At 35.1% G+C, this 70,661-nt stretch overlaps 8 protein-coding genes, 1 long non-coding RNA gene and 1 pseudogene across 11 annotated transcripts; 4 read left to right on the top strand and 6 right to left on the bottom strand.

The window, feature by feature from the left end:
- The first annotated feature begins 3,485 nt into the window (after window positions 1-3,485).
- LOC110641401 (protein NUCLEAR FUSION DEFECTIVE 4) lies at window positions 3,486-7,889 on the top strand. Its single transcript, XM_058140889.1, has 3 exons — window positions 3,486-4,239; window positions 6,059-6,990; window positions 7,087-7,889. The coding sequence occupies exons 1-3, from the start codon at window positions 3,901-3,903 to the stop codon at window positions 7,589-7,591; spliced, it is 1,776 nt and encodes a 591-aa protein (XP_057996872.1). The 5' UTR covers window positions 3,486-3,900; the 3' UTR covers window positions 7,592-7,889.
- Window positions 7,890-11,410: 3,521 nt separating this feature from the next.
- On the bottom strand, window positions 11,411-13,705 carry LOC110662453 (peroxidase 55). Of its 2 annotated transcripts, none has more exons than XM_021821420.2 (4): window positions 13,404-13,705; window positions 12,959-13,236; window positions 12,205-12,396; window positions 11,411-12,118 (listed from the first exon to the last, which is right to left on the bottom strand). In XM_021821420.2, exons 2-4 carry the CDS (start codon window positions 13,166-13,168, stop codon window positions 11,543-11,545), a joined length of 978 nt encoding a protein of 325 aa, XP_021677112.2. In that variant the 5' UTR covers window positions 13,169-13,236; window positions 13,404-13,705; the 3' UTR covers window positions 11,411-11,542. The 2 variants fall into 2 exon arrangements, with proteins under 2 accessions (XP_021677112.2, XP_057997094.1); XM_058141111.1 differs by having other exon boundaries at window positions 12,959-13,228.
- A 1,165-nt stretch (window positions 13,706-14,870) lies between these two features.
- LOC110641402 (uncharacterized) lies at window positions 14,871-17,439 on the top strand. Its single transcript, XM_058140336.1, has 4 exons — window positions 14,871-15,047; window positions 15,447-15,511; window positions 16,043-16,241; window positions 16,830-17,439. The coding sequence occupies exons 1-4, from the start codon at window positions 14,913-14,915 to the stop codon at window positions 17,187-17,189; spliced, it is 759 nt and encodes a 252-aa protein (XP_057996319.1). The 5' UTR covers window positions 14,871-14,912; the 3' UTR covers window positions 17,190-17,439.
- A 337-nt stretch (window positions 17,440-17,776) lies between these two features.
- LOC110662452 (protein transport protein Sec61 subunit gamma-1) lies at window positions 17,777-18,891 on the bottom strand. Of its 2 annotated transcripts, none has more exons than XM_021821419.2 (3): window positions 18,647-18,891; window positions 18,425-18,540; window positions 17,777-17,951 (listed from the first exon to the last, which is right to left on the bottom strand). In XM_021821419.2, the coding sequence occupies exons 1-2, from the start codon at window positions 18,738-18,740 to the stop codon at window positions 18,425-18,427; spliced, it is 210 nt and encodes a 69-aa protein (XP_021677111.1). In that variant the 5' UTR covers window positions 18,741-18,891; the 3' UTR covers window positions 17,777-17,951. The 2 variants fall into 2 exon arrangements, with proteins under 2 accessions (XP_021677111.1, XP_021677110.1); XM_021821418.2 differs by having other exon boundaries at window positions 18,420-18,540; window positions 18,647-18,883.
- Window positions 18,892-22,859: 3,968 nt separating this feature from the next.
- On the bottom strand, window positions 22,860-25,048 carry LOC110641395 (50S ribosomal protein L27, chloroplastic). Its single transcript, XM_021793096.2, has 4 exons — window positions 24,939-25,048; window positions 24,529-24,849; window positions 23,519-23,620; window positions 22,860-23,416 (listed from the first exon to the last, which is right to left on the bottom strand). The coding sequence occupies exons 2-4, from the start codon at window positions 24,835-24,837 to the stop codon at window positions 23,237-23,239; spliced, it is 591 nt and encodes a 196-aa protein (XP_021648788.1). The 5' UTR covers window positions 24,838-24,849; window positions 24,939-25,048; the 3' UTR covers window positions 22,860-23,236.
- A 13,780-nt stretch (window positions 25,049-38,828) lies between these two features.
- LOC131176031 (uncharacterized) lies at window positions 38,829-39,870 on the bottom strand. The gene is made up of 3 exons (XR_009146179.1): window positions 39,602-39,870; window positions 39,342-39,499; window positions 38,829-38,892 (listed from the first exon to the last, which is right to left on the bottom strand). It is a non-coding gene; the product is annotated as an uncharacterized LOC131176031 (long non-coding RNA).
- Window positions 39,871-48,865: 8,995 nt separating this feature from the next.
- On the top strand, window positions 48,866-51,025 carry LOC110648857 (acetolactate synthase 2, chloroplastic-like; annotated as a pseudogene).
- A 2,849-nt stretch (window positions 51,026-53,874) lies between these two features.
- Window positions 53,875-55,037, top strand: LOC110648859 (probable methyltransferase At1g27930). Its single transcript, XM_021803220.2, has one exon. The coding sequence runs from the start codon at window positions 54,048-54,050 to the stop codon at window positions 54,942-54,944; it is 897 nt and encodes a 298-aa protein (XP_021658912.2). The 5' UTR covers window positions 53,875-54,047; the 3' UTR covers window positions 54,945-55,037.
- A 9,397-nt stretch (window positions 55,038-64,434) lies between these two features.
- Window positions 64,435-68,451, bottom strand: LOC131175874 (uncharacterized). Its single transcript, XM_058140554.1, has 5 exons — window positions 68,358-68,451; window positions 68,239-68,273; window positions 67,928-68,004; window positions 64,687-64,756; window positions 64,435-64,500 (listed from the first exon to the last, which is right to left on the bottom strand). Exons 1-5 carry the CDS (start codon window positions 68,449-68,451, stop codon window positions 64,435-64,437), a joined length of 342 nt encoding a protein of 113 aa, XP_057996537.1.
- Window positions 68,452-68,708: 257 nt separating this feature from the next.
- On the bottom strand, window positions 68,709-69,977 carry LOC110648856 (ribonucleoside-diphosphate reductase small chain). Its single transcript, XM_021803217.2, has one exon. It carries the CDS (start codon window positions 69,844-69,846, stop codon window positions 68,857-68,859), a length of 990 nt encoding a protein of 329 aa, XP_021658909.2. The 5' UTR covers window positions 69,847-69,977; the 3' UTR covers window positions 68,709-68,856.
- Between the last annotated feature and the right edge of the window lie 684 nt (window positions 69,978-70,661).

Genomic DNA, 70,661 nt, shown 5'->3' with positions numbered 1-70,661 from the left:
CTAATACTTCTAGTAAAAGATTCAGAGTGTTTATAAATATTATATAGACTCAGCAGAGGAAGAGGAGATTCTTTAACCTGTACTCCATCAGGTATATGTGAAATTTCAATAAGGTTATCTATTTTGAAAGCTAAGGTTCGTCTACACGAATGTGATAAAAAAAGAGAAGAGGTCAAATTAACTAGGCTAGAAGAAGAAGATGAAGAGGATGAAGGTGGCTCAACAATTATGTTTGAAGATGGTATTGGTGTTGTGCAGCTCATAGTTAACTAGTTCTCTTTGATCAAGGTTGTAACATGTAGAAAAGGATTTGTGTCTCTTGAAAGTGCTTGGCAATTAATATATCTTATAAAGTTGATATAAATTAAAAATGACAGAATTGAAAGAAATTACTTTATTTACTTTTTAAGAAGTTAGCGAAAATAGCAATCAAATAAATTGAATTTGCTAACTTGGAAAGTTGAAGTCCCTAAGTGAATTTACTCTCAATCAAATAAGGTGAGATAATAACCGGCTAACAACTTTTTTTTTAATTAAAACAAAAATCTCAAATTCAAGGTAAGTGCTAATAATAAGCATTTATTAATTTTTATTTTTATATTTTTTATTAATCTTATTATTAATTTAAATTTTATTAATTTTAATTGAGTTCATCAATAAACAATTTCATTAATAAATAAGCATCCATTAATATGATCATAAGAAATTAAGAATATAATTGAGAGAAACAAAAGGAAAAGGACGTAAAATAGTATTTATTTTTAAAAAAAAAAATTGAAAAAAATGAGAGATTTTAGATTAAAACAAAACACATCTTTTGAAGCTAGCAGAACTTCGATTGGTTCGTTTAGTATATGCATATTTTTTTCTTTTATTAACCGAAATAAATTAAATTAATTTAAATTATAAAAAATTATAACTAAATTAAATCATATAGAATAAATAATTAAATTAAAATTTTGTAATAGACAACTGCTGATTCTAAGAAAAACTAGGAGTGTTCGATTCTAATTCAATTCAGAATTTGCCTAGAAATCAGAACCGAACCTGAATTTTAAAATTTCGGTATGGTTTTGGTTCGATTCTTCATTGTTTCGGTTTCAATTCGATACAGTTCTCGGATCTTCGGTTCCAGTTCGGTTCAATACGATTCTAGTTCGGTTCTTAGTTCTTAAAATAATTTTATGTAATTATTTCCTTAAAAATTCATATTTGAATTAGCATTTAGGTTTTGAATTGAGTTATTAATACATAATATATCATATAATATTTCTTTTAGCTATATTTAAATTATATAATCTTTAATTATAGGGTGCATATATAATTTAGGATTAAATAGATTATATAATATAATATACATTTTAACTATTTATTAATCATATAATATTTAACTATAAAATATAAATATAATTAAAATTATATATATATATTAATATAAGATAATAATATATTTATAATTAAAATTATTAAAAAAATATAGAAAAATGAAATGTAATATTAAGTTATATTTAGTTCATAATTATGTATACATACATAAATATATATAATTATATTAAAAATATATAATACATATAAAAAAATATAGAAAAGTATACATATAAATTCGATTCTCGATTTGATTTCTATTCGGTAAGGTTTCAATTTGATTTCAGTACCATTTTAGTTCGATTCTTAGTAAAAAATCAGAACTTAATCAAAGTTTCAAAATAAATTCTATTCGGTATTATTCTTGTTGATTCAGTACGATTCTTTGGTTTGGTTTAATTTGATTTTTAGTAAAAAATCAAAATTAAATTAAAATATCAAAATAAATTTAATTCGATACGATTCCTATTAATTCGATATGATTCTTCGATTCGATTTCAAAAAATCATGCATAGCCCTAAAAAGAACATTGCGTGTAGGGGTGCATGCAATTGAAAAGTAAACGCCGTACTCAAAATATGAGAAATGCAAGTCAGTTGCGACAAAATAATTGACCTTACACAAATAATTTAAACTTCTATTTCATAGCCTTCAATAATGCATGCCAGAAAAAAAAAAAAAAATCAAAGTTTCCCATGTTATTTGCAACAGAAAAAAAAAAAGAAATAATTTTAATAAATAATAGATAATAAAGAAGTTGGTTTTTTTTTCTTTTAGAAAAATATTTGATTTAAAAATTAAAGTGCAAAATTAACTCAATGAAATTTAAAACTAAAACAAAAAAAAAATCAAATTTAAAACAATTCATCAAACAATTAATTTTATTTATAATTCCTCAACTTATTTAATCGTATTAATAATATCATCAACTTCAATTTGTATCATAAAAATTATTAAATTTTAATTTGAGTATCATTAAAATTCTTGTGACTTGTTATTACAGGTTTCACTTATTGTCTCTCAACTTTAATAAATATATTATACACTTCTCTCAACTTTAATTTATCTCACAAAAGTTTTTAAACTTTAATTTAATATATAAATAATTTTAATACAAAATGCACTAAATACTAATTGAGATTGGATATATTATTTTACTAATTTAAAAAATAAAGACAAAAACTATATACAATATTAACCTATATATATAAAAAATAACTATTCATACTTAATTAGGGTTTAAATATTTTCAAAATAAACTAAATTGATTATATATGTTTTTAATTTTTTTCCCTTACTTCAAAATAAAACTAAAGAAATTAAGATAAAGTAGACATAAATATTTTAGATATTAACCTAAATTTGATTTTTTAAAAAATAATATAAGTAAAAATAATATTTTATATGATAAATTATATAATTAATTAATTTTAAATATTTATAAAAATATTTAATTATTTCTAAACTTTTGATTTTATTTTAAATAAATTTAAAATAAAAATTTTAAATTAACTATAAAGTTGAGAGACAATTATGATAAACATATTTAAGGTGAGACGATAAGCAAAACTTAATTATAAGTTAACTTGAAAATTTATAATAATAGGTCATAGAGATTATTGTGATACTCAAATTAAAATTTAAAAATCTTTATAATATAAATGAAAATTAAGATTTAAAATAAATTGAGAGAATGATGAGTATTTTTTTTTTTATAAATAAATTGAGAGAAGGATTTTTTTTTTTAATTTCAGTAATTAAAATTGTATATTTATCCATTTTATATTATATTTTCATTCCATATAACACAAACTTTACTAAAATTACTCAACTTATGGCCTAATGCATCACAATTGTGTACTAACTCGAACAAGGAGAATAATTCTTCTTTTACAGGCAGAATGACGGCAACATAAAACCAAATACTGTGGATTTGGCCCATTCTTCCTAAAGCTGAAGTTACCTAATTCCCCTGGCAAAAAAAAAAAAAGTTACTTAATTCCCATTTTTTTGTTAACTAATCTTCCTGATTAAATTCAGTTTTTCTATTTAATTTAATTTCATATCCTAATTCTATTTAAACTTGAATTTCCAACAAAAATAGTTTTCTGATAACCGCAAGATCATTTCACTAAAGCAGATCATAAACTATTGTAATGGCGTCTTGCTCTTATCTCTGCACTCTTTTCTGTCGGATATCATAATGAAGGAGTGGCATTTCTGCAAATACGTCTTATACTGATGTGGGTTTGTGTACACAAGGAATAAAAATATGTACCTGCCCACGATCGGCGCCTTAAAACAGCATATGTTTTATTATCATCATCATCATCATCATCCTCGGTGACCCTCTTTGTTCTTTTGCCTATTAAACTAAAAAGTTCCTTTCTTTCACGAAAAGCTTTTCCACCCTCCCCTCAACCTACCCATTTCTCTGTTTTTGTTCTACTTCATTTCATAGAACAAAATTAATCTCAAAAGATTAGAAAGTTTCGTTTATTTTTTGTTCTCATTTTTCTTTTCGCTGTTTTTGTGATGATGGGTAGGTTTCAGGGGAGATTGTCTGCCTTTTTCAATAACAGATGGCTGGTGTTTGTGGCTGCAATGTGGATACAATCGTGTGCTGGTGTTGGGTATTTGTTTGGGAGTATATCACCAGTTATAAAGAGCTCGTTGAACTATAATCAGAGGCAGCTTGCTAGTTTGGGTGTGGCTAAGGATCTTGGGGATAGTGTTGGGTTCTTGGCTGGGAGTTTTTCTGAAATCTTGCCTCTGTGGGGTGCTTTGTTGGTTGGTGCTTTGCAGAATTTTGTTGGATATGGATGGGTTTGGCTTGTTGTTACTGGTAGAGCTCCTGTTTTGCCTTTGTGGGCTGTAAGTACCTGCTAATCTTCTATTTTATTGTGGTTTATTTGTCCGATCTTACTTGAATCCATCAATTGCTTTGTCCTATTATTTAATTCAGTAACTTGACTTATGCTTTTCTTTGTTGATCATTTCTGTTTTTTCATGTTGATGACGTATAAAAATTTTAGTGTCTTCATTGGAAATTTTGTCCATTGAATCTACAATTTTGTTGGAGTTTTATGCTTCGTCCAGTTGATCTACAATTTTGCTGGAGTTTTGGAAAGTTTCTGCTTTAATTTGGAGATTTTATGATTATCGTGAATAATCATCAAGAATGTGATACAAGTCTTTTATTTCCTTATTGTTCTTTTGTTACATTGCTTTAAGATATTAAATTGACTAAACTGAAATCTTATGATAATGATATTTGCTAAGATCATCCAGGCCATCCTTTCAATCCTTTTCTTTTTTGTATTTGTTTCTGGTACATAAGAGTTGCTTCTATCTTTATTTTTATGGACTTTGAAAATTGCATTTTATTATTGCTCTTCTTCTTCTTCTTCTTCTTCTTCTTCCTTAAAGGGGAAAGGATTAGTTTGATGCAGTATTTTCTGATATTTTCATTTTGCTCTCATCACTTTGTAGTTTTATGAATATAGGTTTTATTGTCGAGGGTACAAAATAAACTACAGGATAGGTGCATTTGATGCAGTAGTTGAGGCTGTTTTTTAGAATTATTTTAATGTGATGTTTATTGATTTGGGATTGGGAGGAATAGTTGTATTGGAACATATTTTGTTTTGTTTATTCAACTATCATGTGGAAAATGATTTGCAGCATGAAACTATAAGCTTTACATATGACCTCTGGCTGGAGTAAAAAATAAAGGGGGAAGTGTTTGGCATCTTTGGTGAATCTGCTTCACATAAATTTTTTAAATTGTTGAATTAAAAAAATTCATTGCATTCTTCAACAATAGTTGTTATTACATGGCAGAGTGAGCATTTTTTCAGTTTAACAGTGCATACAGACTGTACTTTTTAAAACAAATTATTCCTTTAGTTCATGTTTTGTCACTATGCATCCTGCAAATGTATTCTAGTTCATAAATAACATATGATCTGGATACCCTTTTTTCTTTCTTTATTATTACCGTTTTCAGGCTCAGGGGTAACGCTTTCATAGAAATATTGGATTACTTTAAACATATTGTTAAGCCAGGTTCCACATTTTCTAAACTAGTTTCTTTGTTTATACCATAAAAAAATGAAGCTTTTCAATGCTTGTGCAGAGTACATATGAACCTTTTACCGACTATTTAATGTACTTTATATTTATTGGAGGATTCTCATTTCTTTTAGAGAAAGAACCTATTGAACTTCTGATATGGTGACAGTAATTGAATTTGCTTCTAAAACAAAAGAATCTACATGCCAAAGAAAGAAGCAAAGAGGAGAATGACACATTTTTTGATAAGAAAAAATTATTATCATATCAGCTATTCCTATTTGCTATCCTTGTTGTGATATGGGGGTTTTAAATATCATTGAACTTGGTCATATCATAGGCATTGAGAAGGTGAACTGTTCAATTTCCGTTAAGCATTTCAATGTTATAGATAGTTTGGAGATTGAAAAATAATATTTAACAATGCTGAAATTGTGTTGATTTGATCTTGCATTTCATAACCACTTCCTGCCATTCCTGTCTTGTATAGGAACTTATTTCTAATAAATTTTTCCCATCTTCTTCAAATTCTTGGTTGGTCCTAGAGACCTGGGAAGAATTTTCAATTTGATGTATTATCTTACCTTTGATAAGTTGCTAATTTAAATTCGGTATGCAGATGTGCATTCTTATATTTATTGGGAACAATGGCGAAACCTACTTCAATACAGTTGCTCTGGTTTCTTGTGTACAAAACTTTCCCAAAAGCAGGGGTCCTGTGGTCGGAATACTCAAAGGCTTTGCTGGTTTAAGTGGTGCTATTTTGACCCAAATATATACAATGATCCATTCTCCTGACCATGCATCTCTCGTATTCATGGTTGCAGTAGGGCCAGCAATGGTAGTCATTGCTCTAATGTTCATTGTAAGACCTGTGGGAGGTCACAGACAAATTAGACCATCTGATGGCACAAGCTCTACATTTGTATATAGTGTGTGCCTTCTATTGGCTGCTTATTTGATGGGGGTCATGCTTCTTGAAGATCTGGTTGATGTGAGCCACACTGTTATCATAATTTTTACAGTGGTTTTGTTTATTCTCATTTTGCTTCCCATTGTCATTCCTATTTCATTGAGTTTTTCCCGCGAACCTAAAGATCCAGCAGAAGAGACTCTTTTACCTGAGCCACAGAAACAAGAAGCTGGAAAATCTGAACCTGATGTGCCTGAGGTAATATTCAGTGAGTTGGAAGATGAGAAGCCTAAGGAAGTAGACTTGCTTCCAGCATCAGAGAGGCAAAAGCGAATTGCACAGTTGCAGGCAAAACTATTCCAAGCAGCTGCGGAAGGAGCAGTGAGGGTCAGAAGAAGAAGAGGCCCACATAGAGGTGAGGATTTCACCTTGATGCAGGCATTGATCAAGGCAGATTTTTGGCTTATTTTTGTGTCACTTTTATTGGGTTCTGGATCTGGGCTAACTGTGATTGATAATCTGGGTCAAATGAGTCAATCTCTGGGTTATGATAATACACATATATTTGTGTCCATGATAAGCATCTGGAACTTTCTCGGCCGTGTAGGCGGTGGTTTCTTTTCTGAGATTATTGTGAGGTAAGAACTGATTCATTTTCTCTTGCGTTATGAATATATTTCAATGTGAAGTTTGATATGGTTACTCTTCTAACTCATATATTTGACATTCTTAAGGGACTATGCTTATCCAAGGGCAGTGGCAATGGCTGTTTCACAACTTATTATGGCTGTTGGGCATGTGTTCTTTGCTTTTGGGTGGCCTGGGGCAATGTACATTGGTACTTTACTGATTGGCTTAGGCTATGGAGCTCATTGGGCAATTGTGCCAGCTGCTGCATCAGAGTTGTTTGGCTTGAAAAAATTTGGGGCCTTGTACAATTTCCTCACACTAGCAAATCCTGCAGGTTCTCTTGTCTTCTCTGGTCTAATTGCAAGCAGCATTTACGACAGAGAAGCTGAAAGGCAAGCTCAAGAGCACCATCACCACAAGTGGAATGCAGGATCAACCTTTTCTCGCTTTCATCTGGATGAACCACTGAAGTGTGAAGGTGCTGTATGCTACTTCCTTAGTTCCATGATTATGTCAGGCTTTTGCATTATTGCAGCTGTCTTGAGCATGATTCTTGTGCATCGGACTAAGATTGTCTATGCAAACCTCTATGGAAAATCCCATACATGATTTTGGGGAGAGAGCTAAACCAGGCTCTTATTACTTTCTGCATCCATTTTGCAGTGGTGTTTGTATACTCAATCAAGGTTTTGAGAGAAAATATTCATGTTTTTTTAGGGACAAATTGCTAAAAAGACAGCATACTCCAGAGAAACTCTCATATAAAGTTTCTGATTTTGTTTAATATTTATCTAAAATATTTGAGCCTGGGTGCAGCCATTTAGTCACAGGAGATTATGCTTTGCAATGTTTGAAATGATGTATATTTTTTCGTTCTATTTGAACAATCAATTGATGATTTTAAGTATGCTCATTCTAAGTTTCTCTTTCAAGTGTGGATAACAAGTCCATCTTGTAGAGAGATTTCAGTTGGATTTATAGAAGAAAAACTAATGTTCAAACACATTTGCCTAACAAAATGAAATTCTTCAATTGAAAAAAAGCTGCGCATTGTGCAATGGGTAGTACAGCTAGCTAGTTTAATAGAAGTGAAATTATTAATGCATAATTAGAAAATAATTAATTAACAAGGGTAACGACAGAGGCAATAATTATCTGGCTTTTCGATTGTATGGCAAAATCCATGAGCACCTTCTCCATACTTGTTCTTACACTCAATGTCCCAAGTGTTAACAACACAACCTCCTCCATGCAGCCCTTGAGTACAGGAGCCTATACCATCTGCCATTTTCAGCTCATTACCTGCAGGGTGTAAGGGGGACAGCCTATTGCCCTACGAAGATTGGCCAAACCTAGCCAAGCTGTAGGCTTATGAGATGGTTAAAGGGTACAATTGATGAGATGGATAGGTTTGGTAGACACTTTTATAAATATAGAAAAATATAAGGGGGTGTGACAACTGAGACATATTGATGTCTCCTCCTGTCAGGTGTCACTTCGTCCCAAATGCTCTTTAGGGGGGTGTAACTAGTTGGCCACTGGTGAGCACAATCTGGCCTAGCTGGTTGCTATGTTTGGTGTAAAGCTCTCTACCATCCCCGGGGTCACTGGAGCAAGGGCGTGACTCTAAGTGAGCTCCCTACGGAGCATCGTGCTCTAGTGAGAGAGGAGTTGGTGTCTCCACGAAGAAGGAGCTTCATGAACACTACAAGGCCGAGGGGCTTGTAGTGCGCGAATCTCCTAAGTCCGAGGTTTCTATCTAAGGCCGATGATGCTACTCGGTATAGGGGAACAAATATTATACATTGGCTTGGGTTCAGCCATATGGTTGGATGATGCTTATAGCCATGCTATCGGTAGATGCTTATGGATGTACACGATGAGGGGCGACATCGTACTACAAGGAATATTAATACTCCGTTACTAGGCAAAATACGTAGAAGGTCCTCGATAAGAATATTTGATATCCTCTATAAGAGAGAAAGGTCCTTGAATACAAGTTGGCTGGCCTAGATTGGGTGGAAGTCTAGGCGCCACATGGGACGACTGTCGAGGCAAGGAAGTGGCCTCGTGACACAGGGTACCCCAAAAAATGGAAAAAAAAGAAAAGAAAAGAAAAGAGCATAATTAAGCTCCATATGAAAAGAAATTGATGAAATTGATAATAGATTTTTACCAGAGGTGATGAAGAGAGCAAGCAGAAGGATACTGAAAATTGAAAGGAATTTCATTGCTTCTTGAATTGTGTTCTTGGTGCTGGCTAATAATGTCTTTAATTAGTATTTATAGGAAGAATTTGAGAGGATGAAGAAGAGAAAAAACAATTAATTCATGCATATAATTATTTTTCTTGATTGTCTCTTTTGAATGATATTGTTTCCCTTTACATTCCTTGATTGTATCTTTTGATTGATATTCTGATTATTTCTCATTAGAAGCTTGATGGAGAAATATAGAGATGTGAAGAAAGATCTACACATGGTTTTTATTGATTTGGAGAAGGCTTATGATAGTGTTCCAAGAAAGGTCTTATGGAATGTGTTAGAACAAAAGAGGGTATCTATTAGGTACATACAAGTATTGAAAGATATGTATGAAGGAGCAACTACTATTGTGCGCACAGTGGGAGGGGACACAAGAGATTTTCCGATCTCAATTGGATTACACCAAGAATCAGCCATAAGCCCTTACCTTTTTACATTAGTTTTAGATGAATTGACGAAACATATACAAGAGAGTATTCCTTGGTGCATGATGTTTGCGGATGATATTGTTCTGATAGATGAGACACGAGAAGGAGTCAATAGAAAGCTAGAACTTTGGAGAAGTACTCTAGAGTCAAAGGGTTTTAAGTTAAGTAGAACGAAGACAGAATACATGCATTGCAAGTTCAGTGAAGGCCAAACGGGTGATAGGGAAGGAGTTAGTTTGAATAGAGTGGTACTGTTACAAAGTAATCACTTTAAATATCTAGGCTCAGTCCTTCAAGTAGATGGGGGATGTGAGGAGGATGTTAGTCATAGTATTAAAGCCGGATGGTTGAAGTGGAGACGTGTCACGGGAGTTTTATGTGATCGTAAGATTCCCAATAAATTGAAAGGAAAATTTTACCGTACAGCCATACGATCGGCTATGTTATATGGTAGTGAGTGTTGGGCACTGAAAGAGTCGTATGCATCTAAGATAAGAGTTGCAGAGATAAGAATGTTAAGGTGGATGAGTGGCCATACTAGACTAGATAAAGTCCGTAATGAGAGTATCAGAGAAAAGGTAGAAGTGATGCCAATTGAAGATAAGTTGAGAGAAGGGAGATTGAGGTGGTTTGGTCATGTGAAGCGTAGACATACGGAAGCTCCAGTTAGACAAGTAGAGCACATTAGGTTAGAGGATAGAAAGAAAAAAAGGGGTAGACCTAAATTGACTTGGAGGAGAGTAGTACAACATGACTTAGAAGCATTACACATTTCTGAGGATTTAATCCAAAATTGTTCAGAGTGGAAAAAGTGAATCCATATAGCCGATCCCAAATTTTTGGGATAAAAGCTTAGTTGAATTGAGTTGAGTTGAAACAATATATTCATAAAATTTCCCTATTTCACAATATCATTGCACAATATTTAAGAAAATAATACATTTTTGAAAGGAAATGTTGACTAATAAATAATTCAAACTTTTTCAAAAAGTAAACTCGAAAGCTCACTCATGGGCTGTCGTTACTCTGTTTTGGATTATGAAGAAAGAGGGCTTAGATTAGTTTCTTTTTCTTTTTCTTTTTCTTCTTCATTTTCTTGGCAACTCTCTCTCAATTCTCTTCTTTTCTCTTTCTTTTTGCATATATTCATTTTCAGTAGCAACTATTTCTTTTTATAGCAAAAGATTACTTTCTTTTGTCAATTAATGCCATACTTGTGTCATGCCTAAGCAACTCCAACCACTCGTGAGCCATTCTTGGCCAGTGGCGACAACCCTTCCTCATGCATTTTCATTTTTTTTAAGCTTCTACAATTATAAGAAAGGGAGAAAAAAATGGAAAGAAAAGAGGAGAATATAGAAATGAAATCAGCGGACAGAAAAAAGCAGAGGAAAACACCAATGACAAAGGGCTGTTTGGGAGCAAGAGGAGAAGCAGAAGCTTAAGCGGAAAAAATGCGGTGAGCTGTGAAGTAGAGTGAGTAGGAGGAAGGCAGAGCTGAAACGAGGCCATTGGGCCGTAGGCCAGAGACGCCTGCTCCGACATCGTTTCTGGGTTTGTTCTTATTGTGCGTTTGAAACTGAAATGGAGCCAGAGTTATGGCTAGTTATATATATATCATATTAAATAAAATAAGACTCTAATAGGAGTTTTATTGATTAATTTATTTTTTTAAGTCGGGAAAAATACTTTTGATAAATTGCAGAAATAATGATTTCCCACATATAAACAAGGACTTTACTGTATAAACATTGATCTTGAATTTCTTGGTTAGCTACATAGCAATTGAAGATAAACTCTGTGAACGTCTCTTTATAATCCAATTTCTATTTATGTAAGTAAACGGAAACAACCCATTGAATTAAGTATCAAGAATTAAGGTTTGTGCAATCTGTCCTTATCCGTCCTTGGTTGCTAGTCTTAACTCCCACTCTACCAAGTTTTCTCATGGCTGTAACAAAGGCTCCATTAAAATCGCCAGGGCTATTTGCAAAATCGGTGACAGTAGGCTTAGATGCAGGGTCAGTGAAGAGCACCTCATCTGAAGTGAACAAGCCCTTCCCACCAACCAGATTTTGATAATAAACATTGTCAAAGATTTGAGGGGTTATTGGGTCCATGTTTACTGCTATGCTAGGGTCTACATTCTGAGGACAGGCATTCATCAATTGCTTGGCATAGTTAGGATCTAGAGAAGGGTCAACAGGAGAGGATGGAGAGAAGGAATAGAGACGATTTGCAAAGCGGTTGCAATGAGAGAATCCTACTGTATGTGCTCCTGAAAGTGCAATCATGTCAATTTGGCTAAGGTTATTCTTGGCAAAAATGGTGTTGAGTTGAGAAAGAGTGAAGTTAGGTTCAGGTAGATTTCCAGCCACAAGTGATGATTGAGAAATTAAGCCATCGCGACGCCCCAATTCTACGCTGAATGAAGGACCTCCAGCCTGAGTTTTGATCACATCAAACAACATGGTTAAATAAAAAAACAATTGAAATAGATTGTGTAATTTGCCATGTATAATTTGGTTACCAGGACTACCACATCCCTTGCAGCAATTGCCATGATATCTGCACAAGACACAACATTGGGACATTGAGCTTCCACTGCTTGCTTTGCTTTTACAATGGTGTCAAATCCATCTCCTGCAAGAGAAAGATTATCTGGTGCATCTTTCTCTGCATCTCCATTTGGTGATGAAACCATGATCGAGGCATCACAACCCTTCAATAAGAAACCAAACATAATTAATTAATATCCCTATTGGGTTCAATTTCCATAGCTATAAAGAAATGTTTTGATTAGTTCACATGCACCCCAAGTGCTCAATATTATAATATAATATTAATAATTATTACATATAGATCTCAATGAAAATTTCATTTGGATCACTTTTTTCTAAATTTGTTGGAGAGTGTGGTGCAAAATTACTACAAATTTGACTTGGAAACTAAAATTTTAATTTGATTAGGTAATCAGATAGTGGGATACGCAATGATAATTAAACTAAATGATTAAGCCAATGTCTACGCATGTATTTTTTCAGGGTTTCTTCCTGTGGACTAATAAAAAACAAAATTAGAAATTGGATCCTGCTACATACATCTAGTCAAAAGCTTTGTCGTGCCTGATAAGTAAGATTTAACAGCCCTCCAATCGTCACCATTTCCAAATTCCAACCCATAAACATATATTTTCGAAAAAGAAAAAGAAAAATGAATCAACTTTTGTTCAGTAATAGGTGAGATTGACAGAAACAAATGAAAAAAGAAAAATGAATCGTTACCGTAATGAAACAGTCATGGAAAAATAAACGCAGAGTTGCTGGGATTGTAGTGAAGGTCTGGCTGAACTTTGTACTCACTGCCTGTTTCACTATAGCTTCCACGTTTGGACAACTTGAGCTGTAGAAGTTCTCTATTAGTTGTGCATCTCCTCTCCTTGTGATCATGATGATAATCACCATCAACAACAGCAATCCTCTCGTTGCCTCCATTTTCTTATAAAACTTCACCCCTCTCTTTCTCTTTCTTCTGTCTCCGCTCCTTCTCTTGAACTGTGACCCTTATATAGAAAGAAGAAACAGAGATTCCATGTAATATTAATTACGCATATATATATTGAACTAGTCGGAGCTTTAAAAAAGAAATATTCTTCCGGGTACATTAATATATATATATATATATATTGAACTATTCGGAGCTTTAAAAAAGAAATATTCTTCCGAGTACATTAACTATTTTTTTGTTTGCAGTTGCACTAGTCTTTCCTTGCAGGATCGTCTATCCAATAAGATACAGCCACAGAATCATCTTCAACGTATCTCACTTTCCATATTGTAATTACTTACTTGGAAAATGACATACAGCTTGAACTTTTCTAATCTTGTTTAGTTTTGTAGATGAGGTTATATGACATAAATATGCCGCAAATTTTTTATTAACACAGACTTAAAACTCAATATTTAAGAGAGCTCTAAATAATGAATTTTTTTGAAAGTTGAACGAATTTGTTTGTTGGTTATCTATCTATATTATGTTAATCTTCAAGCCAATATGTTAGGAAAACAGATGTCGGATGTGATTATGTTGGTTGATATAATGTGACCCTACGATTGATTCTTGTTTTAAAGCTGCAAGTCAATTCCCATGACGACTGTTGCTTTTGCTTCTTGCTTTAAGGAAAGGGTCTTTATCGTTCATTGAATTTGAAGAACTTCTAGTTGTATTTCTGGCATTTTATAGATTGTGTTAGGCATTGATTGAAATTGCACCTCCCTTTTCTTGTGAATTTGAAACAATTATCACATAACATATCGCAAATCCCTTACTCCAATTTTATTAATATTTAATTTATTATATACTTCATCATATGAATGTGAGTGTCAACTCTAAAATGTTTAAAAATTAAATTATTGGATCTGGTAATCACCAGGTCATGCATATTCGCCTGTAACCAGTTTGTTACCCTTAAGCATGAAGCATGATGACATTAATTTCATTAATTAATTCACCAATTGCCCGTAAATTAAATGGAATCAAGTCCTTGGGCTAACCAGTCCTACCATATCAATATCATCATATGCATATGCCTTTAGGCCTATCTAAGACCGACCCATTCACAACCAATATCACCGTCTCTTTCTGGAACTCGCAAGAAAATAAATATATCTTTATGACTTGATTATATGATAATAAGTTAATAGCGTATTTATATGTTTTTTTAATAAGATAATAATTATTAATAACGAGTTTACTCGTACAAGATTGTAGAGTCGTGTAATCGAAACCAAGACTACGATTAGGTACTACTAATCTTTCATCAAACTAATCATACCCATATCAATAAATAAATAAATAAATAATGCATTGACCATATAATTGCAAAATCATAGTTGGAAATATTAGTAGGATATAGTAAATGAAATTTAATACTCTTTTTTCGTGAATTTTAAATGTAATTAAGATTTTTTTATAAGGATTAAGAAAATGATTAGATAATTTTATTTTTATAAAAAATACTAATAATTTATTAATGTTTTGTTAGATTTGAAGTTGGGCATAGCATATCCAAGCGGCCAGGCCCAAACATGTCCAAGTTTGCGCAGCTCATATTGTAGGAGCTGGAGTCCAGAGTGGGCTGAGTTTGGGCTTGTGGGCTAGAAACTGGCTCAGCCTCAATGTTCCATTTCAAATTGATTTTGAAATCAACACAAATGATAATTTCTCTGAGACAGTGGCATGGCGATGGTCGTTGATGTAGATGCCAAAGGGGAGTTAGGGTTTCCGTACTGGACTCCAGTTCGTCGACGTTTTAGCCCCGATTCTCCCTTCTTTTCTTGTGGTAACATTGAGAGGGAGCTTCTCGCTAAACAGGTTATTTTCTCTTGTTGATTTCCAGCTTTTTATTCATTAATTATTCTGGGATGTAAAAGGATTGTTTGGAAATTTTTGAACTCGGGAACTCTCTGCATCAGTTTGATTGAATTCGGGAATGCATCTTTAGTTGCTGAAGTGAAATTGAGTTGCTCTGCAATTTCCTTTTCTTTGGTTTTGGTTATTAATTTTTGGAACTACAGATGACCAATGAAAACCCCATTCATTAAAACTGGAAAATTTTCCTTTCTTAACATTCTATGGAGCATTTACCTTAGGTGAGGCAAGCCGTAATTGAGGAACAGATACCATGTAACTAGTTTAAGAAAAACTGTATGGGGCTTTAAGGAGTTGAGGTGAATTTTGCTCTTGAGCACTTATTTAGTATTTTAATTCCAGGTTGCATTGGATTTAACAGAAGATGACAAGCATCAGTTGCAGAATTTGGTGGATCAGGATGGCAGGTATCAATGGTTTGAATTAATTTTCTCATTTTCATTTTAGTCTCTAATGATTGTATTTATTGAGATATTATCTACATATTTTTTATGTACTTGTTGAATCATAAGAGCTACTATATGCTTATTCTAATGATTTGAAGAGGAATTGTTATAAACATTGAGGAGAGAGAAAAATTTTTTATTTTAATCCCTATTTTTGTAATGAAACCGTCAAAGGCTATTGCTTTAGGTTCCATGTACAGTAAATATGCCATTCATAAGATGTGTGTGACCAATTCTTATAGTTTTGCATGTTAGTGGAAAAGTTGTTCTGTCATTCTTAATTGTTTGGTAGAAGGTACATGGTTGTGAAAACTTTTAGAGTACTTGATTGTTTTGAGAAAAAGGGATAATTTCTCAAGTTTTAGATATCTAGCAAATGATGATGAGCATTTCAGGGTTTTACATTTCTGCTTCACGCAGAGACTTCTTTACATAGGTTTATTCCTAAGCTTCTACTAATTGTGCTTAACTTCAAAACCAATGTTTGAGCAGGGAGGTTTTTTGTCCCATTGTTGGGTGTGGTGCACACTTGACATGTTTGGAAAACTTTGAAGACCACTACAATACACGACACACTGCATCCTGTTCGGTGTGCTCTAGAGTTTACCCAACGGCTCGCCTGCTCAGCATACATGTATCTGAAGCACATGATTCATTTTTTGAGGCAAAAGTTGCACGTGGCTATGCCATGGTATTGCATTTCAGTTTTCTAAGTTAATTTGTGTTATGATTCTTGTCTATATGACTATGTTTCATTTGATTTTAGTCAAGTATCAATGCAGTTAAACATATTTGTTATCAAATGTTCTGATGCATGATTTGCATAAATCATAATTGTGATATGTATAGTGTGAGACCTGCATAATGGTATAATTTGTCTATGCTTCTGATTCATTTTTCCTTCTTGGTGGTTAGCCTCGTATGGACATGCAAGTCGCTTGTACTGACATAATAAACAATCTAATCTATCCCTCTCCCTCAAGGAGCTACAAAAATCACTTAAAAAGAGAGAGAATGGAAAATAAAGGTGGAAATAAAGCTGAGTACTATTATGCCCTGGAGATGTGTAGATTGATTATGTACGAAAGCACATGGTTTTTTTCCTAATAATGTAACTTGTATGTTGTCCATCTACATGGTGGTAAATAGAATCTAAGCTTGTGTTTTGGAATTGCAGTAATCACAAAACTTCTTAAATTTGTCAAATGTGCAGTTTTTTTATGCTTCTTCTCACAACTATTTTGTTCAATGCTGATGTTCTTGCATTCTCGACTGACAGTATGAATGCCTGGTGGAAGGCTGTGCTTTGAAATTCAAGAACTACAAAAGTAGGCAACAGCATTTGGTGGACAAGCATAAATTTCCCAGCGCATTTGAATTCTTCAAGAAGGCCCATCCATCAAAGAAGGCAAGACAGAAGCACCAGCGTAGACTAGCTATTCGAAAGAGGGAGGAAACTTCAACCAAAATGGAAGTAGAAGGTGAAACCATTGATGGCCTCATATCAGCAGTCTCTAGATTAAGCACTTCAGATTCACCTCCTTCTGTCAGCTTTGGTCGCCGCCACACTCGTGGTCTTATGTTTGTACCTCGTACTGTTCAGCGAGAAAATAGCTCACACAGTGGAACAAAGAGGTAGCCACCTAAGTTGTAAATAACATGCCTTCTTCCACCAATACTGCCAATGGCTTCGGCATGTAACAATGAAAAAGGCAATATGAGAGCTGTAGGAGACTTATAAAATGCTGTAGATGATCTGCATATTGCACAGAATCATCTAAAATGCTGTAGGAGACATGTTGTGCATATAATTTGCACCCAAGGCGTCACCATTCTGCTTGCAGACAAATTTTATTATTATTTTGAGGCTATTTATTTATTTTTGTAAATATATTTTTTTATATGTTTATTTAATAGAATAAGAAAGAGAGAGAATGGAGTGGGAATGATAAGTTACATAAATTAATCGTAAAAGATGGGATTTTGGCAGAGATGGGACTCCCAAAATAGAAATTTAAAGCCTGATCATCATGTACTATTACTTCAAGTTTGATGGATCGCGATATGGTATAATTATCTGTGTTGTCCTTTTAGTAATAAGACATATAGTGAAATTCAAATCATACTATCCATTGTTAAGCATAGAATTTGAATTAAAAAGGCATTCATTACAAATTTATGGGATAAATCCAATCAGGCAAGCAGAAAAAATAAGAGTGGGAAAAGTACGAGAAATTTCAAACGATATCCTTTATCTTAAAGTCTCATACAAATAATGAAAAAGCTACATCAAAAGTAACAATATTCCTTTCCACTACAATGTAATTGGTCTCTGGAGTCTGGACATTGTAATCAAAACTAATGAACCACCATTACTAACCATGCTAGCCATCAATGTGATCTGCAATATCAACAAAATATTAGATACCAAATCAATTGATAATGATCAAATACAAATGTATACATGCCCATTTTGTTGAGGTTCTGCTTCAAGTTAAATATGGTATAAGCACCTTTAAATCTGCTGTTCATGGAATAAAATTCAGATTTGAGCTAACAAAATTAGAATAATGCTCAAATCAGGCTTCTTTCTTAGGTAAATCAACTGATATAAATAAATCAGATTAGATTTCTACTCATCTGCAAAATCCCCAAATTAAAAATCTTCAAAACATGCTATGTAAGAGGACATTAACAAATTAGTGTCGAAGTGCCACAGGAAGGATTATTAATCTGATGATTTATACAAGTCAATCACCTAATTAGCAAATAATCATTTCAGCCACCACCAAAAAAACCCAATTATAGCAACCAACAAAATCAGAAAACTAAAAAGGTAACATCATAAAACCTTTGCCTTTGCGTTTACCTGACCTAACTAGATCCAACAATGATATTATTGATAGGAATAAAGATCAATTTCACGAAGAAACCAACGAATCCCATAACCACGAATCCTATCGCCGTACGGAAGGCAACCTTGGTGAACTCTAAAAAAGGAAAAAAAACGGATCTTTTACATCAAAATCCACAGCAATCGAGATCAGAAAAGTTTGTGTACTGGAAATCCGAAAGAGAGGAAGTTGAGATAATAACCTTTGCGATCGGGCTTGTGACAGCGCTTGACGAGGCGTACGCTGTCCTTGGCGAAATCTCTCAGTGGATCGAAGACGGTGTCGATGGCGTCCATTTTGATCGTTTTCGGTTTCGTCAAATTCAATTGGGATCTCAAGATACGGTGATGGGATTTAGGTATTTAACAGATTAATGGACGGCAAGGGGTTGACAATTTTTAACTCAAGGCGTTGTTTGACTCAAACTAGCTTACTTAATAAGTTTAATCTTCGGACAATACACTTTTTAAAAAAATAAATTTTCAGAAAATATAATTTAAAGATATTTAGTTTTTATATATTAAATTTTCAAAAAATAAAAATGTATTGATAAAAGTTATAATATTCAAAATATAAATATAATATTTAAAATGTTTAATTTAATAAAATATATTTCATACGACCTAACGTTTAACTCACATAATAATAAATAAAACATAATATAAATTTTTTAATCAAAAAATATAATAAAAGCTCTTCACATAAAGTCTCTTCATTTTTTCTTCTCAGTTTTTAAGAGCTCGACCTCCTTTCTCCTGTTGTTAATGTGCGGTTCCTCCCTGCCCCTTTTGGCAGGGGGAAATCTCTCCTTTCTATCTGGGTTGTGGGTTTAAACCTCCCCCTAAAGGATTGTACATAAAGTTTTGGTTTTTGTTTTGATTCACAAATTTGTGCTTAAAAAGGGGGAGGGTTTGAATAGGTGACCTTTGTGATATGCTCTTCTTGTGGTTTCTTATTGTTTCTTGCTCTGTTTGTGCTAGTTGGTTCTTTAAAAGTGGAAGTGAAATACTCCTATGAGGCTGGTATCATTGGGGACATATTGGCACCATAAATTTGGTCTTCTGATCCTCTACGGCGAGATGAAATGCACGCCGAAGCTCTGCCAAGTCTATTTCCTCTGCTTCCATGGCTTTCGGTTCTTGCTTGTGTATCTTTGAATCCTATACCAAGTTTTTTCATGTCATTGGGATGATTATTGGGGACACTTTATTCCAGCTATGCCTTACGTGGACCTTGTGCTTCCCACAATTGGTACATCCTCGATGTTAATTTATAGGCATTGAAGGTGATGCTGCTTGGTGTTCGGCTTTCTCTTGCCCAGCTAGGATTAACTTGTCTTTGAATTGGACTTTGGTGATCTAGGTGCTTTCCATTACTATAATAAAATCGTAAAGCAATATGCAGCTTGTAGGCGTTGAATTTAAATGATGAAGTAAAAAAATACTGTAGCAAAATATAGATTGGGTCAAAGTAGACAAAAAAGGATTAGAGTTTGCACATTATGAACACATCAAAAGCAATTTTTTTTTTCTTAAATGACAGTCAACTAAGCAATATTTGCATGGCTTGCCAATGTAAAAATAACCCCAAAAATAAGGTTGCTTTCAAATCAACATATAGGGTTGTTATTTGTAGCATCAACATTAGAGGCAAGTATGAGTTATGGCTCAGGAACTATTCCTTCCTTTATTGCCTTCTTACAGTCGTGCTGCAACCTAAAGTACTCTCTCTTCCTTGCTCGATAGCTATTGGGATTCTCAGGTTGAACTTCTCATGCATAAACACTCACCCACCAATCACAAAAATCAGTAACATGTGTTAATTGCAAACTAGTTGTCTGAATCATAGTGTGATTCACACAATGTAGAATAAAAATTTCAAAAGTCAACCTTCTTCTTGTCAGGTCCAAACTTCTCAAATTTTACAAGTTCATCAATCAAGGGAAAATAGTGTGATCTTTGCCAAGCCCCACATTCCTCCCTGGATGAAACTGAAATGTTGTGAAGACAAATTTTCAGACATCATCGAAGAATCAAAATAAAACATGTGGGAATAAGGTAGTCTACATCACCAGTTGCCATGTTCTCAACAGAGAAATTTCAAGTACATTCCATTACATAATGAAATGAATTTTCCATTCATTATTCCTCTGAATTTTCATTCATCATATTTCAATTACATCCTACCAAACATACACTAGGTAAGGTTGGGAAACTATTGAGTGGAGAGCTAACATGACATAAAAAAGAAAAATTATTAGTAGAGTGATTAAATTAAAAATTTGCTCATACAAAAAGGAGTTTTTCTCCACTACAAAGTTGAATGAGAATAAATTTAAGCAGTGCTAATGATCTTTAATTTCAGTGTTTGTAGTCCTTTAATAGCAAAAATAAAGGCTTATCTTCCTAGCCAACTAGAAATGTAAGAACCATGTATTCTCTCAATTTTCCACTGTTCTACACTATATATCATGCTAGCAAGGGCTTCCTACTGAATTTTTTTTTCTGCATTCTGAGTACCAATATGCATTACAAAATAGCCTAACAAGCAGCCTTCAAAAATCATCTATCAAGCATGTGAATCTACACTATAATTTTCATCACCAGATTCAGTTTCCATCCACCTAACTTTGAATTTCTATACAACCATTTGTAATGCAAAAGTCCAAATTGAAGAAACGCAATATTAGAGAAAATTAGAACTTCCAGTTATTCAAATAGGATCAAACCTGCTCAGAATTTGTTCTAACTTTAGATCACCTTAATGCATCCCAAATAAACACCACATTAAGTTTCAGGTCGAAATTCTACCATTTTCTTAGTGAACTAAAATTCCACCTCAAATCTCCCAATTGAACCTCTAGTTCTAAATCTTTTTGAAACCTTTCCAAATCTTTCCAAACCCTTAGTTTAACATTTAACATCATCATTTCATTGTTTTTTAACTGTTTAATTCCTATTTTAAGTGTTTGACTATTCGTAATTTGTCTAGTCTTTGACTATTTCTTTGCTACTAAAATGATCTGTCATCTTGGTGCTTAAGCACACCACAACCCAACAAGGGGAAGGAGAGACCCACTGTCGAGCTGAGGAGGAGGAGTCCTCCCCTGCCCTTGAGAGGCAAAGAAGGCTGCCAATTGGCAACAAAGAAAGATGAAACCCTAGACTAGAAAAGGAAGGAGCAAAGAGCGAAAGTAAATATTCACAAGGACCACCTGTGGCCTGCATTACTGTAGACTGCCAAAGAGTCGATATGAATAAATTAAAAAACAAGATGGTCATAATTAAGTTCATCTAACTTTAAACCAATCATTTCAAAAAAAAAAAAAAGTCGTGACACAGAGAGAAAAAGTCTGCATTTTTTCTTCTCAATTTACAAGAGCTCAGCCTCCTTTCTCCTGCTATCGGTGTGTTGTTCCTCCCTACTCCTTTTCGCCCGGGGGGGGGGGGGGGGGGGGGGTGGTGTGGGTGGGGGGGTGTGGCGGCGGGGGGGTGTCTCTACTTTCTATCTGGGTTGTGGGTGTAACCCTCCCCTTAAGGGATTGTAGATAAAGTTTTGGTTTTTTGTTTTGGGTCACAAATTTGTTTTTAAAAAGGGACAGGGTTTGAATAGGTGGCCTTTGTGATATGCTTATTCTTGTGGTTTCTTGTTGTTTCTTACTCTGTTTGTGCTGGTTGGTTCTTTGCAGGCAGAAGTGAAATACTCCTATGAGGCTGGTATTCTCGGGGACATATTGACGCCATAAATTTGGTCTTCCGGTCCTCTATGGCAAGATGAAATGCACGCCAAAACTGTGCCAAGTCTACTTCCCCTGCTCCCATAGCTTTCGATTCTTGCTTGTGTATCTTTGAATCCTATCTTAAGTGTTTTCATGTCATCGGAATGATTATTGGGGACACTTTAATCTGGCTATGCCTTATGTAGACCCTGTGCTTCCCACAATTCGTAGATCCTCGATGGCAATTCATGGGCATTAAAGGCGACGCTACTTGGCGTTTTGCTTTCTCTTGCCTTGCTAGGGTTAACTTTTCTTCGGATTGAACTTTGGTGATCTAGGTACATACAGGCTTATGATTTAGAGTCTTGGGTTTGGTTATGTATAGGCTTGGGTTCCAATGATATGCGCCCGCTGGTCAGCCTTGGTTTTAAGCCTTTGTTTTGGGTTCTAGCCCTTGTAATCCTGTAATGCTTGTTTTTTCATCCAATTCTATGAAACTTACTACATCTTTAGATAAAAATTATAATAATAATAATAATAATAATAATAATTAAGTTCATCTGCTGATTTGTAAAAATGGCCACTCATGGAGTACAATAGCTTGACTCTTTATCAACTGTTTCCATTATGATAAAGCATACTAAATTGTTAGGAGGAAAATTCCCTCGAAAACACACATTGAAAAAAAAAATAAACAGAAGCAAACACAAAAATTTTGTGTTTCGACAAGTGTCTACATTCACAAACAACCGCCTGCTTTTTCACAAGGATTCATAAAATTCACAGTTGTATCTAACCAAGCTACAAAGTTCAAGATGTACATAATAGGCTGCTTTCCATTCCTCTAATAAACTGGTAAAGCAGTATGCAGCAGTTTGTAGGCATTGAATTTAAATGATGAAGACAAAAATTGCTATACCAAAATACAGATCGGGTCAAAGTAGACAAAAAGGATTAGAGTTTGCACATTATGAACACATCAAAAGCAATTTAAAAAAAAAAAGCCAGTCAACTAAACAATATTGCATGGCTTGCCAACATAAAAATACCCTAAAAAATAAGGCTGCTTTCAAATCAACATATAGGGTTGTTATTTGTGGCATCAACATTGGAAGCAAGGACGAGTTGCGGCTCCGGAACAATGCCTTCCTTTCTTGCCTTCTTACGTTCGCGCTGCAACCTAAAGTACTCTCTCTTCCGTGCTCGATAGCTGTTGGGATTTTCAGGCTGAACTTCTCGTGGATAAACACTCACCTAACAATCACATAAATCCATAACATGTGTCAATTACAAACTAGTTCTCTGAATCACACTGTGTGATTCACACAATAAAGAATTAAAATTTCAAAAGTCAACCTTCTTCTTGTCAGGTCCTAACTTCTCAAATTTTACAAGTCCGTCAATCAAGGAAAAAATAGTGTGATCCTTGCCAAGCCCTACATTCTTCCCCGGATGAAACTGAAATATTGTGGAGACAAATTTTCAGAGGTCATAGAAGAATCAAAATAAAACATGTGGGAATAAGGTAGTACATATCACCAGTTGCCATGTTCTTACAAAAAAAAAAATTTCAAGCACATTCCATTACATAATAAAATGAATTTTCAGCTCATTGTTCCACTGAATTTTCATTCATCATATTTCAATTACATCCTACTAAACATGCATTAGGTAGGTAAGACTGGGGAAACTATTGAGTGGAGAGCTATCATGACATAAAAAAGAAAAATTATTAGTACAGTGATCAAATTAAAAATTTGCTCATACAAAAAGGAGTTTTTCTCCACTGCAAAGTTGAATGAGAATAAATTTAAGTTAATGATCTTTAAATTCAGTGTTTGTAGTCTTCACCTTCAACAGCAAAAATAAAGGCCTATCTTCCTAGCCAACTAGAAATGTAAGAACCATGTATTCTCTCATTTTCCCACTGTTCTACACTATATATCATGCTAGTAAGGACTTCCAACTGAATTTTTTTCTGCATTCTGAGTACCAATATGCATTACGGAATCGCATAACATGCAGCCTTAATTTACGTGTTATCTTATGCAAAAATCATCTATCAAGCATGAGAATCTACACTATAATTTGCATCACCAGATTCAGTTTCCATCCACCTAACTTTGAATTTCTATACAACATCCGTAATGCAAAAGTCCAAATTCAAGCATCGCAATATCAGAGAAAATTAGAACTTCCAGCTATTCGAACAGGATTAAACATTTATTTACATTTAGTAACCATGTGAAAATTGTTTCTAATTAGCATTGAAATTAAAAGCTAAACGTGAAATTAAGCAAAAAAAAAAAAAAAAGCACACAATTCTATCGAAATGGTAACAAATGGGAGGAATTTAAAAGTCAGACCTTGGTGCCGCGCTGGCGGACGATAATCGCGCCGGGTTTAGCCAATTGATCGCCAAAAATCTTGACGCCGAGACGTTGGCCTCTGGAGTCACGCCCGTTCTTGGTACTCCCAGCTCCCTTCTTGTGAGCCATTTCAATCGTCAATGGAAACGGAGCCTTTAACGGCAAGGAAACGGAGCTTCTGGAAGGGGCCACATTGAAGGACCCTAAATCGCCCCTGAAAAAGGAAGAGGAAGAGCTTGAAGATAGACAGAGACCTCTGAAGGAGCCTATTAGATTGAAGCTAATAGCATTAGCAGCTGCTGCCATTGCTTTCCTTAACTGAAAAATTATATAAAATTAGTTTTTAATCTTTATAGAGAATTACACAATTGAATTTTGAGGTTTTTAGGGTTTGATTTTAAGCTTACAGTGATGAAGAGTGGCTGGCTTCGAAGCAAGGAAGGAGTAGAGGCGGAGATGATAGAGCTTATCCTCGAGTGAACACGCACGTGCGCTGTTTATACACGTGGAGTTTAATTGAATTGAAATATATATATATATTTTTTAAATGATGTGCTATGCCTATACAAATAAAATTCTAATTTGCTTATTTTCATTAACTCTTAAAGTGGTTCTTTCGGAGTAAACAACTAAATATTGCATGTGCTTGCTTAATTTTATGCTTATTTTAATAAAAATTATTAAATTTTAATTTTTTTATAAAATTTATTTTAATAAAAATTATTATAATTAAAATTTTTTAAATTAATCAATTAACTTATCAATTATTTTATAAATAAAATTATCTTATTTTATTATTATTTAAAAAAAATGTGATATATAAAATGTATCTAATTACTCCATTGCCATCAAATTGCTTCTTTTTCTTTATTTTTTCTTTATTAGCAATTTATTTATAAAATAATTGATAAATTAGTAAATTAACTTAAAAACTTTTAATGTAATAATTTTTATAAAATCAAATTAAAGTTAAGTAAGTCTTATGAGAGAAATTAAAGTTTAATAATTTTTATAAAAATACTCATAAAATTGAGTGAGAGAGTGTGGTATTTACTAACTCTTTCATCTAATATTTTTACATTTTCTTTTTCATAGGAGAACATAGGAAATTAGATTTAAATTAACATTTTTTTAATAGAAAAAAGTTTAGATGAAGTAGGCCTCCTAGTCTAAGGTCAAGGTATATTATAAATTTTATTGAGAGATTAGAGTAAAATTTACAGATCGTTCATTAACAGAAATAATCGGTAAGACTTGAACTATTATAATAAGAGTATTATTAAATTAACATTTTTTATACAAATTTAATGTCAATATCCAAAAATTCATGGTGAAGATTTTTGAGTCCATTCTTCATAGTGCACCTATCTATATTGATGACATCTTGCTTTGTAAGTTACAAAGAAGGAAAACTTTCTTCATATTTTCCTAGGGAAAACATAATGCAAGAGGAAACAAGAGGAAGAACTGGTGGTTGCACCCCCCTCAGACTATCAACTGCATAAAGTTTCCCACCTAGCTGTAATGCCTCCATGACCTTGTCCCAAATAGCAGATTTTGCAAAGAATAATCTGTTTCATTTTCATAACCTGCATCCCTTACTAAAGAATGAGTATGCTCTACACTAGCATTTCTTAAGGATCCTGTATAACAGAAAATGGTCGAATATTGTCATCATCATCATCAACTTCATACTCATATCCACATCCTTCACCACTTCTTCCAGATTCAGGAACATCTCATATGAAGTGTCCATTTACTTTTTCTGCATAGATTGGAAGTCCATCATAATAAAATGAGATAATTACAAAAGAAAGATTCAAAGATTGATTTGGTTATTAGCCAAATTCAGTCGATAGAGACAAAAGTAGATTCCCTCTCAACTCAAGTTGCCAAGCTCGTGAAATTCTGAAGGAGCTTGTACTAAAGAGAAGAGGGAAGTTTGTATCAGTTTGAGGCAGAATTAAAAAAAAAAATGTCAACTCTTCTATCTACTCCTATGGCTTGCTGAAATTCTCTCTTTTTCCTGAAAGTATGATATAATATCTTATTCACACATCCCTCGTTACAGTAGAAGTATGCTCTACACTTGCCTTCTTTAAGGATCCTGTGTAATAAAAAATGCTTAAATATTGATTTTTTGCTACGATCTTCTTGATTGCAATATTATTCAAATTTTTTAATTTTATCACTTTATCCTAATTGTGTAAATTATTTATAATTGTGTAAATTATTTATAATTGTAACTAATTGTTATAGTTGCTTTTTTAAAAATCACTTTGTTATTCTTGTAGTAAAAGGCTGCCACCTTCCCATATCCAGCTACAAATATTCAATAGTCAATCAAAGGGAGCTCCAAAGCTGTTTTCTTGAGAGTGTGCTACTACTATAGATATAGGGTACCTAATAAAAATTACCACATCCGAACCCAAACTTAATTAATATTCTTAAAATTTGAACCCATCATAAGTCCAATTAAAATTTATTATCAGCTGAATCTGTTCCAAACTTGATTAGTATTACCCTAAAAATATTCGAACCCGTTTAATTTTTATATATTTTAATTAATAATTTGCATAAAAAATTATTTTTATGAATAATTTATATTTTAAAAATTTAATAATTTTATAAAATATTTAAATTCTATTTTATTTAAAATAAAATATATTAATATTTATAAATATTATTATAAAAATATATAATTTATATTTAATTAACTATTTATATAAATGGATTCAAGTAGAGAATACCCAACATATAAAACTTGAACCATCACGAATATTATTATTAAATCTAAACCCATCCTATTAGAATTTGATCGAATTGAGCACCCATAAAAATTAAACTCGTACAGCCTTTTTTTTTTTTTTACTTTTTATCCGTTCATACCCTCGTCGATTGTGATAATATAACCCAAATATACATTAATATTTATTCCAAAATGCCCAATTTTTTAATTCATTGGGTTCCCAAAGTAAATCATAATTTTCCAATTGATAGTTAAAAAAAATTCCAATATATGCATTATTAATTTTTTTTTTAATTCAATTAGTGTAATATCTCAATGAATTTGATTTTTTTTCTTTCTTTAACAATTTATTATGTGAATGAATTTGTATCAAGTGCAGAGGTTATGAATAAACAATTTTAATAAAAATCATATCCAATTTCTATATTTTATTTAATGCTCAAAATTTTAAGCTTATAATAAATTTATCAAATACCATTACAGAAAATTAGAAAATTAAGTCACTCAATCTAAGTATTGTTAATTTGGATATATATATATATACACACACATACATTGAGTAATAGCATTTATAAATATTAACAATGAAATTATTATATAATAATCTTAAAAAAATATAGTAATGTAATTACGCTGATTTGTTATTTTTTCCGTACACTTTTATATATCATTAAAGATTTTTATGCGATAATTAAGAAAATAATTAAATTAGATAAAATATAATAAAATGCTTCTTAGTTTGATTAAATTACTATTTATATTACATAATTAAGAGAGAGGGGTATTAAAATAAGTTTTAAGAAATATTATGAATCATTTCATTTATTTTCTAAACTAAATGAACCTCAATTCTCATTCTGATATATGACATCATATTTACAGTAAAAAAAAAAAAAAATTCGTGGTTGAGAAAAATGTAGTTTCACTTTAAAAATTACTTTAATAAAAATAATACCATAACCTTAAAATCAAGCCAAATTTATTATCTAACACTACAATGAAATTCACTTAAAGTATTCTGCTGAGTTTGTATTTTTAATTTTGTAAGGACATTTTTATCCTTAATTAATTTTAGAAAAAAAGGCTTACATTACCTCTTGAAGTATAAGTTAATTGTCATATAAATTTTTAAAGTGTTTTAGAATCAAATTAACTCCTTCAATTTAAAAAAAAAATTAAATAACTCATTCAAATTTTAATAATAAATCACATAAGCCATTTTATTATTTTGTGGATAAATAAGTCTTTTAATTTTTAAAATTGGATAAAAAAAAGATTAAATTATAATTTGCCTATGATACAAATCCAATCAAGATTGTACAGGAAAATCTTCTAGTGTTTGGGATCCTCATGTGTATCTAATTTGCAACATTCAAGTAAATATCTGTTGCATCATAGAGCAGAATGAAAAGTTGTTATTTGTCGAATGATTAAAGAAGCTTCTCTATGGGTTCATTATTTTTGTTATAGTTTCTTAAACCATCCGATAAAGAATAAGTTATCAATTTATTTCAGAATGCAACAAATATTCACCGAGATGTTGTAAATCATATACGCAGGATTGCTGAAGAGAATTCTATGCACTAGAAAATCTTCATACACTGTCTTGATTAGATTTATGTTAGAGACAAATTATAATTTAGTATTTTTTTTTATCTATTTTTAAAAGCTAAAGAAATTATTTGTCCCCAAATACTTATTTAATATTTTTTAAAAACTTGAAAGACTTATTTAATCTTGTTTAAAAGTTAAAGTCTTAATTAAACTCTGAAATCCTTGAAAAATTTATGTGACTATTTAAAATAACTTTAAGGACCTAAATAGACATTTTACCTTAATTTTATAAATATTGGCAATTATGTACTTTCATTTTTTTTCTTTTAATCTCTTATCTAAAATTACATTGTGTTGCTATCTAACATAACTGCAATATACACAAATTTCGTACCATAACAATTAAAAAATAAAAATTTATATTTAATAGAATTTGTTAATTCGACCTCTATAATATTGATTTTCATGAAGATATGATCTCTTATTTTGCTAACTTACATGAACATGATACGGAGGTCGAACAGACTAGATTTAGAATTGTGATTTGAGTTCTGAATATTCCATTAGAGCAGGGAAAACTCATCTATTTATTCAGGCTTTTGCTGGGTTTGTGTAGAATTCCTTTTAATTTGATTGTTCCACTTAATATTAAGTTTAATTAAACTTGACTGCATCATCATTTATATATCTTTAAAAATAAAATTTAAAATTAATTAAAATATTAAAATTTTAATGACTTTTAATTTAATTTACCAATAAAATAAATTAGTTAAAAATTAAATTTAATCAATCAATTAATATTTATTAAATTATTAATTTAATTAACCTCAAATTTACATTTCTACAAATCCCCTCAAGACTTTCATAAATTTTACTCATTCAACATGCCTTAAAATTTAAAGGGATTGCCTCCCTCTCTAAATAATTTATAAGCTATTTGAGGTGGCCCTCTCCTTTTCCCTTTAGCCTTTTTTTTTAATATATTTATTTTGTATTTTTTTCAATAATTTTTAAATTTATATTTTTTAAAACATATCTATGTATGTCTTCAAATTATTAAATTTTATTTCCACCTTTGGAAAATTTATTTATCCTCTCTACTAGGATTTGGCATTTCATTTGTTTATGAAAATTTGTTTTCCTCCATTGCGAAGATTTTTTTTTCTTTTTTATCATAAAATTATTAGGTATTTTATTTTATTATCTGAGTAGCATTGCAATAATAAAAAGTATAAATTTTTTTTATAAAAATATCAAAATTAGTTAATTTTTAAATCAGGCTTATATAAAAATTATGAAGTCAAATAGTGACAGATTAGCACAAGATTGACCATGCTAAATGTATGTGGAAAATATTTTATTTGAATGTAAATTTAAAATAATTTATAGAATGATATTATTTCAAACTAACTCAAAAACTTATTAACAAATAAAATTGTAACACCCCTAATTTTAAATTTATTATTTTATGAGTAAATATTAATATTTTATTTTATTTGAATTTTAGGAAATTATTTGAAATTTTTTAGATTTTAGAAATCGGGTTCGATTTTCCGAAAATATAAAACTTTGATGATTTTTAAAAAATTAATTTAAAGACCACGCAGCAAAACTAAAAATATATTTTGACTCTACGAATTTTTCTGAGTTTTTTAGAATTTTTTCAAAATTTTTAGGCCTCATTTTCGATCTCAATGCAGAGTAAAAATTCAAAATTTTGTATCTTGATTCGGACCGGTCAAATCGAACCGATCGAATCGGACCGACCTTTTCTTTTTCTTCTTCTTTCTCCCTCTCACGCGCCCGATGTCCCACCTTCCCCTCCCATTTTCTCTCTCCTCCCTCCTCCCCAAGCCGCGCTGCTGCCACCCAGCCTTCCCCACCTCGCCGGCGCACCGTCCCAGTGTCTCCCCACGGTCGGCCGACGCTCCAGACGGCCGAAAAACGCGCGAAGACCCACCTGCGCTCGCACGCCGTTTCGGCTTCCCGGCCAAAATTCGGCCAATCCGACCATCGATTGGGCCGGGTCTTGTGTCAAACACCATCGACACCTCGAGAGCTTTCCATAGACACCAAGAACACCAAAATCCATCAAGCGGTTTGCCCAATTTTTGTCCGGGAAATTTTAGCCCATTTCGACTTTTGGGCTAGATTTTCTCGCAAACCGTGAATCCCACGAGAAAACAGAGAGTACTAGAGCGCTCCACTTGTCGAGAGCTTCGCGGTAATATAAATTTTAAAATCTTTCGACACCGTTTTTCGGTGGGTCTCACCAAACTTCGTAGTGTTTTTTCGAGCATTAAATGAGATTAGAAAATTCTGTAAAAATTATATACTAACCCCCGTGTTATGAGCTTCGTGTAGGTACCTTCAATTCGCGAAAATTCGACAGTTACCCCAGTTTGTGAATTTCTGGCCAGACAGACAGGCTACCGAAAAAGTCTCAAAATTGGGTCGAGATTTTGGCTATCCCACCTTTATCAGACATTCCAAACGCGTTCCCAAGATCGGAATCAGCATAGGTAAACCCGAACCTTACTTTTTCTTAATTTTTTAGTGCTTAAATGGGATTAAAAATCCATAAAATATTCGTGGTAGCTCAAAAAATTATGATTTTTTTTGCATTAGCTTAGTAATATTTCTAAGGACCGCGGGGAAAAGTTTTAGAATTTTTAGAACTCATTTGGGTAGTTTTTGCAAGAGAGTTAAATTATGAGGACTAAACTGTAATTTTACATGTTGTGATTGATGACTGTTTGGATGGGCCCAGAAGGGGTTGTGTGATGTGATTGAGTTGTAAGTGTATGGCTTGTGAATATAGAAGTACGTTTTAAGCCCTTTTGCAGGTTGGGTAGGCCTAGGTATAAGGAAGACTCTGCCGGATTTTCGGCATGACTTAGGACATCTTTAGTCTTTTTCTTAGCTTGTATTGAGTCAAATGTACTAAATAATTGTAATAAAAATTGTCAGGTGAGTCGGGACAGCCTTCCTCCTCCGCCCAGCCGCCACAGTGACTGCAGTCAAGTCTGTGAGTAAAATATTAATTTTAATTGTAATTTCGATATTATTATATGTTCAAGCATGCCCATGCATCACTTATAAATATGTATCTATGTAGTTAAACTCTAGGCATGTTTTATATTGCATTCACAACTGTTAAAGTGCCATGGATGTTGTTGTGGTAATTTGGAGCAGTGTGCGTGAGTTAGCGTGCGTGTGGTATGGTGTTGGCTATGGACAGGACGGGTAGACACGACTTGAGATCTTCGCTGGGACCCGGTCCTTCGGGGTAGACACGGCTTAAGTTCTTCGCTGGCACGGTTGGATTAAGAGAACTGTATAGAGGATCAGCTCCCATATATGCATTGTTTGACTTTATCGGGTGTGTGAGTACTCCAGATTACCTTTTTGCTGTTATGATGTGAAAATATAGACGATGTTGCATTTCACTCTACAAGGTGTATTAGTTTTAGATAGTTATAAAGATTATGGTTAAAATTGATATTTTGCTCTCTGAGTCGAACGCTCACTCCTGTTCATTATTTTTTCAGGCTACAAGAGGGTTATTGTTGTGGTTAACCTACTTTTCTTCTTCACAGATCGTTTATTTATGATTGTGTAATTCTGTTAACTCCTAGAATTTCCGCATGTGTTAGAAATATTTATCTAATTTGGGTCTGTAATATAATTTACCATGTTGGACCTGTAAACTTATTATATGCATGTATGTTGGACTGGATGAGGGAGCTGAGCTCCCATTTGACTTTATGTTATTATGAGTATGTGGAGGGTGAGTTGAGCTCCCAAATTGATTATATATTGTGTTTATAGGTCGGATAAGTCAAAAACTCCCCGTTAAAAGGTCCATTTTATAGCCGGACTCTGTCCGGTTGAATTCTTGAAATTGGGCCCAAATGGGCTTAGAGTTGGGTTAAGGAATAGTTAGGCTTACTACGGGCCTCGAGAGCTTTAGACTGGCCCAGGTCCTAGTGCCGGTCTGACCCATAGGTTGAGTCGTGACAAAAATAATTATATTTATTATTAATAATTTACACTAAAATTAAGTCTAAATCTCTTGATTTCAAATTTTGATATCCAAGGATTTCAGTTCATTAAATTGTATACAAGTAAATCCATGCCTCCATGACTTAAGGTGAGCATCTCAAATAAATAAATATATATATATATATATATATATATATATATATATATATATATATATATATATATATATATATATATAATTCTAAGGCCTTCTTTGGTTGGTGGTAAGTGACTAGAAAACTTAAGTTCTATGAAAACGCAAAAAAGTTGACTTATTTAATTGAAATAAGTATTCACTTACTGAAAAGTGAAATGTCATTTTTTATCCACCCGTTAAAAATAATTTACTTATTTATTTATTAAAAAATATTATTTTTAACAAATATTCATTTGAATCAAACAAGATTTTAGGTTTGACATGTCAATGAACTTTCACTTCTTTTTTTTTTCAAAATCACATTATCTATTTAATGATTTATTTTAAATTTGATTTATTATAAATTTAAAATATAAAATATAGAATAAACTATAAATTAAATTTATTATAAATTTAAAATATAAAATATATAATAAAATTTATCTATCAAATATAAAAAAGGGTTTGTTAAGCGTTCAAGGTTAGAGGTTTCAAATTATTGTTTTAAAAAAATATTTTAAATGTTATTAAAAACAGTAATTTTACATAAAATAATAGCAAGTAAATTGATAACTAAGATTTTTTTATAAAATAATAAATAAGTTAACTGTATGATATAATTTGTTTTTTTAATTTAATCCACGCACTCATATTTTTCATTTGCAGGTTGAACACGTGGGAGAGAGATGTGGCCAACAGAAGTAGATGGAATCTGCTTCAAATTCAATGTATAATTCTATATGTCTCATCTCACCCACCTGATCCTAATTTCCTCAACTCCTATATTTTTCACATTTTTTTATTATAATTAATTTAATTAATGCTCGAATTCAAAATTTTAAAGTCTTGGAGGCTGCTGCTTCAACTCATTGTTATTTTTCACGTTGTTTTTGTAATTATTCAAATAAACTTATTTATCTTCCTCCCATCTATCAGCATCAAATCACAAGTCCGGAACCTTCCACTCCTCAATTTGCCTTCACTTTCCGTGGGGAGATTGTCTTTTCTTTTCTCTTTTTTTTTTTCTAAGAAAACAAAAATCACATGAATTAAATCCATCAAATTATGAGCTTATCATTAACATTAAAAGTAACCGTTTGAATTAAAATAGATATGATTGTAAGGTTTTTGCTGAAGAAAAAATAAATATAAATTTATGATTTAAAATTTTAATGAAATTTAGATAAATTTTTTTTTAATTAAAGTAGTAGAAATATTTTTTAATAGAAATGAGGGATATTTTCTGTATGAAATTAAATTTTTATATTATGATTAAAAGGTTAAGGGAGTGTTTAGTTCACTTTTTAACCGTAACTAATATACTAAATTAATAAGTATATATTTATTTTAATAATATAATAAAAGATATAATATTAATAATTATATATTTAATTTAATAATAAAATAAATAATATAATATAATAATTTATAATTTTATATTTATTACAATAATAATTGATAGTTTCATTTTTTTTAGGCATTGATAGTTTCATGTTAAGAGGATTAATAATGTAAATATGAAGTATTTTATTTGCATAGTTTATTTATTTCTGGTTTTAAGCTCTCGCAATCAAATCAACTTGGAAGAGCACTGAAAATAATTGAGAATTTTGGGTTGGATTGCCAGAAAAATGAGGAAATAAGCAACGGTACTGAAAAATTATCACACAAATGCTTGTTGCTTTTGGAAGGAAAGGTCAAAGTATTGGAAATTTTGTATGATAAACGTGACATTAAATGATATATTTTTTTTTATTTTTCTTATGAAAAATGGAGTTAGAGCTCGCGACAATCAAATGTTTGCCACAAAAATCATGGAAAAGACAAATAGGAGGCTGCGCCAGTCTCCTTTAAAAAAAAAAAAAAAGGGTTGAACAAGTTCGTGAACTCCAAAAGGCCACGTGGAAACAAAACTTGCCAGTAAAACTTGGCTTCCCTGTAGATGTGACAGAAACACAGAGCCCAATTTTTCAATCCAAAGACGAGAGATGTTCTACTGAACGAGACAACGTGATAACTGACATTGAAACCTTATCCTATTCCTCCCCCTCTTCGCACATGGATGTCCAAAATCACCTATTTAAACTTAAATTCTATAAATATTTTTAAAATTCGAATTTTTTAAAATTTATTATTAATTATTTATATTTATTTTAAATCTGATTATTTTTTTAAAAAAAATTTAAAATTATTTAATTTAATATATTTTAATTAATAATTTATATAAAAATTTATTTTATATTAATAATTTTTATTTTTTAATATTTAAATTTTATTTTATTTAAAATAAAAATATAAAATTTATAAATATTATTATAAAAAATATATTTTATATTCAATTAAGTATTTATATAAATAAATTTGACTAATAAATACTTAAAATATAAAATTTAAACTCAATCCGAATTTATCATGTGTACTACTTTTGAATCCCAAATTCTTCATAAACTTCATTATATATTATATAGATTCGTTTTATTTTCACTGGTTGCCATCCATACTTTTCAGGGTAAATTTTAATAATTGTCCCTCAAATTATATAGTTATAACACTACAATTCCTTCAACTTAAAAATGTAACATAAAATTATTTCAACTTTTAAATTTTACACAATAAAATTTCTCTAATTTTCAATCACTAATTTTTCAATTAAACGCTGATTTGAACAATTCCAGTATGGTTAACATTTCTCTTTCCTCTCTCAAGCCATTTATAAATTGAATCATTCTTCTAGTGTGACATTTAGTCATTATTTTTCTCTCATTAGTTATGTAAAGTATAAAATAATTCTCTTTACACGTGAAAATTTATTTTCTCTACAGTATAAGTGAAAATTTATTCTCTCTGCAGAGAAAATAAGTTTTCACGTATAGAGAGAAAAATAATGACTAAGTGTCACACTAAACTTGTCCACATCAATATTTAATTAGAAAATTAAAAATTAAAAATTAAAAAAAAATTATTATATAAAATTTAAAAATTAAAAAAATTTATATTATATTTTAAAATTTAAAATTACAATATTACAACTATAAACGTTTAATAACAGTAGTCGCTGAAATTTATCCCCACTTCCCACCATGTCAATACCCGTTCTCCGCACCAGTTTCAACCCCTCAATAACAGCCCATATCTCAGCGGCTAAAACTGAACACTTGCCCAGGGGCGGAAGGAAGGGTGCGTGGTTTAAATGAAGTTACAATATGGGCACACTTACCGCTGGCAGGTTGGAAACTATGAAAGAGAAACCCATTTCATAGAATAAAAATAATAAGAAGAAGATGTCACCCAATTCATAATGGTTTTAATAAAAATAATATGAAGTCCAACATTTACCAAATTATCAAACAGAAAATACTACGCACCTTACTCTCTTAATTACCATTAAATCCCTTGTATAACTTCTTAACCCCCCACCATTGCATTTTCTAAAATATTCTGCTTCTGTTTGTGTAGGACCAACCAACTTCGGCAGTTTAAATATTTAGTTTACAAGGTGTGTTATGAAGAATTCGAACTCAAATGAAGATAAGTGTATTCATTATTAAATTAAATTTTTACATATAAATTTATATGTTTTGTATATACATTTTAATTAATTTTACATATATTTTAATATAAATATTTAATCTAACGATAATTAAACTCGTTCTTATATGAGTTAGAACTTACATTAAATACACCCATTTTATAATCTAGAAATTTTAACACCCTCAAATAATTGTAGGGTTTTTTCAGGAAAATATTGGATTTTACCACTATATGATTTGTGAAAGGTTTATCGAAAAGTGAGTTTGGACAAATCATTTTCTTATTGCTTTGTTGCTCATGTGGATTCTTATTACTAATTGCGGCTTAATAGCCACAAGCCATTCTTCACTCTAAGATAGTGAGATATCTCTATGAAATTGGTTTTTAGAAAGGTAGCTCAAGACATAGGAAATGGAAGCTAGGTCATTCAAAGGGAAGAGAGTTAATGGTAACCTGATGCCAATCACATCCATTTTCCAAATCTTCACAATTTCTTTGGTTTGGTACTTGATAACGGTTTACTGCTATTATTTAGTTCATTTCTTGCTCTTTAAATATCTCCTTTGTGAATGTCTTGGAGCCTTTTGTTAATTGGCTGGAATAGGCACAGGAAGAGGAATAATTGCAGGTGGTCATATGACACTCCACCTTGTTTCATTTTCTAATTGCTATCCATTACCATAATATTATCTATTAACTTATAAAAGTTTAGGGATGGTAACGGGTAGCATACCAGTAAAAATCACTATAATTGAATTCGAATCCGATTAATATTATCAAAATCCAAACACATCCCAAACTTGATTAAAATTTATTTTTAACTATTCGAACTCGTCTTAAATCTGATTATTATTACCTCAAAAAGACCTGAATCTATTTAATTTTATATATTTTAATTAATATTTTGTATAAAAAATTATTTTAATTAATAATTTATATTTTAAAAAATTAATAATTTCATTTTATATAAAATAAAATATATAAAATTTTATAAATATTAGTATAAAAAATATATATTTTATATTTAATTAAGTATTTATATAAATGAGTTCAAATAACGGATAATCAATATGTAAAATTCAAATTCGACTCGAACCCATTACGGATATTATTTTTAAAATTTAAACCCATTTTCAACCTGATTATATAATATCCAATCTCATCCTATTAGGGTTCGATCGAATCGGGTACTCATAAAAACTCAACCTATTGCCATCCCTATAAAAGTTTCATCTTTCATAATATTTAGCGTGTTGTTGTCACGACCCAACCTGTGGGCCGGACCGGCACTAGGACCTGGGCCAGCCTAAAGCCCCCGAGGCCCGTAGTAAGCCTAACTGTTCATTAACCCAACTCTAAGGCCCATTTGGGCCCAATATCAAGAAAACAAACGGACAGAGTCCGGCCATAAAATGGACTTACCAACGGGGAGTTTTCGACTCACCCGACCTGTAAACACAATATATAGTCAATTGGGGAGCTCAGCTCACCCTCCACATACTCATCAACATAATAATAAATGGGAGCTCAGCTCCCTCATCCAATCCATCAAACATGCATAGCATATTAAGTTTACAGGTCCCAAAATAATAATTTAGTTTACAGACCCAAATCAAATAACATTTCTAACACATGCGGAAATTCTAAGATTTAACAAGTTTATACAAACAGTAATAATTGACCTGCGAGGGAGAAAAGCAGGTTAACCAAAATAAAATCCTCTAGCTTTGAAAAAATATTGAACAGAGTGAGCGTTCGACTCAGAGTAAAATATCAATTTTAACCATAATCTCTATAACTATCTAGAACTAATGCACCTGTAGAGTGAAATACAACATCAACAACATTTTCACATCATAACATCAAAAGGTAATTTGGAGCACTCACACACCTGTAGTATCAATCATAACATATGGGAGTGATCCCTATCTGACTCTCTTAAATCCAACTTGGTGCCGAATTACTCAAGCTCGGACTTCCACTTAATAACCAAATCGAGGGTCCCAGAATTACTCAAGCGTGACTACCCCTCGAAGGATCGAGTCGATGAATTACTCAAGCCGTGGATCGCCTGTCCTATCCATAGTCCACACCACATCACACGCACGCTAACGCACGCTGCTGCTCCAAATTACCACAACAACATTCATGGCACATTAACAGTTATGAATGCAACATAATTCGTGCCTAGAGTTTAACTACATAAATATATGCATATAAGTGATGCATGGGCATGCTTGAACATATAATAATAGTGAAATTACAATTAAAATTAATATTTTACTTACAAACTTGACGACAAATTACTGTGGCGGCTGGGCGGAGGAAGAAGGCTGTCCTGGCTCACCTGACAATTACATTATATCTATTTAATAAATTTGACTCAATACAAACAAAGAAAAAGATCAAGTACGTCCTAAGTCGTGCCGAAAATCCGGCAGAGTCTCCCCTATACCTAGGACCTACCCAACCTGCAAAAGGGCAAAAAAACGCACTTCTATATTCACAATCCATATATCAACAGTTCAATCATATCACACAGCCCCTCCTGGGCCCATCAAATCAATCATCCATCACAATACGCAAAATTTCAATTTAGTCCTTATTATTGATCATTTTTGCAAAAACTGCCCAAACAAGCTCTAAAAATTATAAAACTTTGCTCCGCGGTCCTTAGCAATATTACTAAGCTATTGCAAAAAGAATCGTAATTTTCTAAGCTACCACGAATATTTTATGGATTTTTAATCCTATTTAAGCACTAGAAAATTACGAAAAAGCAAGGTTCGGGTTTACCTTTGCCGATTCCGACTTCGGGAACGCGCTCGGGACATCTGACAATGGGGGGCTAGCCAAAACCTCGGTCCAATTCGGAGACTTTTCCGGTAACGGGTCTGTCTGGCCCGAAATTTGCAGACCCGGTCAACTGTCGAATTTCCGCGAATCGAGGATACCTACACGAAGCCCATAACACGGGGGTTAGTACATAAATTTTTCAAAATTTTCTAAGCTCATTAAATGCTCGAAAAAACACTGCGAAGTTCCGTGGGACCCACCGAAAAACGATGTCGGAAAAATTCGAAATTTATGTCGTTGCGAAGCTCTTGACGAATGGAGCGTGCTGGTGGCCTCGGTTTTCTCGTGGGATTCACGGTTTTCGAGAAATCTAGCCCAAAAGTCGAAATGGGCTAAAATCTTCCCGAGCAAAAATCGGACAATCCGCTCGATGGATTTCGGCGTTCTTGGTGTCTATGGAAAGCTCTCGCCGAGTAGATGATTTTGGACACAAGACCCGGTTCAATTGGTGGCCGGATCGGCCGGATTTGGCCGGGGAAGCCAAAACGCCGCGCGTGCGAGGAAGGGAGATCGCGCGCGTTTTCCGGCCATTCAGGCGGTGCCGGTGGGACAGGTGGCGCCGGCGAGGAGGACGAGGGAGGCGGTGGCCGTGGCGAGGGAGGAGAGAGAAACGAGAGAGAGAAGAGGGGAGGGAGCGTCGCGCGCGGGAGGAAGAAAAAGAGAAGAGACCGGTCCGATTCGACCGGTCCGATCCGGTCCGGTTCGATTTGGCCGGTTCAATTCAGGACACAAAATTTTGAATTTTTACTCTGCCTCGGGACCGAAAACGAGGTCCAAAAATTCCGAAAAAATTCCATAAAACTCAGAAAAATACGTAGACTCAAAATATATTTTTAGTTTTGCCACATGGTCTTTAAATTAAATTTTAAAAATCATCAAAGTTTATATTTTCGGAAAATCGAACCTGATTCTTAAAATCCGAAAAATCTCAAAAAAAAAAAATTCCTAAAATTCAAATAAAATTAAAATACCAAAAATACTCATAAATAATAAAATTTAAAATCTTGGGGTGTTACATTCTTCCCCCCTTACAGAAAATTCGTCCTCGAATTTTTACACAAGGCAAAATAAAGCACATGATTATACATTGAACAGATAAAGGTACTTGCTGCCCATGTCCCGTTCTGACTTCCAGGTGCACTCTTCCACTGACTGACTCCTCCACAAAACCTTAACCATAGGGATCTGTTTTGATCTCAGCTGTCTCACTTGGTAGTCCACTATGGCTACAGGCTGCTCCTCAAATGTCAAGTTCTCTTTTAGCTCTATCACATCCGGCTGCAGTACATGAGAAGGATCTGGAATGTATTTCCTGAGCATGGAGATGTGAAACACGGGATGAACGTGAGAGGGGTTGGGTGGTAGCTCCAACCGGTAGGCAACTGCTCCTACTCTATCCGTAACCTCAAAAGGTCCAATATACCGAGGTGCCAACTTGCCATTCTTTCCAAATCTCATGACTCCCTTCATTGGAGAAACCTTCAGAAATACATAGTCGCCCACTGCAAACTCCACATCCCGTCGTGCAGAGTGCATAACTCTTCTGCCTACTGAAAGCTATTTTCAGTTGTTCCCTGATTAAGGGAACCATCTCTGAAGTGTACTGCACCAGGTCTACATCATGCACCTTCGCTTCCCCCATTTCTGTCCAACACAGAGGAGACCTACATTTTCTTCCATATAATGCCTCATAGGATGCCATCCCTATGCTGGAGTGATAATTGTTATTGTAGGCAAACTCCACCAAAGCTAGCTGCTCATCCCATTGACCTCCAAAATCCAAGACACTCATGCGAAGCATGTCTTCCAGTGTTTGGATTGTCCTTTCGGACTGTCCGTCTGTCTAAGGGTGGAAAGGCATCTTGAAGTTCAATGTGTGCCAAGAGCCTCCTGCAACTTTCTCCAAACCGAGAAGTGAATGGGGCCCTCTGTCGGATATTATGGGCCAGGAACTCCATGCAATCGACTATTTCTCGAATGTAGAGGGCATCTTGTGCCACGAGAATATGTAGTCTTCACGGTAATAAGTGAGCTGATTTGGTCAAGCGGTCTACAATTACCCATATCGAATCATATCCTCGCGTGGTACGAGGCAACCCGATCCACAAAATCCATAGTGATCATTTCCCACTTCCATTCTGGGATAGGGAGCTCTTGCAGCTTCCCTGACGGTCTCTGGTGTTCAAACTTCACCTTCTGACAAGTCAAGCACTTGGACACAAAGTCTGCTATGTCTCTCTTTATACCATTCCACCAGTAGCTATCTTTCACATCATGGTACATCTTGGTGGAACCTGGGTGGACACTGTACAGTGTGTAGTGTGCCTCTCGCATGATTTCATTCCTGAGGTTGTCTATATCGGGCACACATATCCTAGAACCTTGTACTAGGGCACCATCATTGGCAAATCCAAACTCACCACCTTCACCTTGCTGTACTCTTTCTATGATCTTCATCAATTGTTGGTCTCTGTGCTGGGAAACTCTAACTCTGTCCCTTAAGTCTGGCCTCACTGAAAAGTGAGCCAACAATACCCCCTCATCTGAAAGATCTAGGATTAAACCTTGATCCATCAACTCATGTATCTCCTGAATCAATGGTCTCTTCTCTACTGAAATGTGAGCCAAACTGCCAGAAGATTTTCTGCTCAAGGCATCTGCTACAACATTGGCCTTTCCAGGGTGGTATTGGATGGTGCAATCATAGTCTTTCAGAAGCTCCATCCATCTCCTCTGTCTCAAGTTTAAATCCCTCTGCTGGAAGATGTACTTCAAACTTTTGTGGTCGGTGTATATCTCGCACACTTCACCATACAGGTAGTGTCTCCAGATTTTAAGTGCAAAGATTACAGCCGCCATTTCCAAATCATGGGTGGGGTAGTTCTGCTCATGCCTCTTCAGCTGTCTTGAAGCATAAGCCACTACTTTTCCACTCTGCATCAAAACACACCCTAGGCCAACTCTGGAGGCGTCACAATACACGGTGTATCCTTCACCACTCACAGGTAGTGTCAACACAGGGGCAGTGGTTAGACACTCCTTAAGCTTCTGGAGACTCACCTCACAGTCATCTGTCCAAATGAATGGAACATTCTTCCTGGTCAACTTAGTTAGGGGAGCCGCTATCCTGGAGAAATCTTGTACAAAACGCCTATAGTAACCAGCTAAACCCAGAAAACTTCGCACCTCAGTGACTGTTGTAGGCCTAAGCCAATCAGTTACAGCTTCAATTTTCTTGGGATCGACTTGAATGCCGTCACTAGAAACCACGTGTCCCAAGAATGAGATGCTTCCTAGCCAAAATTCGCATTTTGAAAATTTGGCATATATCTGGTGCTCCCTCAACGTCTGCAACACCATCCTCAAGTGCCACACGTGTTCTTCCTCGGTCCGAGAGTACACCAGAATGTCATCTATGAATACGATGACAAAACGGTCCAAAAATGGCTTGAACACCCTGTTCATCAAGTCCATGAAGGTCTTTGGTGCATTAGTGAGTCCAAAAGACATCACCAAGAACTCATAATGACCATATCTTGTCCTGAAAGCCGTTTTGGACACGTCCTCATTCCTGATTCTCAACTGATGGTAGCCTGATCGCAGGTCTATCTTGGAAAAGAATCTAGCTCCTTGGAGCTGATCAAACAGATCATCGATCCGAGGAAGTGGATACTTGTTCTTCACTGTCACCTTGTTCAGCTGTCTGTAGTCAATGCACAACCTCAATGACCCATCCTTCTTTCTCACAAATAGAGCAGAGCACCCGGGGTGAAGTGCTCGGACGTATGAAACCCTTGTCCAAAAGCTCCTGTAGTTGCTCCTTGACTCTTTCAATTCTGTGGTGCCATCCTGTAAGGTGGCATGGATATGGGGTTTGTACGGCACAACATCGATACAAAACTCTATTTCCCTTCCCGGTGGCAACCACAGAGCTCCTGCAGGAAGACATCCATAAATTCTCTGACAACAGGAACATTTTCCATGCTGACACCTTCTACAGATGTATCTCTCACCAATGCCAAATACCCTTGGCATCCACGCCTCAACATTTTTCTAGCACTAATTGCTGACACCAAATTATATGGAGCCACGCTCCTGTCACCATCAAAGCTAAACTCTTCCACACCAGGTATGTGGAAATACACCTTTTTGTTCCTGCAGTCTAAAGTGGCATAGTGAGTTGCCAACCAATCCATCCCCAAGATTACATCGAAATCCATTACTGGTAGAGGAACCAAGTCTGCTGGGAGGATCTTTCCATCCACTACTACTGGGCTACCCGGAAAAACCATATCTACATCTATGTTGTCACTAAGTGGGGTAGCTACCGACAAAGGGCATTCTAAGGTTGTAGGGTTTCTACCCAACCTCATGGCAAACACAGGGGAGACAAATGAGTGCGTAGCACCCGGATCTATCAAAACACGAGCCTCATAAGAACAGACCAGAAGAATACTCGCCACAAGCGCATTTGAAGCTTGAGCATCTGGTGGGTCGGGGTGAAAACCCGAGCTTGACCCCTACCCGAGTGGCGTAACCACGACATCGACTTCTACCTCCTGATCTGCCTCCAAATCCACGTCCCCCTTGTCCTCGGCCCTGTTGGCCACTGAACTGACTGCCTGCCATGTTGGAAGCGCCCGGATACAACTGTCGAGGAACATTCGCAACAGAACCCTGTGACCCCATCTGTGGCTCGCTGAACATGGGGCATTCTCTAGCAAAGTGACCCGGTTGGCCACACCTGAAGCATACTCCTGATCCCATCAAACAAGGTCCTGAATGTCCTCTTCCACACTGTGCACAAGGTGCCAAGGAAGATCTGAACTGGACCAGGCTGCTATACCGAGCTGTGACCCTTCTTTGGATCCGTACCACAGTGCGAATCCTCGTGGTCTGTGTCTGAAACCACTTCTCTTGCTCCTACCCTTTCCTCTGTAATTACCCTGGCCACCACTGTCCGGAGTACCCATGGAAGGGACACCTGAGGAACCCTCTGCTCTGTTTTTCTTTGCTCTCCCACTGTCATCCGCAGCATAGCTAATCTCAATCTGTCTGGCTCGATCAACCACCACATCAAAAGACTGATCCGACATCATGGCCAGGTTCGCATACCTCCTGTCAAGCCCCTTTAGGAACCTCTTCACCTTCATAGTTTCTGTAGCCACTGCTGTAGGGGCATATCTGCTCAATTCCAGAAATTCTGTAGCATATTCATCTACAGACCTGCCATTCTGTCTTAGGGCCTCAAAGGCCCACTGTTTCTGATCTCTGAAGCTTTCTGGCACAAACCGATTGATAAAAAGTTCCACAAACTGAGCCCATGTCAATCCCTCCATCCGGGGTAACACGTAGTCATTCATCCATTGTCTAGGCATAGGCCCCATGACATGCTGCACACACTCTATCAATCTTCTATCACCAATCAGTGTAATTCTATTCTGCTGTCATAGAATCCGAACCGATATGCATCGTCTGACACATCATAAGTACCAGGCACCAACTTCTTAAAATTTATGATCTGTTTGTAAGGTTCCCCTCTTGGTGCGGTGGACTGCTGCTGCTGTGGAGGGTGGACCATATACTGCGCCATCATATCTATGGTCCTCTGCAACCCAGCTAGAGTAGCTGCCATGGGGTCCATGGGACCCTGTGCCATTAAAGATCATTCTGAGCGTGGGTAGGCTGCTCTTCTACTTGGCAGCTCTAGGCCTCCTACCCGCCTCCTCGGGCGGCGCCTCATCTGTCCGACACCTCGTCAGGCACATGCAGTTACAGTGCGATGGCGGCTATCACCTTCTACGCATTTTCACGAAATTCAGACATTAGCCCACAAAATTCAAAACTGCACATTGCACAGCTCTATAGACTCATATTTATACACAATATATGAAGCAGAAACTAGAAGCAAAGACGACAATGCAAGACGAATATGGACCCTATTTTTCCGCATGTGACTCCTATTAGACTTTTCCCAACAATTTAGACAACATTCCCTAATAATATTGAGCCTAAGCTCTGATACCACTTATGTCACGACCCAACCTGTGGGCCGGACCAAGACTAGGACACAGGCCACCTAAAGCCCCCGAGGCCCGTAGTAAGCCTAACTGCTCATTAACCCAACTCTAAGGCCCATTTGGGCCCAATATCAAGAAAACAAGCGGACAGTCAGGCCATAAAATGGACTTACCAACGGGAGTTTTCGACTCACCCGACTGTAAACACAATATATAGTCAATTGGGGAGCTCGGCTCACCCTCCACATACTCATCAACATAATAATAAATGGGAGCTCGGCTCCTCATCCAATCCATCAAACATGCATAGCATATTAAGTTCTGTCCCAAAATAATAATTTAGTTTACAGACCCAAATCAAATAACATTTCTAACACATGCGGAAATTCTAAGATTTAACAAGTTTATACAAACAAGAATAATTGACTGCGAGGGAGAAAAGCAGTTAACCAAAATAAAATCCTCCAGTAGTTTGAAAAAATATTGAACAGAGTGAGCGTCGACTCAGAGAGTAAAATATCAATTTTAACCATAATCTCTATAACTATCTAGAACTAATGCACCTGTAGAGTGAAATGCAACATCAACAACATTTTCACATCATAACATCAAAAGGTAATTTGGAGCACTCACACACCTGTAGTATCAATCATAACATATGGGAGCCGATCCTATACACTCTCTTAAATCCAACCCGGTGCGTGAATTACTCAAGCTCGGACTTCCACTTAATAACCAAATCGAGGGTCCCAAATAATTACTCAAGCCGTGACTACCCCTCGAAGGATCGGGTCCCAATTACTCAAGCCGTGGATCGCCTGGCCCTATCCATAGTCCACACCACATCACACGCACGCTAACGCACACCGCTGCTCCAAATTACCACAACAACATTCATGGCACATTAATGATTATGAATGCAACATAATTCATGCCTAGAGTTTAACTACATAAATATATGCATATAAGTGATGCATGGGCATCTTGAACATATAATAATATTGAAATTACAATTAAAATTAATATTTTACTCACAAACTTGACGACAAATTATCGTGGTGGCGGAGAAAGAAGGTCATCTGCTCACGACAATTACATTACATCTACTTAATAAATTTGACTCAATACAAACAAAGAAAAAGATAAAGTACGTCCTAAGTCGTGCCGAAAATCCGGCAGAGTCTCCCCTATACCTAGGACCTACCCAACCTGCAAAAGGGCAAAAAAACGCACTTCTATATTCACAATCCATATATCAACAGTTCAATCATATCACACAGCCCCTCCTGGGCCCATCAAATCAATCATCCATCACAATACGCAAAATTTCAATTTAGTCCTTATTATTGATCATTTTTGCAAAAACTGCCCAAACAAGCTCTAAAAATTATAAAACTTTGCCCCGCGGTCCTTAGCAATATTACTAAGCTATTGCAAAAAGAATCGTAATTTTCTAAGCTACCACGAATATTTTATGGATTTTTAATCCTATTTAAGCACTAGAAAATTACGAAAAAGCAAGGTTCGGGTTTACCTTTGCCGATTCCGACTTCCGGAACGCGCTCGGGACGTCTGACAATCGGGGGCTAGCCAAAACCTCGGTCTAATTCGGAGACTTTTCCAGAACGGTCCGTGTCGGCGAAATTTGCGAACTTCGGTCAACTGTCGAATTTCCGCGAATCGAGGATACCTACACGAAGCCCATAACACGGGGGTTAGTACATAAATTTTTCAGAATTTTCTAAGCTCATTAAATGCTCGGAAAAACACTGCGAAGTTTCGTGGGACCCACCGAAAAACGGTGTCGGAAAAATTTGAAATTTATGTCGTTGCGAAGCTCTCGACGAATGGAGCGTGCTGGTGGCCTCGGTTTTCTCGTGGGATTCACGGTTTTCGAGAAATCTAGCCCAAAAGTCGAAATGGGCTAAAATCTTCCCGAGCAAAAATCGGACAATCCGCTCGATGGATTTCGGCGTTCTTGGTGTCTATGGAAAGCTCTCGCCGAGTAGATGATTTTGGACACAAGACCCGGTCCAATTGGTGGCCGGATCGGCCGGATTTGGCCGGGGAAGCCGAAACACCGCGAGGAAGGGAGATCGCGCGCTTTCCATGCTCGGCGGCCACGGCTAGCCGGGATACCGGGAGGCTACGACGAGGAGGACGCAGGGGAGGCGGCTGGCCGGCGGCAGGGGAGGGGAGGAGAGAGAAACGAGAGAGAGAAGAGGGGAGGGAGCGTCGCGCGCGGGAGGAAGAAAAAGAGAAGAGACCGGTCCGATTCGACCGGTCCGATCCGGTCCGGTTCGATTCGGCCGGTTCGATTCAGGACACAAAATTTTGAATTTTTACTCTGCCTCGGGACCGAAAACGAGGTCCAAAAATTTCGAAAAAATTTCATAAAACTCAGAAAAATACGTAGACTCCAAATATATTTTTAGTTTTGCCACGTGGTCTTTAAATTAAATTTTAAAAATCATCAAAGTTTATATTTTCGGAAAATCGAACCCGATTCTTAAAATCCGAAAAATCTCAAAAAAAAAAAAAAATTCCTAAATTCAAATGAAATTAAAATACCAAAAATACTCATAAATAATAAAATTTAAAATCTTGGGGTGTTACAGTTGTCTTTTTGATGATAAAAGAAAATTAATTAATGAAGTTACATTTGGATCATAACTATCTAATGAAGTAGAATTGTTAGCTTTTTCCTTTGGATTTTGATAATCCAGATGGAAATTGTGGAATGCATGTTGATTTGATAATGATGTAGAGAGGTTTTTAAGAATTTTTCAATTTAATCAAGAGTAATATGGTCATTTCATGCTTTACTAACAATATTCCTGGACAGAAAGGCCTTAATTTTGACAAAATCAAAATTCAAGGAAAAAAAAAACTGTTGGGTTTTAAAATTAAAGGAACAAAATTAATGCATAATTCAAAAACTAAAATATAATTTACCTCTTTATTTGTATAAATATATTTGTGCCAATTATAATGTTTTTATTTTTTGGATTTCTAAAAATGGAGACGCCAACACGTACTTCATGTGAAAATTTGACTTAATAATTTTTCAATGGAAAAATTGGATGTCTAAATAAGTTTTAAAAAAAAAATGGCTAAATAAAGATAAAATTTTCTAATTAAAGTTATTTTTTAATAAAAAATAATTTTTTATTTTTTAATAAAAAATATTTTTTTTTATTTTTTAATAATTAAATATTCAAAATAATAATTTTAATATTAAATAATTTTTTCATCTTATTCTTTAAATATTAAAAATTATTTTTTATTCATAATTAAAAAATATGTGGACATATTTAATTTTAAATTTATTTATCCACTAGTCTTTTTTCCAGATTTCCAATGTGGTTCTTAAATAAAAAATTTTGCGGATAGCTCACATTCTTCATTCCCATCGTATATATAGCACACAGATTCAGTTCAAGATTCAGAATTTCGAACCTAAAGCTCTTGAGCTTAACGATGGCATCAACTGCTTCTTCTCCTAAACTCTGCATCCCCAAAACCTTCAATACCACACAGCAAACACCTCGTTTCAAAACCAACCTTCCCATTACTAACCAAACATCAAACACCCGCCGCTCTCTCTGCATCACTACTGCCTCGCTTTCTGACCCCAAAACCAAGCCCACCACCACTGCCACTGCTGCTAACGCAACCACTACTCCTATAACAACAACAACCTATGAGACCTTCACTCCTACTATTGTCCCTAAGTTTCCCAGAAAAGGCTCTGATGTCCTCATTGAAGCCTTGGAACGTGAGGGAGTGACTCACGTTTTTGGATACCCAGGAGGCGCTTCCATGGAGATTCACCAAGCCCTCACCCGCTCCTATGTAATCCGCAATATTCTACCAAGACATGAACAAGGTGGAATCTTTGCTGCTGAGGGTTACGCCAAAGCTTCTGGCCGCGTTGGCGTTTGCATTGCCACCTCCGGGCCTGGCGCCACTAACTTTGTCACTGGACTTGCCGATGCACTGCTCGATAGTGTCCCCATCGTTGCCATTACCGGACAAGTTCCTTCTAACTTGATAGGCACTGATGCATTCCAAGAAACGCCGATTGTTGAAGTAACAAGATCCATTACTAAGCACAATTTTATGGTTCTTGATGCTGAGGACATTCCTCGCATTGTAAAAGAAGCGTTTTATATTGCATCTTCTGGCAGGCCTGGGCCGGTTCTTATTGATATCCCGAAGGATATACAGCAACAGCTTATTATTCCAAACTGGGACGTGCCCATGAAGCTTCCTGGGTATGTATCAAGATTGCCTAAAAGACCTGAAATTGGGAAATTAGAGCAGATTGTGAAGCTGATCTTTGAATCCAAGAAACCAGTGCTGTATGTTGGAGGTGGGTCTCTGAACTGTGCTGAGGAGCTAAGGCAATTTGTTGAGCTTACCAATATACCAGTGGCGAGTACTCTAATGGGTCTTGGTAGTTTCCCTTGCGGTCACGAGCTGTCACTGCACATGCTTGGAATGCATGGGACTATGTATGCAAATTATGCAATAGATCAATCGGATTTGCTGCTCGCTTTTGGAGTTAGATTTGATGATCGTGTGACAGGCAAAGTCGACGCATTTGCTAGTCGGGCAAGTATAGTTCACATTGACATTGATTCGGCTGAGTTGGGGAAGAACAAGCAGCCTCATGTTTCACTTTGTGCTGATTTGAAGATTGCTTTGAAAGGGTTGAATAGGTTGCTGGAGAAGAAACGTGCTAAGTCTATGCTCGATTTCTTTGCTTGGAGAGAGGAAATTAATGAACAGAAAGCGAAATATCCATTAAGATATAAAGATTTTGAAGAAGCAATTCCTCCACAGTATGCAATTCAAGTTTTGGACGAATTAACTGATGGTAATGCTGTTATTAGCACTGGTGTTGGGCAACATCAAATGTGGTCTGCCCAATTTTACAAGCACAAAAAGCCTCGTCAGTGGCTAACATCTGGTGGTCTAGGCACTATGGGGTTTGGTTTGCCTGCTGCTATAGGTGCTGCTATTGCAAGACCTAATGCTCTAGTGGTTGACGTTGATGGAGATGGAAGTTTCATCATGAATGTCCAAGAATTGGCGACGATAAGAACCGAGAACCTGCCTGTGAAGATCATGTTATTGAACAATCAGCATTTGGGTATGGTTGTTCAATGGGAGGATAGGTTCTATCATTCCAATAGGGCACATACATACTTAGGGAACCCATCAAAAGAAGAAGAAATTTTTCCAAACATGTTGAAGTTTGCAGAGGCATGCGATATTCCAGCTGCAAGAGTGACAAAGAGAAGTGAGCTTAGGGAGACTATCAAGAAAATGTTGGAGACTCCAGGACCTTACTTGCTTGACGTGATTGTGCCCCATCAAGAACATGTCCTGCCAATGATCCCGAGTGGTCTTTCTTTCAAGGATGCTATTACGGAGTGAGATGGAAGAACCTAGAGTTGGTCATTGTTGTGCTTGTAAATTATTCAATGCAATAACGAGTTAGAGAAAGGCAAATGAGTGCCCATACTAAACCTGTGAGGATAGATGTATGATACAACTACATGTAAAATAGATGCAATTACATATTTGTATTTTAAGTTTATAATAAATTAAATTTTAAAAAAATTATGATTTTAATTATTTATTTTTCTCAAACATGTCTTCTCACATGCTTAATTCTTATTAGAAATTGAGTTTAAATGGATTTAAATAAAAATTCTAAATTAATTTTCACCTCAAAATATTTAAAAAAAAAAAAAAATTTTATTTTAGTTAGTTATTACATACATATCTATAATTTCAATTTTGATCTTTACATAAATTTATAATTAAACTTTAAAATTAGATCAAATTTACTAAATTAAAAAAATGTGATATCTATAAAAATGTAAAAATATCTTTTTTTTTATAACGTGGATTTTTTTTAATTTAAAAGTAATGGCATGTCTATAATTTAATTTAATTTAGACCGGTAGATTTTTTTTTTTTTGAAATAGTAATCAGCTTTGCATTTAAAATGGCCCCAATAGCAATCTCTGAATTTGCTTCCAAAATAAAAGAGCTCAAATTCATTACATCCGCTAGCTTTTGGGCTTTGTTGGGCTCCCAACAAAGCTAAAGCTTAACCTATTAGAGGTGAGGCACATGTAACATGTTTGACTCTTCCATCAACAATTCTTCCTTGCGAATTACGAGCTATCGTTGCTATTGCTGCCGTTTCATTTCTGCCTTTCCATGCAACATCTGAATTAAGCTTGAGAAACCCTTGTCGAGGTGGAATCCATCTATGAATTTGCAATTCATTACAAGAAGGAGAAAGGGACACAGTAATTGAGGTTCTAATCTGATCTAACTCATTAAAACATCTATAAATATTCTTAACAGTAGCTAATGATACTACCTGCACAGAATCAAGTCAAATAGTTAGCGTTTGGTTAAATAATTTGATGTGACAATCAAAGTGTCAGCGCTCAATCAAAAAGTTAAAACCAAAAAGATAAGACATCGCTGGGGAACTAGACTGACTAACACGTGTCTCGGGTTATCTATACTGAGTGACTAAAGTCTAAACAACCTAGACCGAGTAAAAGAAGACAGACCGAGTAGAAAGATGCTCAGTCTGGTTAGGCCAAACGAAGACAAATGACGTGGACTAATAAGTCCAAATGCTCACCCGACAGGCCGAGCATCTACAATACCAGTCAATGATAATGCCGGATCTTCAGAAGGAAATCTTAGGATATTAGTCGACTATTCAAGATTCATACAGATAGCTATAACACTACTTGGCCTTTGGCCTATAAATATGAGCAACTGACATTAATCAAATACGTTTATTCAGTCAAATTGACTATAAAATTCTTTATTCATTTTTACTGTCCTTAATTAACACCTCTAACTTAAGCATTGGAGTGGTTGGCTAATAGATTACCGACCTTACCTCTTTCTTTATTTTTAGGCTTACTTAGTCCTAGAATTAGATTTCAAAGACTCACGGCAGTATCAGTAGCCATCAGATTTGGAACACAATTATTAAAGACAACTACGTTCCTGGACTTCCAAGTCTCCCAACATGAAATAGCTATAGCAGCCAGCATCTTTTGATCATTGCTAAACTGATGGACAATAGACTCCCACCATTGAACAACAGATCTGAAACTCAATAGATTTGACTTATATGAGTAAAGTCCTACAAACAAAGCTACTTTTGGAGTGATCGCACCAAACCAAGATGTGTTTATAGATTCCATCTCCCTTTGAAAAAAAGGAGAGTTAAAATCAAGATCTATCCCTCTATGATAAAGATTTTCGTTGGAAGGGAGAGCATTTAAAATCACTTTCCACTTAAACACTTTAATTTTTGGTTGAATATCAGGACTTCAAATAGAGTTCCATACGTCCTTAGATATGGAAAAAGATTGATGAGGATGTTTACCACTAGCTTAACGAGCTTTATTCACTAGAATTTTGTAACCTGATTTTACAGAGACTGGCAGGTTTATGTTTAATGGGTAGTACTGCAAATATATATTTGGTTAATTTGTGCAATTTTTCTTCTCATTAACATATCGTAGTAGCTTGTTCTGACTTCTCCAAGAAAAAAAATTATTGTAGTATCCTTTTATCTGTCGTGGGCTCTTACTTCTTTTATTTAGGCCCAAAGGAAGAGCAGGCCTAGTACCTAAAATGGCCATAAAAAGCAATACCCATTAGTGTATAGTGTGAAATTTTCTGATTATTAACTACAGAAACTAGTGCCAAACTTTGTGCAAAGTCTGCTGCATAAAATACATAAAAATATAAGGGCAGGACGCTGACTAACATCACTAATTTGGAGGAGAATCTCTCTCACAAGCTCACCATGCAGTCCAATAAAGTTGGCACGTTAACGTTACAAATTGGTACTGGGTGATAGACTTTGGATTTCTTGTAAAATGAATTTCCTAAGTCGATGTGGTGACAATAATTCCAGGATCTATGATGCGGACTGTCACCTTTTCTCATGATTTGTCCATTTTTGGGAGAATTCAAAGCATACTTAAGGTAATTTCTCATTATTTTTAATAAGTCATTACTGAAATGACGAATTTGTATATAATTATTAAGATTTAGCTTAGTTCAAGTATATTGCAAAAATAATTTGAAGTTAAAATAAGTTAGTCCTAGATAATTCAAGAGTGTGTAAATGTGGATACGTATTTAGGCTAGGCTTGTAACCTTCCTCCATTTTATATCATGTTAAAATTCAATTCAGTTGGGCAATCATCCTCTAAAATAAGTGTGAATAACAAGTTTCATCCTAAAAAATTGCATGTCGCCATTTTTTAAAGTAAGTGTTAACTTGGATTTCCCTTCACAAATGTTGTGTGATTAATGCCTTTTTCCTCTTCGTCACACATCCCTCCATCACCACAATTTCATTGTCCATAAAAAGAGTGATTTTAGATGGGCATCTCTTGTAGCACCACCATTTTGCTTCCAAATTTAGAAAGAGAGAAAAAAAAAAGGCCATTACCCTCTTTCATCCTCTAGTATTACCCTTTTTCATTCCAAATACATTTCTCCTCCTTCTTCCTCACATCTCCAAAGCAATCACACAAAAATAAAGAATAAAATCACAATGAAGAAACAACAAAATAGCTATGATCCGGAGGTGAAAAGCCATCGCCAGTTTTTTGCTGAGAAGCCGTGGTTCCTTGCCATTCTCATCGCTACCTCCTTCACCGCGGCTCTCCTCATTGCCAGCAGTATTACAGGATCATCATCTCACTCCTTTTTATGTTCTTTAAGTGGTGCATATAAAACATCAGCGGTGGAAGAGTATGCAACCACCCCAACACAACTCCAAGCCATCCTCCACTATGCCACGTCGCGTGTGGTTCCACAACAATCACGAGCCGAAATCACTCTTTCCTTTGATGTTCTAAAGACCCTAGCCCCATGTAATTTCCTTGTCTTTGGCCTAGGCCACGATTCCTTAATGTGGACGTCACTTAACCCACGTGGCACCACCATATTCCTAGAAGAAGATCCAAAGTGGGTCCATACAGTTCTCCAAAGCGCACCAAATCTACATGCCTATGTGGTAAAGTACCCGACACAACTACGTGAGGCGCACAAGCTTCTCTCCTATTACAAGCAAGAGAAGGAGTGCATGCCACCAGACGTCCGCCTGAAGGGTAACACACGATGCAAGTTAGCATTAAGCATGTTACCAGATGAGGTGTTGGACAAAGAATGGGACGTGATAATGATAGACGCGCCCCGAGGGTATTTTGCAGCGGCACCAGGGAGGATGGGGGCAATATTTTCAGCTGCAGTGATGGCACGTGCAAGGACACGCCAAGGTGTGACTCATGTATATTTGCATGATGTGGATAGGAAGGTGGAGAAGGTTTATGCAGAGGAGTTCTTGTGCAAGAAGTATTTGGTGAAGGGCGTGGGGAGGCTTTGGCATTTTGAGATTCCATCTCTTGCAAATAGGAGCGATAGTGATGCTTCTACTAGTTTTTGCTAAACTTGGATATAGAAATTCCTGTCTGTCTATAGGGTATGGGATTTGATTTAGTGAACGAAAGTTAAGTAATTTAATTTTTTCTTTTTGTCAAAATTGTTCATTTGTTAGTTTTTCCAAAATCATGATTTGGAAGGCTTAACTCTCAAGGTGGTAAAAACAGGAGGTTCGCATCAACGAACTCATCCCGCACCAAACATGTTTTTAATAGAGGGTGTGGTAAAATTGTTAGAGCATGATTTTTTTTTTTTTTTGGAAGAAAAAAAAGAAGAATATTTAAATTGCTAAAAATGAAGTAAAAATAAAATAAAATGGAAGTAATCAACGAATGTACGTTTGTAATGACTTGCAGACGAACAACCTGCCAATGCCATCATGCTAATGACTTGACGTTCGGTCATCTACAGGCTCGGTGAACAACTGCTGCCAAATAAAAACTGTTCTTGCTGATCTCTGTTTGAAAATTGCTATGTAAAAATTGGCAAATGATAACTACAATTCCTGGAAGCTGAGACCACCGTTCAGAGATGTGATGATACCTTCGTTCTAGATGCTTGAATTTCAGTTGCTTAATTGCTTCTCATGTGCCACTGCTTACATGCTTTATGATGTAAACAAGAGTTCATTGCTTATGCAAGTAACTAGCATAAAGCTACCTAGGAACCGTCTGGTAAAAACTAACCTGTCTACTTGCTTTGGCGTTTCTCGTTTCTTGCGGAGATATCAAGGTGGTTTCCAGGGTTGAAGACTGGTGTGGGTTGACGTTAAATGAGTCAACAATGGTCCAAATGGGAACAGCAAAGATAACTAAGCACACTAGCATAGTAAGCAATGTCGTCGCGAAATGATAAGAGTGTAGAGGTAAAAGTCATCACCTTTTACATGGCTTTTGCATGATAATTGAATTTACATGGCTTTTGCAGGACGTATAGAATGTCAATTTCAAGTCCATAATTAGATACTAAAAGAAAAATTTATACAAGGAATCAAATAAATAGAGGGAAAAATTAAATAAACCCAGAGCAAAGAAGTTCCATTATACATGGCAAGCATATGCTACAACAAACAATTGCACATAAAGTACATACCATGTTATAATAAGCATGCAAATCTAAGGCACACACACAAATCGCACAATCATATAGTATTGAAAAGAGAAGAATAATAACTCAAGATTTAACGTGGTTCAATCGTAAGGTCTACGTCCACGGGCAAGACAAAGAAAAAGGTTCTTCTATGATGAAAAGAGCAAGGTACAATCAATCAGAACTTTCAAACCCTAAGATCAATGTGTTTCCCGAATATCTCATAACTCTACAGCAAAAGGTAGAATATTATAATATTTATACTGGTCCATTCCGCGGGAGCGTTGCCCCTCGGCCGTGCCCTCCGCTACCACCACAGATCTCACTTTTTATACCAATCGGGTCGCAGCGCGAAACTTTTGGGTCAGGTCACAAATTCGGATCCATGAAAAACATATTCAAAATTCAAAGCTACAAACATAACAATTTTTCCCCTTTGCTTGAATTTCCTCTATCATCAACAAAATAACCACAAAAATACTCTGTCTTGCCATATGCCCTCACAAGGGCATTACTGAGCACTACAAACACCAACCAAGTCTAGGCAATGCCTAAACTTGCTAACTAGGACTCCCTTGGTCATCATATCTGCTGGATTATCATGTGTAGAGATTTTCTGCACAACTACAATCTCCTAAGATATAATATCCCGAATGAAGTGATATCTGACATCAATGTGCTCAGTTCACTCATGGTACATCTGATTCTTTGTGAGATGTATTGCACTTTGACTGTCACAAAATATTGTTGCCTTGTTCTGTATCAACCTAAGATCACCCACCAAACCTTGTAACCATAAAACTTCCTTTACTGCCTCTACTAAGGCCATATAGTCAGCCTCTGTGGTAGACAAAGCAACTGTAGCTTGCAATGTTGCCTTCCAACTGATAGCACTTTCAGAAAGAGTAAACAAATAATCTGTCAAAAATCTCTTCTTGTCTAAGTCCCCTGCAAAATCTGAATCCACAAAGCCAATAACTGAATTACTCATCTTGACCTTGTCAAATGTTAGACCAACATCTGTAGTTCCCTTCAAATACCTCAAAATCCATTTCACTGCCTGCCAATCCTCTTTCCCAGGACATGTCATGTATTTACTCACAACACTAACTGCATGTGAAATGTCAGGTCAGGTACATACCATAGCATACATAATACTACCAACAACACTCAAATAGGGAACACTAGACATGTGCTCCATCTCTTCATATGTTTTTGATGACATGTATGCAGAAAACTTGAAATGGGCAGCAAACGAAATAGTCACAGGCTTAGCATTATTCGTATTGAAACGCTTAAGCACTTTCTCAACATAGGCCTGTTGAGACAAGCAAAGCTTTCCAACACATCTATCCCTGGTAATTTCCATTCCTAAGATCTTCTTTGCAGCACCCAAATCCTTCATCTCAAACTCATTACTCAACTGCTTTTTCAGAATGTTAATTTGTGATGTGCTTTTAGCAGCAATAAGCATGTCATCCATATATAGCAGCAAATAAATAAAGGAATCATCTGAAAGCTTCTTATGATACACACAACTATCATATAAACTATAATTAAAGCCATTACGAACCATGAATATATCAAATCTTTTGTACCACTGCCTAGGAGACTATTTCAAACCATATAAAGATTTCTTAAGCAAGCAAACATGATTTTCTATATCTAGAATGACAAATCCCTCAGGCTGATTCATATAAATTTGCTCCTCCAACTCACCATGCAAAAATATTGTCTTCATATCTAGTTGTTTAAGCTCTAGATTATGAAGAGCAACCATAGTAAGTAAGACTCTTATAGAACTGTGCTTCACAACTGGAGAAAACACTTCATTAAAGTCAATCCCCTCCCTCTGAGTAAAGCCTTTTACTACCAATTACGCCTTATATCGAGGTGCTTCAACCCTTGGAGTGTCTTTTTTTTTTCTTGAACACCCATTTGCAACCTACCACTTTTTGTCCCTTAGGCAATGTTACAAGCTCCCAAGTCTGATTCTTGTGAAGAGATTCAATTTCTTCACTCATAGCACCTACCCACTGATCTGCATCTAAACAAGAAATAACTTCTCTATAATTGTTGGGTTCATGCACATTAACTGTTTCAGCAACTAGATCTACATATGCATATATCTGCGGTAGTCTAATCTGTATTCTCTCTCTGCTAGTTGCAATGCTATATGGTTCTTGTTGCTGTTGCTCAGGTGCATCCTCTTGTTGATTAAGATCTTGCACCTCATCCTCTGAATCACTGGACTGAACTGCTGAAGTATCAATATCAAGCTCCACCTGTTCTCTGACAACGTGATCTAATTTTGCTATTAACTTCTTCCTCCGACTATTCAATGAAGCAGGCTCATTAAATGTCACGTCCATGCTGATAATTAATCCTAGAGACTTTAGATCATTGCACCACAACCTGTAGTCTTTCACTCCATATACATACCCTATAAATATGCATTTTCTTGCCCTCGGCTCAAGCTAACCATCTCTCACATGAGTATAAGCAGGGCAACCAAATACTCTCAGCTGAGAGTAATCAGTAGGTAAACCGAACCATATCTTAAAAGGAGTTTTACACTCAATAGTTATAGATGGAGATCTATTAACCAAGAAACAGGCTGTATTAATTACTTCAGCCCAGAAATTCTTTCCCAATCCTGAATGTGAGAGCATGCTTCGTTCTTTGTCACAAAGTGTTCTGTTCATGCGTTCTACAATAACATTCTGTTGTGGTGTCCTTGTACAAGTGCGATGTCTCACTATACCTTTATTGCTGCAGAATGCATCAAACTCACGATTGCAAAATTCCAACCCGTTATTAGTTCTAAGACGCTTGACCTTCTTTTCTGTCTGCTTCTCAATCATCGTCTTTCACTTTACAAAGGTTGAAAATGCCTCATCTTTTGTTTTCAAAAAATACACCCACTATCACACCCTATTCCTCGTAAGATGTAACATGCTCCTGTAGTACACCTAATGAATTACTGTACTTCGCCTACCGGTAACCCATTACATATACTACAAGGAAATTTAAAACAATTTTCGTTCATTTTTAAATTGATGGGTAAAATTTTTTTCAGATATTAAAAACCTTTATTTAAAGTCTAAACATAAATCAAATTTTTTAGATATTTAAAATCTCCGTAATTTTTACAAAAATTTTGGCAGAATACCGTCTGTATTTTAAGAAAACAGTTCTTCAAAACCTGAAAATAAAAACACTCCCAATATTTTTCTCAATCACAACTCCATTATTCAATCTGATTTCACAATTCAACACAAGCAACTCAATACACAGTCTAAATTAAATCAAACATTGAAATATCTCTTTAAGATGACAAAGTGAATATTTACATTCATGGGAGTAATAAAAATTTAGTAGTGCAAACTTTATAAATACATAAAATCTCAAGATAACCTTATAATAATTTGTATTTCATTACAATCCAAAAATATATTACAAAAGAGTTGGTACAACTGCTCAAAGTAAATTTCATACATATAATTACAGAATTTTATCAAAATCTAAGGTACAAGGGTATACTATGATATACCCGAAAATAGTCTCACTATGCCTTTCAGTAATCTTGCTCAGCTGCTTTGTATTTTCTTTCACTTGCGACAGCATACAAAGCTATCGCTAAGTGGTGAACTCAGTAGTGTATAAACTAATAATTTAAAACTTAATACAAGTTATGCTTGACAATTCATAACAAATAAAAATTTAAAATTTCTAAATTCTTCAAAATTCATAACATTCAAAAATTAATATTTTCATTCATGCAAATTATTCATTTAAATAACATTTTAATCAAATAGTAACTATTTATCTACATTTCTTTTAAATACCGAAACAATACAAAAATATTTTGAATCACTGACAAATTATTTATTTCAACCACAAGTTATCAAACTATGCATAATTTAAAGGGCGTTGCCAACAATTCACACAGTTGAACCCATGACTCAAAATTCAAATAGATGCTGTATTGTACACCACGACGTTTCACTCTTCCAATAACCGAGGCTAAAAAGGAGGAACAAAGACTAGCTAGTATATATGAGTACTCATTCAAACTCTTCCCCAACTGGCAAGCCAGAGAGGAAGGAATTCGCCCCATCTAGTGGAGGAGATATCTCACTAGACAAGCTAATGAGAATTCACAACATATTTTGCCATGTCAACTATGGTTTCAAATCATATTCAAAATAATTTCTATTTACAAAGTGTTTACAAATTATCAACATATTTAATCATAATAAATTCATGCTCAAGGTTGGCAATATATCAAACTTAAAATTTACAATCCTCAAAACCATGCAATAAATCCTTAAATGTATAAGAAAATTTACATTTAATTTATACAATTTCATTCAACAAATTAAAATCCTCAATATAACAAAATTATAAATCATAAAATAAACTTGTTCAAATGAATTTAGAAGTGAAAAGTAACAAAATAGTTAGTTGTGCACAAACCTTAAGCGAGTCGCCTCTTGGCCTTAACTAGATTCCTCGGTTTCTTTGCCGGTGTTCTTTTCAACTAAAACACACAGTTTCACAGTGTTTCAGTATCATAACTTATCGTAAATCCAAAAATAAATTCAAATCTACTTATACCTAGCTTTAATATTCATGACACTATTCAAGTCAATTTGTTGGCTTTCTAATACTTAATAAGTATGAGAATTCTAATTTCACTCACATACCACATTTTGGTTATCTAATTTGTTGGTTTAGGTTGTTTTCTCAAATTTTAAGTCTTTTAGGCAAAATTGCAAATTTTCAATTTTAGTGTCCTATGTTGCACTGTTCCATTGGTCATGTTGCTGTTAGAATTTGGCTAAGTTTTCTTCATAGAAATTGTTTCTTCATAGGTTGTTTTCTCAAATCACTCCAATTGGAGTTTTGTAGCTCAAGTTATAGCCATTTAAATCATGGCTGCCGGATTGGACTTAACCCAAATTTCTGGGCACCAAACTGGTTCTGGCAGTTTTAGGTCACCAACTTTGGGTGGCTAAATGACTTGGTTAGGGGCATAATTTGGGTTTTTTTTTTTTCATGAAAGTTTTAGGTCTATATCTTAGCTGTCTACTGATAAAATTTCAAGTCATTTAGACCTGCCTAGCCCAAGTTATAGCCCAACAATTATTTTCTTTTAATTTTAAGTTAAAATCTAAGCTACTTGAACCAAAAACATAGCAATTAAACTAAAAAATGGAAGTTTGCTTACTAACCTTACTTTGAATTTTGACCTCTTCAAAACCTCTTCCTTTCTTCTTTTTGTTGTCAAGTTCTCTATCAAAACTTGAAATTAAGATTTAATGATGGAAGTTTAACTTTCTATGATGGGATTTAAGGTTTGATCAAGCTCAAAATGAGCTTTCATGGAGTTTTGGTGAGGGAGAGGTGAGAGAGAGAGGGTTCACGTTTTTTAAGAAGATGAAGTATTTTTTTTTTCTTTTCTTTTTCTTTTATGAATTTATTCTTTAGGAAGACCATAAATTAAATTAATTAAATTTTAATTATAATATTTATTACATCATGCATGAGGTCATACATGATGTCATCACTTTTTACTTTTTCTTTTTTTTTTCTTTTTTTTTTATTTTTCTATTAGTTCTTTAATTTAATTTCCGATTCTGAAATTTTCTTTTCTCCGATTTTATTTGATAGTTAGGTCAGGAGTCAGCTCTCGGGGTCAATTGACCAAATTATCCCTCGCCGGTTCAACCCGGTTTGCAAATAATTCAATATTTCTTCCGGCTCCCTGACCTAATTATTTGACTGGCTTAACAATTCTTTTTCGTGATTTTCTCTTTTCCACTGTGTTCGCAATAGTCCTAAGGACCGCGGTGTCACATTGTACGGTTCAAAATTTGAGTTTAAATCGACTTCGCAATCCTTTCTGAGAAGGTCACCCATCGCTGTGACTCTCGGCTCATTTAACTTCTTATGTTCTGTTTTTCTTATTTATACTTAACTAATTGACAATTACTAATTATTTGTGTTCAGGGCTTATCTAATTGTCTTAAGTGTGGTTCTAATCCTCTTAATTATCCGGACCGACACCGGTCACCGAAATAGTGAAATATACCAGGCTATACAAATAGGAGTGTTACACCCACACCATCCGAGAGCAATCATCAATCAAAGTCATGAAGTACCTGGCACCGTTCTTAGAAGAGATTCTATTAGGACCCCATAAATCTGAGTGGATATAATCTACCATTTCTCTGGTCTTGCGCACTGCCTTTTTATCGAACTTCACCCTGGTCTGTTTGCCAAATACACAGTGTTCACAAAAGTCTAAAGATTTTGTTTTCTACCTGTCCAACAGATCCCATTTGCTTAACACAAATAATCCTCTTTCACTCATATGACCAAGACACATATGCCATAATTGAGTCTGATTCTAATTATTACTTCTGGATGCTACTGCAACTTCCCCTGAAACTGTACTGCCCTGAAGAAAATACAATCCTGAAACCAAACTATTCTTCATGAATACCATAGAGCCCTTGCACACTTTGAGAACTCTATTCTCTGCATGGTATCTGAATCCATGAGAGTGAAGTGTCCTAAGAGAAATCAGGTTCCTCTTTAGTCCTAGAACATGCCAACACTCTTGACAACGCCATCAAACATCCTCAATTTAATTTTACCAATTCCTTCAATAGATAATGCAAGATTATTGCCCAGAAACACCTTGCCACTCATCTGTTTGTAAGTAACAAACCAGTTTCTGTGTGGACACATGTTATAAGTAGCACCAATATCAAGAATCCAAGAATTTTGTCCATGATTTAAACTCACGGATAAAATTTCTCCAACATTGTCATCACCATCAGAATCAATAAAACTATCAACCACGTTCGCAGAACTATTTGGTTGCTTTCCCTTTTTATTTTTCAACTTGAGACAGTCTCTCCTGTGGTGACCTTGATCCCCGTACTCAAAGCAGTTGGCCTTTTTCATTCTTGACTTATATCTTACCTTAGATTTCTTCCTGCTGAAAAAACCCTCCCTTGAATGTGTTCTTCCCTTACTCACCAAACTTTCCCCCTCAAATCTTTCTCTATTATCTAAAAATTCCTTTTTCAACTCCTTTGATTTTAGAGAATTACTAACATCATCTAGTGAAATATTATCTTTCCCATACAACAGAATATCAACAAAAATTTCATAAGAGGGTGGCAAAGAACATAACACAATAAGGGCCTGATCCTTACTATCAATCTCAATATTAATATTCTTCAAATCCATAATGATTGAATTGAATTTATCTAGATGTTCTTTAATGGACGTACCTTCATTCATTCTTAGATTGTAAAGCATTTTCTTCAAATACAGGTGGTTGGTTAGCGATTTGGCAGAGTACAACTCCTCTAATTTCTTCCATGCTGCAAATGCTGAGCTTTCACCAGCAATCTCGCGTAGGACATTATCAGTTACACTCATGAAAATCGCACTCAAAGCTCTCCTTTAGATCAACCTTCTTTGCCTCTTTCATATCTTCTGGAAAGTTATCATCGATGGCCTTCCATAGATCTTGTAGGATCAAGGAAGATTTAATTTTAATCTTCCACAGACTGAAACTCAATCCACAATCAAACTTCTTTATCTCATACTTCGTTGAAGACGACGCCATCTATAAATCCTAGGTTTTGTGCACAAAGCTCTGATACCAGTTTGTTATAACAAGCACGCAAATCTAAGACACACATAAATCGCACAATCACACAGTATTGAAAAGAGAAGAATAATAACACAGAATTTAACGTGGTTCAACCGTAAGGTCTACGTCCACGGGCAATACAAGAGAAAAAAGTTTCACTATGATGAAAATAGCAAAATACAATCAATCAGAACTCTCAAACCCTAACCCTAGTGTGTTTTCCGAATATCTCACAACTCTACCACAAAAAGTAGAATAGTATAATATTTTTACTGGTCCATACCGCAGGAGCGTTGCTCGAGCCCCAAGCCCACCACTGTTCTCATTTTTTATCCCAATCGGGTCGCAGCGGGAAACTTGCGAGTCAGGTCATAATTCAAGTCCATAAAAAACATATCCAAAATTTAAAGCCACAAATATAACATACCAAAATGTAGTCTTCTAAACTAAAACTATTCTAAATAATAAATGAATTCTAATCTACCTGGGCATAAATAAAGGTGAAACCCTCCTTCAAACAATATCTTGAATTTGTTCTGATGATAAAACTGATGCCTCACTAATAAAAACAGCATTTTGAATCCGCTAGTGTAACTGAATAACAAAAGATCCATGTTAGAGATTGAAGAGGCCCCCTTTCTAAGGCAAAATTATCCAATAGGTTTCTAAAACTAAACTTTACAATAATAATTAACAAAACAACATTCAAGCAAAGAGAAAACATGATGATTTATTTCTCCAAATTCAGTTCCCACAAGATAAAGCCGATCCTCTTATAACCCCAAGTCCACATATCCTACACAAGCATATAAATATTACAGCAGACAGGCATGTACCTTTTCAAGAATTGCAGATTGGTCATCCAGGTGAAATTTGAACATGTGCTTTAGCATCTCCAGTTACTGAAAATAAAAATAAAACCAGCATGCACCATTTTGCAGCAACCTTGAACCGAACTCACCAAAATATAGCTAGACACTACCTGTTCCTGTAAATTTTGTTGATTAAACTCATCGGGTCCAAGCTCAGCTTCAGCACAGGCCATCTCTCCACTGTCAATTGATAGAATATCAACAGTGTTAGATAATCGAAACAATAAGTACGGTGTTTTCAATTCATAAATACAGGGACAGTAGAACATTACAAATGAGATGGGATTTTCACTTTCTTAGAGTAAACTAAGCCTAGTGACAATCCCATACAAATAAATAACTGAGTGCATGTCCAAGGAGACAGTGACAAGATGTATGGGAAAATGAATAAGCATGTGCAGAAATGGATACACCAGGTCAAACAGAGAAAGAAATGGAGGGGGGGGAGCGATTGTTTATCCAACAAAAGAATTACCCACTTCAATAACAAGGGCAATGCACTTCAACTTGTTAGCATCAGTAATGACCATAGTTACCTGGAACATCATAGGTCTTGGATCACAATACAGGTACATAATACGCTATTTTGCAAAATATAAGATATGTAGGGATAAGTTTAGTTGTTACTGTGGTACACCAATTCCGAAACTAGTAGTGAATGATTCACTTGATTGGTATAATCCCTAAGTCTAAAAATACCAAATTAAATAATAATTTACTTCTATTTTTCATAAAAAAATAATATATATATATATATATATATATATAGACACACACATACACAAGATTAATATTAGTCCCAAAAAGAGTTTTATTAAACTATGAGATAGACCAATAAATTAACCAAGTGAGAATTTATTTATTTAAACTTTATTAATTAGTATATTAAAATATTAACTGTCCCCCAACCCTTACAATAGCAGGCATTTTCTTTCTAAAAATTAGTAGAAACTAGAATTAGTCACAAGACTAAACCTCTCCACTTCCCCATAATAAATAATAAATAAGCAGTAAACCTAACCCAATCTCACCTAACCTATTTAATCAGAGAGTCCGTCACTCCTTTTCCAATCCGCATGCTGCTTCTCTTGTTTTCATTTTTTAGCGTGCTTATGCCTCTGCTTCTTCTTCTTCTTCTTTAATGTACTGCTACTTTAGGCCTTTTCCTGCCATTTCCCTTATCAAAACTTCATGATGTAGAATCACAAAGAACGCTCAAGAGAAGAAGAGAAACAATTCAATTCTCAAAATTCAACTGTCAAAAATAAAAGCTCTTCTAAAATACTTAACAAAGGTATTTGTAGTGTAATTATTAAACCTACTAGCACAAGGATTAAAAAAAAAGGAATGCTAAACAAACATCAAATTAAATTCTCCTTCCTTTCCTCCTAAAATAAGTAGTCCTAAAACTCTAATTGAAGGTCCTGCATCACTGCATTATCCTTCTTTCTTTCTAACTATCAATGCCACGGGAAACAAACTTGCTAAATGAAATTAATGGAAGAACAGGAAAGCCAGTTTTAACAATCCAGATTGCAAACCAAAACGATCCAGAATGCTGACATACCACATTCTGGGACGTGTGCTCCAACACGGGGTTCATATGGGGGGCAGCGAATTAGGCAACTATGGTAATGCCAGTAATATAATTTCATCGGTTTGTGAAGAGGTGAAAGAGAAGATACAGACTAGGTGCCTTAGAGAAGTTACAAGTTATTCGTCTTCACTAAAGAATCAATTAAGATCCCATCCCAGCCCTCCTCTCCGCCCATCCATGCTGGCAAAAGACGGACAAAAGAGAAGAAATGAGATGAAACTTGGTATTATTCATAGCACTTGCATTGTCATGTAATTACCTTTCAATTTATAACCTTTAACTATATTCTGTTTCTGTCCCTACTCCCTACTATATATAAGAACTTCTACGATAAAAGAAAGGCTTCTTAACCTAAATGGAGAATTTAAGCCAAATTTTGAAGAAAATCAAAGTGAGACAGGCTTTTGGAGAGAAGACTACAATCTCAAGACTTCATTCTAATCCTTGATAAAACAGTAGAATTTAATGAGACAGCAAATAACTGAAAAACAGAGAAGTTATAATTTTGGACAATATCAGAGGCATAAATGTCAAAATAACAATACATTGACAGCAGAGACTGGACAGGAGATGTGAGTGACACTCTACATCACAGGACACAAAAACATATGAGGGGTTTTTCCACATGGGAGACAACACAAATGGAATTAATACTACACAAAAGGTGATACAGGCTACTGCACAAAAATGAAATTCTTAAATGATAACTGTTTGAATGCCATGTCAAGATTCTGACCTCAGAAAACTATATTATAAGAGTGAGAGGGAGGGGTTACCTTGCAACAAATTTATAGAAGCATATCATCAAATCCTGATCATTCCCATAAATCATATTCACTTTCCCTACGAATGAAATGCCAAAACTTGAATATGCAATTGTGAGAAAGTAGCTTTAATTATACTATGTAAGAACCATGAATAGCCACCAGAAAGCTTCCCAATGAAGTGAGTCAAAATAACAAAAAGTGGCTCTTTCGTCTTCAAGAATTACAGCTTACAACTAAAAGTTCTTGGCATCATAACTAGGAACTCTTAATCTGGCAAAATGAATGAATCTCTTTGACATCTAAACTTTGGATGTCACGATCGAGATAGAAGTGATGAAAGAGTAAAGATACACAATCATGACAAACCCAGAGGAAGATTGTGTATGTTCTCCATCAACCTACAAAAAATTATGCATTATCTTAAACTTATGCCAGGGTGCATGAGTAAGGCATTCCACTTCTTCCACCTACATAAAAATGAATTACAGTATAGAGTGCTTATTGAAAATTTTTCTTACCTAGTTATGCAAAGTAGCAAAGTATATTCATAGCATATTTCCTGTAATATCATTACTGGTTCAGCAATCATTATAAATTCTCAAAACTCTAAGCAGAAAGTTGATGTTCATAGAGCTCCATAAGGACAACATTAACAAACTAACATCACACTCAATCAAAGGGATAAAAATAAGATAATGAATAAGACCGAGCATGTCATTTAATTTTTTTCAGTCTTAAGGGTAATATCTTAGGTCACTCTAGGCTATTATCAGATGCCAAGCCCTGCAGCAATTTGGAGTTTTTCTGAATACAAGAAGAAAAGGAAGCAAGATTATGCCAACTAGCTTCAATAGCTTGGAAGTTCAGCCCTAGGTAAAATAAGGCAATTATGTACATCACGTTTACATAGAATCCAACAATTTAACTGGCCAAAATAGCAATAATGCAAGTAAAGAAATTTTCACACTGGGTAGACGAATACATTACCAAACAGCAAGAGACTCACCAATCCCCGTCTCCAAAATTACGGCTTCCTGGATTGCAATGGTAACAGCAACAGCTTCCTGCATAAACGATTTTCAAGAAAGAGGACAAACAAAAAGATGAAATGGTTAATAGTCCAAATATCAAAAGCGTCAATTTCTCTCAATAACAATCAACTAAAATACAATGGCACTTTTCAGGCCGAATAGATAATAAGAAAATAAAGCAGCAGGTAAAGCAAACTACAGAAAAATCTATGCACAAAAGAAGTGCAATGATCATAAGGGATTCAGACCCGTTTTTCATTCACGTACCTGCAATTTTTTTTCCTTACATATGATTAAGAACACTCCAAAAAAAAAAAAAAATGGATAATGGCTAACGATAACGGAAATGCGAGGTCAAGGGAAAGGGGAAAGGCATGTAAGGTTACCGGGCTGAGAACTGAGTTGAAAGAAGCGTTCGAAGAGAAGCAACTGTCCTCTTGACAGCATTCCTGAGCGCGGTAGTTCTGAACTAGAATCCATTCTCGACATCTAGAAACGGAATGGCTCCGCAATCTCTTTTTCAAGAAGTAATAGTGGCTAAGGGGAGAACACAATTGCCATCAGCTAGTTGAAAAGTGTCGCTTTCTACACAGAACTTAGAAATTTCCTTTCTTTTTATCCCCAATTAAGAAATTTGCATCTTATGAATTAACCCATTAGATAATTAGTAATCAAATTTCCAAATCAATTGATAAAAAGAACCAAAATTTAAAAAAAAAAAATAATAATAACGAATATCACGAAATTTATCCCTTTTTTATTCATATAACAGGCAAAGGAAATATAAGAGAACGGACAAAAAAAAACTTTAAAAAAGAATTAGAAAGCCATGTAGAGCACCAAACAGCCTTATAAAGTTACAACCAAACCAAACCATTAAAGCTCCTAAAAATCCTCATCCATCTTAAACACATGGGTTCCCCCATTTCCATTAAGGCTAGACATAACGGCCGCCTTCTGATACTCTCCAACTCTCTTCTCAAAGAAATTCGTCTTCCCTTGCAGCGAGATCAGCTCCATCCAATCAAAAGGATTAGCCACATTGTAGATCTTTCCGTACCCAAGCGCACCCAACAACCTATCAGCCACGAACTCAATGTACTGGCTCATCAGCTCTCCGTTCATCCCCACCAAGGCACATGGAAGCGCATCGCACACAAACTCCCTCTCGATATCCACTGCGTCTCGCACTATCCCCTTCACACGCTCCTCGCTCAACTTATTCCGTAACAGCCCGTATAGCAAACACGCGAAGTCACAGTGCAAGCCCTCATCTCGCGAGATCAACTCGTTTGAGAATGTTAATCCCGGCATCAAGCCACGCTTCTTTAGCCAAAATATAGCGCAAAAGCTTCCAGAAAAAAATATTCCCTCCACACAGGCAAAAGCGATCAGCCTCTCCGCAAAAGTCTCCGAACCATCGACCCACCTGAGGGCCCACTCAGCTTTTTTAGCCACACAAGGGACAGTCTCAATTGCATGAAACAAGCGATTCTTCTCGTTGGAATCTTTAATATAAGTCTCCAACAAAAGACTGTACATCTCGGAATGGATATTTTCAATAGCGATTTGGAATCCATAGAAAGCACGAGCCTCAGCAACCTGGACTTCCTTCATAAAACGTCCAGCGAGGTTTTCGAGAACGATACCATCGGAGGCGGCAAAGAATGCAAGAACATGGGTGACAAAGTGCTTTTCATCGGGTGTTAGGGCTTCCCAGTGGCGGAGATCTTGAGAGAGATCGACCTCCTCAGCAGTCCAAAAGGAGGCCTCGGCTTTCTTATACATTTCCCAGATTTGTGGGTATTCAATTGGGAACATACAGAAACGATCTGAGTTTGGGGCAAGGAGCGGCTCTTCTGGGATTGAAGGCATTTTTAGGTAAATCTGAGACTGGGGATTATCTGGGTAGAAGAAGAAAGATTGAAAACTGTTTGTGAACTGGGCTAGTTCTGAAGAGAGGCCGAGGGTTTGGGCGTGGTTTTATAGGGGAGAGAAGAAGAGGGGAGTTTTTGAATGTTGAATTTGGAGGAAGAGGTAGAGCGGGGAATTTGAAATTTTATGAGAAGCTTGCGGGAGACTGAACTCGAAACAAAAAATGCAAACGGTCAGTTTGGTAATTTCGATATTTCTTTGCATTTATTTCAGCAGGCTCTTATTGGTAAGTAGAATTCGAATTTGGGACCAAATCCGGAGCTCTGTGGAGGGTTATTTCGTCATTTTTGTAGATACCGGTTTTACAGAGATAGAATTGTGTCCAGCCTTTAGAACAGGAGTCCTGTTATGGTAAAAAAGAAAAAACGTTAAGGGCCTAATAGGAAAGTGGGTTTTTTTTGGGGGGGGGGGGGAGGGGGACAATGCTTGAGAGGGAAGCCTTTGTTACGATTTATTTTATTTTCTTAACCAAAAAAAAAAAGGGCGGGAGTTGTATTGGCGCGAGTTTTTGAAACGGCAGAGTTTTATCCATAGCTTGTGGTTTTCTATGAGGCACGTGGGTCCCCACAAGCGCTCCACGTTTTTCTTCTATCATCCACAGTATTAGGTGGTTTTTCAAACGACAAAGCGCGCAGCAAAGCAATACTGTTTTGAGAGGGAAAATTTCAAAATCAAAAAATACTAAAATGTTAAAAAATCGAATTAATTATAAAAAACTAAATTTTAAGTTTTATTTACAAAATTATTAAATATAT

Source organism: Hevea brasiliensis, chromosome 18, assembly GCF_030052815.1.
Source record: "Hevea brasiliensis isolate MT/VB/25A 57/8 chromosome 18, ASM3005281v1, whole genome shotgun sequence".
In the NCBI taxonomy this organism is placed as follows: domain Eukaryota; kingdom Viridiplantae; phylum Streptophyta; class Magnoliopsida; order Malpighiales; family Euphorbiaceae; genus Hevea; species Hevea brasiliensis.
The sequence above is the reverse complement of the archived record's forward strand: the minus strand, read 5'-3'. Positions and strand labels throughout refer to the sequence as shown.

Coding starts and splice junctions, on each gene's coding strand:
- LOC110648859 (XM_021803220.2), top strand. CDS start 54,048: ATGAAGAAACAACAAAATAGCTATGATCCGGAGGTGAAAAGCCATCGC.
- LOC110662452 (XM_021821419.2), bottom strand. CDS start 18,740: ATGGACGCCATCGACACCGTCTTCGATCCACTGAGAGATTTCGCCAAG. Junction 18,541..18,646: donor TCACAAGCCCGATCGCAAAG/GTTATTATCTCA, acceptor TTCCTTTTTTAG/AGTTCACCAAGGTTGCCTTC.
- LOC131175874 (XM_058140554.1), bottom strand. CDS start 68,451: ATGGATTCTAGTTCAGAACTACCGCGCTCAGGAATGCTGTCAAGAGGA. Junction 68,274..68,357: donor TCAACTCAGTTCTCAGCCCG/GTAACCTTACAT, acceptor TTTTTTTTGGAG/TGTTCTTAATCATATGTAAG. Junction 64,501..64,686: donor AACAAAATTTACAGGAACAG/GTAGTGTCTAGC, acceptor ATGCTTGTGTAG/GATATGTGGACTTGGGGTTA.
- LOC110641395 (XM_021793096.2), bottom strand. CDS start 24,837: ATGGCAGCAGCTGCTAATGCTATTAGCTTCAATCTAATAGGCTCCTTC. Junction 23,621..24,528: donor TCCGCCAGCGCGGCACCAAG/GTCTGACTTTTA, acceptor ACAATATTTCAG/TTTCATCCGGGGAAGAATGT. Junction 23,417..23,518: donor TAGGACCTGACAAGAAGAAG/GTTGACTTTTGA, acceptor TGTGATTGTTAG/GTGAGTGTTTATCCACGAGA.
- LOC110662453 (XM_021821420.2), bottom strand. CDS start 13,168: ATGGAGGCAACGAGAGGATTGCTGTTGTTGATGGTGATTATCATCATG. Junction 12,397..12,958: donor TCCATGACTGTTTCATTACG/GTAACGATTCAT, acceptor TTCTTATTGAAG/GGTTGTGATGCCTCGATCAT. Junction 12,119..12,204: donor CAAGGGATGTGGTAGTCCTG/GTAACCAAATTA, acceptor ATCAAAACTCAG/GCTGGAGGTCCTTCATTCAG.
- LOC110641402 (XM_058140336.1), top strand. CDS start 14,913: ATGGCGATGGTCGTTGATGTAGATGCCAAAGGGGAGTTAGGGTTTCCG. Junction 15,048..15,446: donor GGGAGCTTCTCGCTAAACAG/GTTATTTTCTCT, acceptor TTTTAATTCCAG/GTTGCATTGGATTTAACAGA. Junction 16,242..16,829: donor TTGCACGTGGCTATGCCATG/GTATTGCATTTC, acceptor CTCGACTGACAG/TATGAATGCCTGGTGGAAGG.
- LOC110648856 (XM_021803217.2), bottom strand. CDS start 69,846: ATGCCTTCAATCCCAGAAGAGCCGCTCCTTGCCCCAAACTCAGATCGT.
- LOC110641401 (XM_058140889.1), top strand. CDS start 3,901: ATGATGGGTAGGTTTCAGGGGAGATTGTCTGCCTTTTTCAATAACAGA. Junction 4,240..6,058: donor CTGTTTTGCCTTTGTGGGCT/GTAAGTACCTGC, acceptor TTCGGTATGCAG/ATGTGCATTCTTATATTTAT. Junction 6,991..7,086: donor TTTTCTGAGATTATTGTGAG/GTAAGAACTGAT, acceptor GACATTCTTAAG/GGACTATGCTTATCCAAGGG.